Source organism: Delphinus delphis, chromosome 17 (genome assembly GCF_949987515.2).
Source record: "Delphinus delphis chromosome 17, mDelDel1.2, whole genome shotgun sequence".
Taxonomy (NCBI): domain Eukaryota; kingdom Metazoa; phylum Chordata; class Mammalia; order Artiodactyla; family Delphinidae; genus Delphinus; species Delphinus delphis.
The window spans coordinates 46615655-46687743 of NC_082699.1; the positions used below are offsets into that span (position 1 = coordinate 46615655).

Sequence of the window (72089 nt, forward strand, 5' to 3'; positions counted from 1 at the left end):
AGTATTCTGTGATAACCTATATGAGAAAAGAATCTGAAAAAGAATGAATATATGTATATGTATAACTGAACCACTTTGCTGTACACCTGAAACTAACACAACACTGTAAATCAACTATACACCAATAAAATTTTAAAAAGAGAGAGAGAATGTTATTTTTCAAGTTGTCTTAAAAGCATTGATTACATTTCAATCAGGAAAAGGAAAGGTTATTTTTTTAATAAGCAGCAAAAAAAAAAGATACAGGGCTTCCCTGGTGGCAGTGGTTGGGAGTCCACCTGCCAATGCAGGGGACACGGGTTCGAGCCCTGGTCCGGGAAGATCCCACATGCCATGGAGCAACTGGGCCCATGTGCCACAGCTGCTGAGCCTGCACTCTAGAGCCCGCGAGCCACAACTACTGAGCCCACGTGCCACAACTACTGAAGCCCACAGGCCTAAAGCCCGTGCTCCGCAACAAGAGAAGCCACCGCAATGAGAAGCCCGCGCACCACAACAAAGAGTGGCCCCAGCTCACCGCAACTAGAGAAAGCCCGCACACAGCAACGAAGACCCAACGCAGCCGAAAATAAATTAATTAAATAAATAATAATACAATATAATGAAATGGTGTTAAGTCTAGCTGCAGCATAGGAGAACTGACTCTAGTATTTGAAGGAGGGATTGATGTCTCTTTCTACCTAGAGCTGTAAATTAGATGCTAATTGCCATTATGTAACACTAAAGAAGTGTTACATAACTATTTTTTTGAAGTATTTTTTCCATTTGTATGAAAGTTAAATAGTTTGAGTTCAAATAAAGAAACTAGAAAGAATATTCTGCTTTTTAGAACATGGATGCCAACTACTAGATTTAAGTTCATAGCCATAGCAAATGCCAAAGTAAAATGAGCTGTTTCCCTAGTAATCTGCTCCCAGGAAAGTCTTCCATCTTAAGCTTCAAAATAGGAATTTAAAAAATTTATAGCATCATAAAATACACTTTAAACAATGTAAATGCTAAAATAAATTCAGGTTTGACAGATTAAAAATGAAAGTAAGTAATAAAATAGGCCCCTAAATGTCTCTATTTTCAGGTTCTAAATGTATTTGTGTTAACGGAAGTTATACTAGATTATGGTGACTACACTTTTATTTCACAGACATAGAAATGCGTTTTTATTATTAAAATGGCCCAACTGGGCTTCCCTGGTGGCGCAGTGGTTGAGAGTCCGCCTGCCGATGCAGGGGACACGTGTTCATGCCCCGGTCCGGGAAGATCCCACATGCCGTGGACCGGCTAGGCCCGTGAGCCACGGCCGCTAAGCCTGCACGTCCGGAGCCTGTGCTCTGCAACAGGAGGGCCACAACAGTGAGAGGCCCCCGTACCACCAAAAAAAAAAAAAAAAAAAGAAGAGATACCTTTAAAATGGCCCAACTATCAAATCTTTGCTTATCATGAAATGAACAATAAAAATAATTTTCAAAAAGAAACACTATACCTCAAAAAGGCATTCGCTGTAACACGTATTTTCCAATTTGTTCTTGCATTCTTTTTCTTTTTTTTCTTTTTTTTTAATGCTGTCAACCAGTGCTTGACAATAGGTTGGGTTTTTGTTTGTTTTTAATATTTATTTATTTATTTATTATTGGCTGTATCAGTTCTTAGTTGCGGCATGCGAGATCATCGTTTCGGCGCCTGGGCTCAATAGTTGACGTGTGCAGGCTTAGTTACCCTGCGGCATGTGGGATCTTAGTTCCTCCACCAGGGATCAAACCCACATCCCCTGCATTGCAAGGTGGATTCTTAACCACTGGACCACCAGGGAAGTCCTTTTTTTTTTTTTTTTTTAATCACTAGCGAAAACTGCTTAAAAACAGGATTAACGATGGGCAAGCAAGATTGCTATGGAAGTGATCTGGAGGCTACAGAACAATTGTGAGCTCACATGCTCACATGGGGACTAAACCGCTGAGACTCTCTTCAAAACAAAGACTCACGTTTCAGGAGAGAGCTCCCCAATGAGAACAAGGGGTAGGACCAAAATAAGGAGGAGCCCTCCATGTGAATCTCTCACAGATTTCCAGGAAATAAAATGATCGCCAGCATTTATTGACTAATTACTACGTACTGTGGACTGAATGGGGACAATTCGCAAACATTATTTCATCTAACCAACCCCCAATTCCTCCACCCCCTGCATAGCCCGATGAAGTAACTGCTGTTATGATCCCCATTTTACAGATAGGGAAATTGATGTCCAGAGAATCTCTCCAAAGTCTCTCCCAAGTCACATGGCTAGGGAGTGGCTGGGAGTCAGTCTGGTTCTGTGTTTTGACACAGCCCCAGCTTTTAACTTCCCACCCCTCTGCCCCATTAGGCAAGTTCTAACAGTGCAAGAAAAGAGAGTAGGAATACAAGTAGCAAGGAGGATGGAGTCTCCCCAAATTGGATTTCTAAATTAAAATGCAAGAAAATTGCAATGCTTTAGCAAAAGAATAATCTAGGTTTTCTGAGGACTCTCCACAGATATGTGGTTTAAGGGGATAAGAACCATAAATACAGCAGTGGTGGGACTCTTGAGTAAGCAAACTCAGACCCTCTCTCCCTTCCATTTGGCTCCCCTTGGAGACGAGGGCTTCTCTGACTGATCCCTAGTCGTGCAATCACTTTGTTCCTGGTTCCAGCCTTGCCTCAGAATCCAGACAGGCCTACCTGCCCCTGCCTGTCCCTGGAGCCATGAACTCACCTGCAGCATCCACTCTGGGGGGAGATGTGGGAAGAAGCCCATTTCCACCCCAAGTGTCCTCTGAGTTCTTTTGTATAACTTCACCAGTAATGAAACTGATGCTTTAATTTGCCAGTTGTGGTTCCTCCTGTCTATGTACCAAAGCCCAGAAATGGGAGAGGAAGGGGAGGGGGCAGTCGGGGAATAGGACCACCATCCCAATAAACCCTCCCCAGCACCCTATTAAATCCCTGGATTCTCAAGGCCTGAAGGAGCTGAGCTGAATGTGGGCTCTTAGATTTCTCTGGGCTCTAAAATTCTATGAAATTGATTCAAAGAAAAAACTAGACTCGAAAAAGGAATAAGAACAGGTCACTCACAAAAGGAAAAACAAAAAAAGATGCTTTGGGCTATTTAAAACTTAACCCCAAATATTTATATTTAGAACCTAGAGTCTTAAAATCCAACATTCTTTGAAAATATCATTCTTAGAACAAAATTCAGCCCAACTGAGTTGATAAAGGTCTCCAGGGATTGTCACAGATAAATCTTCAATAGCCTGGCTTTATAACTGTCTTTACCTTCCAACTCTGCTTTGTAACCCTAAACATACCCACTCTTGAAGCTGAATCCGGCCTCTGTACCCAGACACTGGATTAAATCTTGGAGATAGAGTTTTGGATGAAGTAGAGAAGAATAGCTTTATTGCTTTGCCAGGCAAAGGGGGCCACAGCAGGCTAATGTCCTCAAAACCGTGTGTCCCAACTTGGAAAGGGTAGTGAGAACTTTTATAGTAATGGTTCAAAGAGGGCATGATCAGCTCGGGGACATTTCTCTGATGGGTTGGTGGTGAGGTAAGTGGGAGTCGGCATCATCAACTTTCTGGTTTCAACCAGTCTGGGGTCTGCGTGCTTGTGGGCAGCACACCTTCAGTAACTGTTAACTTCTCCCACCTGGTAGGGGTTTCAGTCTCTGCAAAACAGCTCAGATATATTGTTGTGTGCATCCTTTGAAGGGGAACCAGGACCCTGTCCCAAGGCTGCACTATTGTTTCTCTCGACTGTTTGTTTCTCCCTTGTTGTCTCACACCCCACTTCCCCACTTCCCTAACGAACAGCTGCTTGAATCGGCCTATTGGAACTCAGGGAAGGTCATGAAGGCTGAATGAAACCTATTTCCTGTAATCAAAGAAATGGGGGGACACAGAAAGGCTTTTGTGCCCAGGAGCCCCACAGGGTGCTGCTCTGTATCACTCTTGGATCCTCTTCATCATGGAACTGCAACATCATTAATGTAAGCAGATAGGTTAGGGGGTCCCTGGAGAAAGAGAACCAAGAATGGCTTTCTTGACATGAGAGAACCCATTTTGGCCTAAGCCATTTTGTGATCTAAGCCTGGCTGCAATGCTTGCCCTTGAACAGGTCTCAGAAATTAATGATCTCAAAGGAACAAAAGAATGCAGGCACAGAAAAAAGGCAGTCAAACAGCGGTGCAGTGATAAAGCAGGGCCCTAGTTCCCCCTCAAGGGATACACATAACAATATATCTCTGAGTTCTGCAGGAACTAAGGCCTCTACCCAGGAGGGGGATGGAATGATGATGTTGACCCTCCTGACTTCAGTCAACTAAAGCTTGGACTCTGTGGACCTTTGCCCCAATTCTATGCTTAATTCTCCTCTGCTCAAGCCCCTTCATGACTGTGTCCCCTTAGCTTAAAACTTCCCCAAGTTTGCTGTTGAGGAGACTCTGCTTTGGGAAACATCCCCAGTGTGCTCCTTACTTGCCGCAAGTAATAAATCCTTCCTTCTCCTGATCTCTGGCTTGGTTGTCTATTGGCTCAACACCCACCAAGAGGTGAACCCAGTTTCGGGTAACATTAAGGCCTCCACCCCCTTTCTGATCATAATAACCTACCCTCTTCCCTAATCTATCCTTCCACTTCATCCATCCATGTGTCCTGCCATTCCTGTTTTTCCAGCCCTTTACAGAACACGGGCCTCTCGCCTGCCTTGGGTCCACTTCCCCTTTGTCCCACACCTGCCATTCCTCCCACACATAGTCACTATGGTCTAAGGGAGTGGCCACAGGGGACCTGCGACTCAGGCCTGGTCAATATACCTGTTCAACAAATATTTATATGGTGCATACCCTGAGCTAGGCCCTGTTCTAAGCACTTTATAAATGTTAATTCATGTAAGCCTCCTAACAATTCTATCAGATAAGTACTATTATTTTTCCCATTTTATAAATGAGAAAACTAGGACACAGAGGTTAAGTGACTTGGAGGAGGCACACAGCTAAAGAGCTTTGCTTTCCTCTGACCTATACATCGGTTCAGGGATGGACACGTGACCAAATAAGAGCCAACACAATGCAATTGCTGGAGTTTCTCAGAAAGAGACTTGTTCTTCTCCCCTGTGCTTGAAGTGGGGTGTTTGTGAGGAGCAATGCAGCCACCTTGTGACCAGAGGGAGAAGATTCTTTGAGAATGTCATAGAACTGAGGGCAAGAAAGAGAGAAACTGAGTCCCAGTGACAAAATGGGAGCCCCTGATCAAACAGTGCCTGAAGCCAGACTTCCTCCTGGCCTTTTCAGCTTGGTGAGCTAGCGAATTACCTTTCTGCTTACAAAAACTTTGCGTTTGGCTATTCTTCACTTGCTAGCCTCCTTCCTGGTCTTTCTGCATCCAGCTCTTCCCTTCCAACCCAGCCTGACCCACAGCCATCCCAGAAACGTTTTAAAAGTACAACTCAGGTCACATTACTCCCTGTTCAAAACCCTTTGACTCTGTTTGCCTTTGGCTTAAATTCCTTGACAGGAAGTGACAATTTACCCTTCCAGCATTTTCTCCAGGACTCTCTCAAACACTGGGTACAGGAACGTCTCACCATCCCCCAAAGTACCCTGATTCCTCTTATTTCTGGCTCAGGCTGTTTCTTCTGCAGTTCTTCTTCCCAATCCACCTGGCAAATCCAACCCATCCTCCAAGATCCAGCTGTCAATGCCACCTCCTTGTGTCTCCTAGCCACAAGTCCCAGCACGCACTCCACCCTCATTCCATACACCCACACTTCTCTGCTTTTGCAGCCCTTTGCTTATAAACTCCCTTTCGGTCCCTGACCCAGTCTGCCTGGATGTGCCCAGATGCCATCTCGAGGGAGGACCTCTGATCTGGCCCTGGTGCACCCCCTGCCCTACACTGCAGGTCTGGGGATGTCTGCTCCTTCGTGTTACAGCAATCTAATCCTCTGATGCTGTTCTTATTAAAGTGCGACACTTCCTGAGGGGGAAGGGGACCCCGTGGAGGGGGCTGGTCATTTCTGAGGTTCGAGCTGGTGGTGACTGCACTCTAGCCAGAATCACTGGCGGCTCTCCGTGTGTCAGCCTGACCTGTGCAGCAGCTGCTCCACCCTTTCCCACCAGTCCCCCCGCACAGCTGTCTGCCCTCCAGGGTTGTTCAGACTGGGGGATAAATGCTGTCTGTAACCCGATCCAGGGTTACAAATAACCCAAAGGTCTGACCCACTAAGAGCCCTCAGGGGATCTTCCAGGTGGGTAACGTTTCTCTGGCAGCTCACCCCACTTCCACCTAAGCTGCCTCGGGCCTTTTCTCTCTCAGTGGAGCCTCTCCTGACCCAGGCTTGGGGCTGGCAAGTGCACTGGCTCCCACCCCTCCTGGGGCTTCCCAGCCTTGGGTGCAACTGCTGAGGTCACAGCAGACACGCTCCTGCTAACAGACACTGTACGGATAGCAGTTCCTGCGCGCCCACTTGGCTAAGCGCCCCTCTCACTCCAGCCCCAGGCAGCCCGCCAGGGCTTCTCAGAGCCTGTCATCAAAGAGGGACATGATCATCTCTATTCCCCCAGCCTTCTTTCCTGCCAATGTCAGGACCAGGTGGAAAGTTTCCGCTAAAGTTTTTCTTTGGGAGGCTGCCATGGCAGGAGAGCAGCACTGTGGACACAGGGGCTTTCTCCTCCTGCCCAGGTCAAGAAACTGATCTTGGCTAAAGTGAAACTTCAAGCCTCTGCCATTTGGAACATGCTTCCGGGCAGCAGATGATACCTGCAGCTCTAAGAGGAGCGCAGCCAAGTGTCCCAGGCCATGGGGACTCTATGTGGGAGGTGGGGGAGTGGAAGAATGCACAAGTAGAAAAGAGAAACCTATTTAAAAGCTGATCACTAAAGCCCAAGACTCCTTTGGGTGCCTAGATTCCAGACTTGTCCCCTCCAGTGGAATCCTAAAGAACTTTATGCTTTCTTTAACACCATCCCACCTCCCCCATCCATCCCCCGACCCTCCCACACACACAGCAGCAGCCAGGAAGAAGAGGCTGAATGAGGGTGGGGTCAGAACGAATCTCAGCGCAGAACCTAGAACAAGTGGAGCTTGTATTCTGGGCTCTTGTTCCTTTAGGTTCTCCTTGACTGATGTCCCCTTGGGGTCCCATCTGGACTCTTTTCTCAATCACTCAACAAATAATTGATCAGCATCTATTCGGTATTAGGTTCTGGTGTCACAAATGTTGTGGGAAAAAATCTCAGTCCTTAAAGTTACAAGAACTGTAACTTTATTTTTCTGAAGCATAAAACTATTGAATTACCTTAAACTCTATTTTGAGTCACCATTTTCCTAGCTGAGTTTGCAATGACTCGTGGGAAAGCAGCTCACCTTTTTACATCTCAGGGCTTTGTGCGCTTTCTTGGGCTGTAGTGAAAGAAGAGTGGCTGCAAAACTGAAGAAGAGGTCTCCAATCTCCAAGATGCACAAAGTAAACCAGGGATGCAGGCCCAGAGGAGACTCCAGCTTTCTGTTACCGAAGAGACAGCTGGCTCCTAGATCCAGGAATGGACAGGCCCGCAACTGAGGATTTTAAAAGTCTCCTGGATTTGTCTTTTCTTCTCCCTCCCAGAGCTCCTTAGTTTGGGTGCTCCTCACGTTTTGCCTGCACTATAACAATAGATTATAGTTATAGTAATGAACAACTATTTTTCTGACTCCAGAGCTGCTCCTCTTCTTCTGGGAAATTCTCCTTACCCGTCTCTGACCATGTATCTTTTTTTTTTTTTTCTGAGGGGGTCACGCCATGTGGGATCTTAGTTCCCCAACCAGGGATCAAACCCATGCTCTCTGCAGTGGAAGCTGGAGTCTTAACCACTGGACCGCCAGGGAAGTCCCTGACCATGTATCATGAAGGGAAACTGCCATTGCCTTGAGATATTGTTATCTTGGCTTCTTTTGATTGGACCAGGGATGAACACCTGACCCAAGCTTGGCCAGCAAGAGCCATTCCTTCCCTGGGTTACTTGATCTTGGGACAGAAGCAGTCATTCTCTGGTACTAGTGAGAGTGTGAGATCTGAGGCCCAGGACCTGAGAGCTGCCATGTGTCATGTAGAGTGAGTCAGCCTGAGAGACTGAAGGCAATACACAGAGAAGATCAGAGTTGGCCCCAAAGCTGGGGAGCCCTGGCAGTGATCTAGACCCAGGTTCTAGGTGTTCCTTAAGCCCAACAATACCTCTGCCTTTCCTGTGGTCGGTGAGATAATCCATTCCACTTTAGCCAAGTGAACTGGGTTTTTGCTAATTGCAACAAAAGGACCTGGTAAATATATCTCCTAATTGGTCTTCCTGTCTCTAGGCTTGCCAAACTCCAATCCATCCTCCAAATAGCTTCCAGATGGATCTTCCTGAATTGCTGATCCAGACACACCATTTTCTTGCCCAGAACTTTGCAATGACTTCCAACCATTGAAGAAGAAGATCCAAATTCTTTAGAAGGGCATTCCTATAGGCTCTGGCATCTGAGCCAACATTCCCAAACTCATCTCCCGCCTTTTCCATTTCTTCAACTTACATAAGCCTACTTCCTGGTGCCAGAACTGTGCCATCCAATCTCACAGCTCTAGGGTTTGCTCAGACTTTCCCTTCTGCACTGAAATGCCACTTCCTACTAAATGGACTCTCACTTGTCCTTCAGGATCCATCTCTGGTGTTGATGATGATGATGCCTTTCCCAATACTCAAACCCAAATCAGCTGTTTCCTTAGTTTCAATTTCAAAGTGCCTTATTTGTTCACCATTCAGCAAATATTTGTTGAGCAGCTCCTATGTGCCAGGCACTGTGCCAAGAGCTGATGAACTTGAACAACACAGTTTTTGCTCTCATGGAATTTAGAATTGAGGTGGGGGTGGGTGGGAGGCAGGTGGGAAGTATAGAGCTATTTGATAGGGTGCTTTTGGCCCCAAGTAACAGAATAATTCACTCAAAGTGGTTTAAGCAATAAGTGCTATAGCATAAGAAGTCAAGAGGTCGGCAGAATTAAGAGTTGATAAATTCAATAGCTCAGTTATGTCTAGGTTTGGGGATATAAGGTAGGATAAGGGAGCAACACTTTAGGACTCTCCACACCATGCTATCTCATTTAGCCACTAGAGAGAGTAAGCTAGAGCTATATACCCTAATTTGGAAAGGTCTCTAAGACATACTGCTATATGAAAAAATTGTCATAGAATAGCATTATAGTGTGATTCAATTTATCAATTGTAAAATGATATGTCTATGTGAATTAGTTTATAAATGCACTAAAAGCAACTCAAAGTCGCCTGGAAACCCAACTAACTGTTGAGGAGGGTTACTTCAGGGGAGATGTGAGAGGTGAAAGGGGTCTTGTACTTTTCACTTTGCATGCTGAAGTATTATTGAAACTTTTATAATGAGAATGTAGCCAGGAGATACAAATTAAAGTAAAAATGAGATATCACTTTATATATCAAGATTGGTGAAACTGGAAAAAAGTGTAAAATCTATTGCTGGTGGGGATATGGGGAAAGGGTGTTCTCATTCAGGGCTGGCAGAAATGGGAAGAGCTATATGGCCTTTTTTGGAAAGTAGTCTGGTGGCATCTATTACAATAAAAACACATATACATTTTGACCCAGTAATCTCATTCTTTTCCTATAACTCTACTGAGATATAATTCACATGCCATGGTTTTTAGTATATCCAGAGTTGTGCGAGCATCACCACAACCAATTTTAGAACATTTTCATCACTCTAAAAAGAACCCCCGCCCGCCCTGCATTCACTAGCAATCACTCCAATTCCCTACAACCACTCTTCCCACCCGGCCCTAGCCAACCACCAACAATCTATTTTCTGTCTCAGTGGATTTGCCTATTTCGGACATTTCATGTAAATGGAATCGTACAACATGTGGTCCTTCGTGACTGGCTTCTTTCACTTAGCATGATGTTTTCAAGGTTCAACCATGTTGCAGTAATTTCATTCTTGGGAATCCATTCCATGGCAATAAAAGCATTTGTGCCTCAGGGCAGATGTACAAGAATGTTTATTGTAGAAATTTTCATAACCATTAAAAAAAGAAAAAAGAAGAGAAAGAAAAAAGAAAAACTCGAAATGCTGAGGACGCTCATGAACAGGAATGGAATACACACACCATGGAATATTATGCAATAGCAGAAGGATGCACGGGCGCCATGCCAGTTGCATCGGAGGGAATTGCTTAAGCGAGAAAAGGGAAGATACAGAAGAACGCATATTATATTCTAACCCAATTTTCAATATATAAGCTAATTTTAAAAATACTCTTGATTTAGGCCTTATGCCTGAATCTGAGAAGACCTGAACTGGGTTCAAAAATGGCAGAATGAAACCCTCGAATACTGTTAGTCCTACTCACAAGCTCCACTGAGCCTAAAAAGTATATGAGAACAGCCCAGACAAAGGGAACATCTGAAAGAGGGCGGTTCTCTGTGGTCACCTTCTTTTCTTCCTGCAGAGGGCTCCAGCCAGGTGAGGAGGATGCCTTCCTGGGCTTCTGCTTTCTACCCCCATACAGGCCTGCCAGTGTCTGCTTATACCACACACACATCAGTCAGCGATCCTGCTCTTCCACAAGCCCTGTCTGCCAGGCTCACTGCCCAGGGCCTGGGAGCTGAAACCTGCTGGTCCACACTGAGGGAGATCCCCTTTCTGGTGCCTGAATCTCAGGTTTTGTGACTTCCTGCATCTGCAGGATCTCGGCCTTCACCATTTATATCCACTTAGGAGCTTTCAGTGGGCAGGCCTGGCTATGGCTTCACCCAGTATGTGTGTAGACGGAGAAAGATAATGACACACACCAGGTTGTAATCATGGGCTCTGGGAGCAAGTAGGTCGGGGGTAGAAACCTGGTGGTAAAGGGAAGACAAGAGAGGGAAGGGGGTGCTAATAATAAAAGGAAAAGAAAAACAAAGAGGAACCACATACGATCGCATTTATGCATCTGGAGAAAATTCTACATATTTTAAGACATATATAAAGAAATTAAAAAGACAAAGAGAATATATGTGCTACTTGGCTAATTTTAAAAGGATTAATACAGAAAATGCCAGCTACCTGACTGCAAGAAGGACTCACTTCTTCCTTCCCGTTTTCTGTATCTCACCCCTGGGAGGGGTTTTGTGTGGAGGACTGTGAGCCCACAGGCTGCCATTTGGCTCCCTGTGTGTTCCCTTAATGCAGCTTCCCAGAGCATATTAGCCGCTTTCCTATAAAATTCTACCATGAATAATTGAAATTAAGCATTTCCAGTCAAAATAAGGCAACACAATGATACAGTGCCCTCATTTTTCCTGTTTCTTATATCCTCTCTAGTCCACAAAAAGTGATCATTAACATTAAATTGACTTTCCCTGTCTTATTGCTGGATTTGCCAGGTTCCACTAAATTGATTGTTAAGTAAAAGCAGCAAATGAACTGCAGGGAAATCTCGAGTATATGTGTCTGAGGAAGAATTGTTAGCTCCTTTTTTTTTTTTTCCTCTCACTGCTGTGGCCTCTCCCGTTGCGGAGCACAGGCTCCAGACGCGCAGGCCCAGGGGCCATGGCTCACGGGCCCAGCCGCTCCGCAACATGTGGGATCTTCCCGGACCGGGGCACGAACCCATGTCCCCTGCATCGGCAGGCGGACTCTCAACCACTGCGCCACCAGGGAAGCCCCGAATTGTTAGCTCTTATTCCAAAACTTCTTGATTAATTGAGGTGAGAAATTCCAGGCTTGTATGAGTGGCTCAAAAACCATCAGAGTGGATGATAGCATCACGAACCCCAATCTTTCTAACTTTCTTCTCTGGCATTCTCACATGTTGACTTTCTATTCTAGATGGCTTACCTCATTGTGATAGGTGAAATGGTGCTCTCCCAAAACGTGTGTCCACTCAGAACCTATGAAGGTGACTTTATTTGGATAAAGGGTCTTTGCAGATACAATTAAGGATCTCTAGATAAGGTCATCCTGGATTAGGATAGGCCCTAAATCCAATGACAAGTGTCCTTAGAAGGGGAGGAGAAACACAGACAAGGGTGCTGTGACGATAGAGGCAGATATTAGAGTGAAGTGCCTACAAGCCAAAGAACTCCAAGCATTGCCAACAACCAGCAGAAGCTAAGAGAGAGGCATGCAATGGATTCTACCTTAGAGCCTCTAGAAGGAACCAACCCTGTGGACTTGATTTAAGACTTCTGGCCTCTGAACAGTGAGAAAATTAATTTCTGTTGTTTTAAGTCACTGTGTTTGTGGTAAGTTGTTACAGCAGCCCTAGAAAGCGAATACACTCAGGGTCTAAATATGGCTGCTGCATTGCAAACATCACATCCCACACCATTATATTCAATGCAGAAACAGAACAGGACAAGGCGGAATTTTATTTTTTATTAGTTGAACTTTACTCCCCTTACTTCTTATTAGCCAGGTCATGTGGTCACCACTGACTGCAAGAGAATTTGGGAAAGTGAATATTTGGCAAAAAGGAGTGACAGGACTTTGAAAATGTAGGGGAGTGTCGGGGAGGGGAGGGCATTTTTTGTTATCAACAATGGCTATTGTCATTTAATGACTGGGGACCAGAGATCCTAGAAGTCTTCTAACACGTGGTCTGTTGCGACATACTGGAGATCGATTATGACAATTACGAGTTATGCCTGCGGGCTCAAACCTGACTGTCCTGTTAACAAAGAACGGGAGGGAGTGGGGCAGGAGGGGCGGTGGATGGGTGGGCAACTGACAGTGACTGCTACAATGTGGGAATGGTGTACTGCGGTTCAGTAGCAGAATGTTCTACAAGATCATGGCATAGAAACTGATTGGGATGGGAGCAGGTACTCTTGGTTTTTGTGGTGTGTGGCCAGGTTCATTCATTCATTCATCTGTTCATTGGTTCAGTGAGCACAACTTGAATTGATTTACATAAAAAAAAGGTTCAGTTATTACTACACATGACCAGAAGTCCACAGCAAAATTTTCAGGGTCTCTAGTGACTCCAGTGCTGACATCAGGACTTGGTCTCTCTACATCTCTGTCCTTTGGCTCCGCTTCCTCTGTGTAATTTCATTTGAACAGGCTCCTCCCACTCGGAGGTGAAATGGCCATCAGCCGTTTCAGGCTCACATTCCAGTATCCCTGGGGAAGGCGGGCTTCTCTTCACAACCCTACACTGAGTCTATTGGGCCATCTGTGGCAAGTACTCATGCCTGCGTCATCTCTGTGACTAGGGCATACATTATACAGCCTGTCAAGGTTTGGATTACATGGTGGCCCATGGAGCAGAGAGGAGGAGGTGTTGGTAGCAGGGAGGTGGATTCAGCCACGCAAACCACATGCACTCAGAGTGGGGAACAAGTGATTCCCCAAGGAAAACCAGGTGCTTTTTTAAAAAACTGAATGAACACAGAGCAAGCAAACATGACAAATGCCCACTACACTCCCAATCTGTAAACTGAATGCCATTGTGTACAAGCCTGAAATAGGTGTGTATGGTTCAGTGCAAATTCATCATTACTCTTAGAGAGGGGAGGGCAATTTAGAGTGTAGGAAGGACCTTCTCATAGGGGTAAGGGGTCAATAATATCATCTAGGTATACAGGAATAATTAAGTCCCATGAAGGAGAAGCTGAGGATGCTCTAGGAAGTCATCCTGAATATTTACATTCAATTAGAACCTGTAATACTTAACAATCTGTCAATTTAAGGTGTAGTGTTGGACATTAATCACACTGTCTGGTTTGATGTTTGGAGGGCATTCCAAACATCAGAAATATCAAAATGAGGTCCGAGGTCCCTTTCTATTTAATGCCTATCATTGGTCATACAAATTACACAGCTCATTTGTGAAGAATAGTATGAGGTATGAGTGTTTGGGACGATTTTTGAGGTGATACTTTTGGCTTCCGCTTAAATAAGGCTTCCACTTAAATATACATTAACCTTACCAGCTGAAGAGGAGGAAGAAAAAAGAAGTCCTTTAAAGTTGGTAGTAGTCACATGGACCTGTGGGCATGTCACCAAGCAACAGCTTTAACTAGTGCCGTCGTTCATGGTTTGAGAGGAAAAGACAATTGCTAAAATGATTTGATCCCATAGATGGAAATAGTCTTCTCCATATAGTTCTATATAGTATGTGAGCATCTCACACCAACACCCTAAACTTTGCCTTTTGTATATCTTCAATTTTTCACCAGAGTATAACGAACACCCCTGCATTCTGTTATGCCAGTTCCACGCACTGGCAAAGAAGAGCTCCAGTTCACAATGATATATGACTTGGATTCATTCTGGGCTTAGTTCCCCAGCAAACTTCTATCTTGCCCTTGAAGATGACCCTTCTATTACTCAGCCATAAAAAAGAATGGGGGGCTTCCCCGGTGGCGCAGTGGTTGGGAGTCCGCCTGCCAATGCGGGGGGCGCGGGTTCGTGCCCCGGTCCGGGAGGATCCCGCGTGCCGCGGAGCGGCTGGGCCCGTGAGCCATGGCCACTGGGCCTGCTCGTCCGGAGCCTGTGCTTCGCGGCGGGAGGGGCCGCGGTGGTGAGAGGCCCGCGTACCGCAAAAAAAAAAAAAAAAAAAAAAAAAGAAATAATGCCATTTGTAGCAACATGGATGGACCTAAACATTATCATACTAAGTGAAGTCAGTCGGACAGAGAGAGACAAATATCATATGATATCACTTATATGTGGAATCTTAAAAAATGATACAAATGAACTTTTCACAAAACAGACACGGCAGTGAGAGGCCCAAGTACCGCCAAAAAAAAAAAAAAAGAATGAACTAAGCTGTACAATTGAATTATAACCACAAGTATAAAATAACTATTCAGGTGTCCACACTAGTAAAATAAATAATTACAAACACTTTTTATGAGTTGGGTTAAATAGGAATGTCCTATGCAGAACAATTCCAAATAATTGATGTAGACACATAGGCATCCATCGAGGAAGTAACCCTAACCCTCTTCTGAAGTGTGGGTTCCACACAGTGACTTCTTCCTAAATAAGATGTACAGTATGGACATGAGAAAAATAACTTCACAGCAGGGAAAACTGACAAACACGACCTCAGTCACATGACCAAAGTTAACATAAACAGTGATAAGTTGCCTTGAGAGCCTGTTCCCTTGACATAAAATGATGAGAATGCACTTGACCTCTGCGACCTGCCTCCTCAAAACCCATAAACCCAGTCTAATCACAAGAAAAACGATAAGAAACGGTGGGATTTTTGAATTCCAATTTTCCCCATCAGTCCACCAAAAAACTATTAGAAATAATAAATGAATTCAGTAAAGTTACAAAATCAGTACACAGAAATCAATTGCTTTTCAAACACCAATCAGAAAATGAAAAAAAAAACCCAACCCTATTTACAAGTGCATCAAAAAGAACAAAATACCTAGGAATAAATTTAACCAAGGGTGTGAAAGGCTTGCACACTGAAAACTTAAAGACGTTGACGAATAAATTGAAAGACACAAATAAATGGAACGATATCTCGTTCTCGTGGAATGGAAGAATATTGTTAAAATGTCCATTCTACTCAAAGCAATGTACACAGTGAATGCAATCCCTACCAAAATTCCAATGGTATTTTTCACAGAAATAGAGCAAATCATCCTAATATTTGTGTGGAACCACAAAGGATCCCAAAGAGCCAAAGCAACCCTGAGAAAGGAGAATAGGCTGGAGGCATCTTCCTCCCGACTTCACACTACATTATGAAGCTACAGTCACCAGAAAAGTGTGGAATTGGCACAAAAACAGGCTCACGGATCAGAGGAACAGAACAGAGAGCTCAGTATTCAACCCATATGGCTGGGGTCGGTTAATTTATGACGAAGGGGCCAAGAACACACCAAGGGGAAGGACAGTGCCCACAATAAACAGCGCTAGGAAAACTGGACGCCACACGCCACATAACGACACTGGACACCATCTACACTGCACAAAAAACTGACTAAAAACCCAGTTTTCCACATCAAGCCCTTCCTGGGTCGCATGAAGACGGACTTCCCTCAACAGTCAGTCGCACACGGGAAGCTTCTCCCCACTTTTCCTCACTTCTCCTCACCTTTTCCTCTCGGCTTCACCTGGGTCGTCAGGAAACTCAGCTCCTGTCAGTATGGACGCAGCCCCAAGTTGTCCTGAAGCCGAAACCCTGGTGAGTCCTAAGAAGACTGAGCTCCTGTCAGCAGAGATGCTGACCCGGGGCATCCGAAGGCGAAGCCCAGTCGGTGCCTGAGGAGACACAACTCCTCTCGGCTGCGCGGAGCCGTCCTCAGTGGAATGCGCATGCTCTGTGGGTCAGAGAGGCGGTCTCGGCCCCCCTGTGGTCAGTGCAGGAAGTGCAGGCCGTACCTACCTCACAGGTCACTGGAGACAACGCCCCCTACTGGCAGAACTGCTGAATCTGTTAAACTGTGGAAATTCAAACCTAAATGGAGACAGCATCCTATAATTTCTCCCAAAATACTTAAGGAACAACTAATTGGAAACCGTATGGAATGAAATGAATGTTTATAACTTACACCAAATTCACCCATAATTATTCATAGACAAATCTTAAATGCAAAACTATTCAAAATTACAGAAGACATAGAGGAAAATTGACAGGAGGTTGGGTTTGGTTATGTACATCATGAGCTCTGAGTTCTAACACACAACACAAAAAGGCAATCCTCAAAGAAAAACAAGGAATACCACGGACTTTGTAAAATTAAAGATTTCTACTCTGTGAAAGGCCTTACTCAGAAAATCAAAAGTCACAAACTGAGAGAAAAATATTTGCAAACACATGTCTAACAAAGGATTTGTTTCAAAACATATAAAGAACTCTAACACAAACAACCCCATTAAAAATAGGAAAAGCTCTGAACAAACACCTGGTCAAAGAAGATAGTACACAGATAGTACACAAAATTATGCCCAGGATTGAGGGGCAAAGAAACATTGGTCCAGCTCAAGTCTCTGAGTCATGTGTGACCCTGGACTAGTCCTGTCCTTCCTGGAGGCCTCAGAAAGATGGAGAGGGACAAGGGGAGTGAGGGAAGGTTATGCTTTAACCTAACTCTAACTCTAACCTATAACCCTAACACCCTAACCTATAGCCCTAAACCTAACAACCCTAGACCCTTGATCCTGACACCTCAGCTCTAATCCCTGACCCTGACCATTACCCTCTACCCTGACTATCCAACTCTGACCATAATCTTAAACCCTGACACCTAAGCCCTGACACTGACTCTGGCAGCAGACCTTAATCCTAGCAAAGTGGATACCAAGGAATGACTCTATAATCTCTCAAATAAACCAAGGGAATAAATCTTCATGATCTTGCATTTAGCAATGGTTTCTTACATCTGACATCAAAGCACAAGCAATGAAAGAAAAAATAGATATATTGGATTTCCTCAAAGTTAAAAAATTTATTGCATCAAAACTGCTATCCAGAAAGTAAAAAGACAGCCCACAGAACAGAAGAAAATATTTGCACATCATATATCTAATGAGTCTGTTATCCAGAACATATCAAGAAACTCAACAACAAAAACACAAAGAACTCAGTTTTTAAAATGCACAAAGGACTTGACCAGACTCTTCAGAAAAGACATACAAATGGTCAACATACAATGGAAAAGATGTCAAACATCAGTAGTCATGATGGATATGCAAATTCATACCATAATTCAATACACCTTCAAACACACTAGAATTGTTATAGTCAAGAAAAATAAAAAATAACTAATACTGGCAACAATGTAGAGCAAATGGAACTGTAAACATTGCTTGTGGAAATGTAAAATGATGCAACCTATGTGCACAATACTTTGACATTTCCTCAAAAAGATAAATGTAAAGTATGATAGGATTCAACAACTCCACTCCTAGTGAGAATTAAAAACAGGTGTTCAAACAAAAAGTTGTACATGAATATTCATAGCAGCACTGTTCACAATAGCTAAGAGGTAGAAACAATTAAAATGTCAATCAACAAGTGAATAAATAAACAAAATGCAGCACATCCATGAACTGCCATATTATTCTAACATATAAATGAATAGAGTAAAATGGTGCAATCACTGTGAAAACAATATGGCAGCTCCTCAAAAAGTTAAACACAGAGTTAACATATGATCTGTCAATTCCACTTCAGGGTATTTACTCAAAATATTTGAAAGCAGGGACTGGAACAGATATTTGTACACTCATATTCATAGCAGCATCATTCACAATAACAAAAGGTGGAAGCAACCCAAGTGTCCATTGATGGATAAATGGGTAAATGGAATGTGGTATATTCATAAGGAAATATTATTCAAGGAAATATTATTTCCTTGAAAACTAAGGAAATTCTGACACATGCTACAACATGGATGAACCTTGAAGTTACTATGCTAATTGAAATAAGTTAGTTACAGAAGGACAAATTATTTGATTCCACTTATATAAGGTATCCAGAGGAGTCAAATTCAAAGACAGAAAGAATGTGGTTGCAGGAGCTGAGAAGAGATAGTGTTTAATGGATACAGTTTCACTTGGGGAAAATGAAAAAGTTTGGGAGATGAATGGTGAGGATATTTTTGTAACGATGTAGATGCAATGAATGTCACAGAACTGTATATGTAAAATGGTTTAAATGGTAAATGTTATGTTATGTGTTTTTAATCACAAAGGAAAAAATGAAGTACTGATACATGCTACAACATGGATGATCCTAAGTGAAAGAAGCCATACGGGAAAGGCCACAAGGTCACATACCCATCCTGTACTTTAAATCCATCAAGATTTTGAATATGAAGCAAAGTCTCAGTTAGGGTTCCAGAGGGGAAAAAAAAAGAAAGAAAACTGGATCACAATGAAAAAAAGACATTTTCATAGAGTTGGAGCAGATGGTGAAAGTTGAAGTGGACCTGTGGATTGGATTATTATAAGAAATTGTAATGATTCTCATTTGGTAATTAAGTGCTTGTTCCCTGAGAGTGTATCCGTGTTTTGGTAAAACACACTGGAGTGTTTTGTGTGAAGTGCCAAATGTGAGTACTTTGTGCTGCTATTGAAATTTTTCTATACATTTGAAATTACTGGAAAATGAATTATATTTCAAAACAATCATGTCAATAAAAGGACAGAAACGTAGAGAAGACATGAAACTTTGTATAGAGGCCAAGCTTTACCCAGATCCTGCTCACCCAAAGTGATGATGCAATTCGCCCTTATAAGATTTCACATGTTTTTAAGGGGCACTGTGGGAAGATTATAATAGTAGCCACTATGTCTTGGGTGTTGTGGATGACCCGGATGTGGTAGAAATAGTGGGATTTCTAATTCCAGTTTTGTACATCAAATCACCAAGAAACTATTAGAACTAATAAATGAATTCAGTAAAGCTGCAGGATACAAAATCAATACACTAAAATCAGTTGTGTTTCTATACACAAATAATGAACCATCAGAGAGAGAAATTAAGAAAACAATCTCATTTACAATAACGTCAAAAGAACCAAATAACTGGGAATGAATTTAACCCAAGAGTGTGAAAGAGTTGCACACTGAAAACCCTAAGACATCGATGAAGAAACTGAAGACACAAATAAATGGAAAGATATCTTGTGCTTTTGGACGGAAAGAATTAGTAGTGCTAAAATGTCCATCCTACCCAAAACAGTATGCACTTCAATGACATTCCTACCGAAATTCCAAAGGCATTTTTCACAGAAACTGAACAATCCTGACATGTGTATGGAACCACAAAAGACCCTGAACAGCCAAGGGGATCCCGAGAAAGGAGAACAGCAGCTGGAGGAAACTCACTCACTGACTTGAAACCATATTACAGAGCTACAGGAACCAAACAGTGTAGAAATGGCACTAAAAGAGGCACATGGGCCAGAGGAATAGACCAGAGAGCCCAGGAATAAGCCCATACATATGTGGTCAGTTAATTTATGACAAAGCTGCCAAGAACATACACCAGGGAAAGGTCAGTCCCCTCCATAAATTGTGTGTGTTATAAAAAGAAGGGAGAGAATTACTGTGTTGGTGACTTGGGGACATTTGGAGGAGTTTCTGACAGCGGGGATGCAATCTGTCTGTCTTTTCCCTCCTTGGTAGAAATCTCCATATGACCTGAGCCTCTCTAAGAATCCTCTCTGAATTGGGGCCTGAAGACATCAGAGCTGAGATTCAAGTTGTCTTCACAGACAGTATCTCAAGGTTGAGTATAAGTATCATTTCAACAAGGTAATGTAAAATGCTATTTTTGCCCTTTGTTCCAAACGGGTAACAGGGGAAGTGTTGGTAGGGGCCTAGTGTTTAGAGCTATCTGATTTGACTGGACCTGTTCATTCATCCCAACTGGCCTCACACGCATTTGTGTTACTGGCAATGACCAAGCCGAATCCAGAGACTCGCTAGCGGGAAGGACACTGATGGCAACTTTCCTATTACCTGTCCTGTTGGTTTCTCTGCACTTTCTGTTCACTAGGCTGTGTCACTTCCTATGGTACCTGGGTATCAGGTTTTTAATATGGTTTTCACCAATTATGAGACTAGAAAGAACAGAAATCAGGCCATTCCATGAAAACTCTCTGAAACTGGAGGACAGAGTCACTTTCTTTATTCTCCTGGTTTAACAGGTCAATTAGTTGCTGCTCATTACCACCTAGCCCTGTTTTACCATCACACCAGTCAGTCAACTGAGATTTACCCATATTTATATTTACACTGGTTTGACCTCAAAGAGCCTTCTTGATCAAACATGTGAACGACTTCACCTCAATCTGGAAATACTGGAAAGGTAGAATAAATCCAGTTTAATGTAATTTATGTAAATAATTTATTAAAGGGAATTCCCTTAGTGGTAAAGGTCAATATTTACCATCAAGTAAAAATAAATATAATACCGATACGTGTGTTCACATGTCCAATCACGTAAGTTAATTCATGTGTCTGGCGTACATTGTCACGTGCATGCAGCCTCTACAAGTGGCTGTGCTTTTGTGTATGTTACTGTACAGAATACAGTACAGTATCTTTATTTCAAGCCCAGGATGTCCAGAAGTGAGCATAAAAGCAGTGGTGACGTAGCTGGTACTAGTGTACTTTTCAAGGTACTCTACTGCAAGATTAAAAATGTTTTCTTTATTTTCTGTGCTTGTTAGGTATTATTTGTGTGAAAGTATTATAAACCTATTACAGGTTTATAATAGTAAACCTATAGTAAACCAGTACTATATAGCTGATTGTGTTAGTTGGGTACCTAGGCTAACTTTGCTGGACTTACAAACACACTCTTGGAACAGAACTCGTTCTTATGTAGGGGACTTACTCTATATGCACATACAAACACACACACAATGACGTGGGCACACACACACATGCACACGGGCAGACACACACCCTCTGCTAAAGTTACCAATAGCTTTTGATGTCAGTGAAACCCCACAATTTTACAAGTTTACTCTGTGGAATGATCTGGCTCTGGGTTTAAATCCTGCCTCTGGCTGTAGGACAGGGCACAGACCACTGCACCTCCTTGCACAGTTTTCCTCTTCTATTAAACAACACTCACTACAGAAGGGTTAATGTGAGGATCAGACAGAATAGTGCCTAATAAACCAGTGCTTCTCAAACTCCCAAGTGCATATGAACCATCTGGAAATCTTGTTACAATGCAGATGCTGATTCAGATTCTCAAGTGGGGCTTGACGTTCTAAGTTCCTAGGTGATGTTATGCTTCTGGTCCACGGACCAAACTTTGCGTAGAGAGGCACATACTCAAATTTTACAAAAGGGAAACCAAAATCACTACCCGGTGGTCCTGCCAGCCAAGTAAGAGAAGAAAGCTAAGAAAGGATTTTTTTTGGTGCCCAACGTGAGCTTGGCATGAACTCAGTTTCTCTAGGTGTGGAGAGGATAACACATTTGGGGCCAGGCTTTATTCTGTCCCCTCATGAGCCTCAGCATAACTTCATTTCCATTCTTCTGCCCTGGGCTAGCCAGGGGCCACAGGAACCCACAGAGATGGGGAGTCTCATACCTGTCAGAGTCTTGGCAAATCTCCACCACAGCCGCCAAGGCCTTCAAGTGCACGTTGGGTTGGCAGGAGTGGATGTAGTCAGGGAACAGCTGTTCCTGGAGTCCCCGTTCGAGGCCGTGGAATCTATAGCTACCTGGAAGAGAAGATAGGCGAATGAGTAAATTTAAAGTGAACACATTTCAGGACTTCCCTGGTGGTCCAGTGGTAATGGATCCACCTTCCAATGCAAGGGATGCGAGTTCAATCCCTCGTCAGGGAACGAAGATCCCACATGCCACAGGGCAACTAAGTCCGCACGCCACAACTACTGAGCTCGCGTCTCAAGGAGAGCCTGTGTGCCACAAACTATAGAGTCCACGCGCCCTGGAGCCCGTGTGCCACAACTAGAGAGAAGCCCAAACGCCGCAATGAAGAGACCTCGCGCTGCAACGAAAGATCCCGCATGCCTCAACTAAGACCCGATGCGGCCAAGAAAATAAATAAAATAAATAAATATTTTTTAAAAAATAAAGTGAACACATCTCGTAAGAATCGTGATCAGCCCTGAGAGAGACAAGGCCTGAGGGGGAGGAAAGCACTACGTTACACACCCTGCTGATAAGCAGAGTTAGAGAAAAAAATTCATTAGCTTTAAAAACTAGTTATTAACTTGGTCGAGGCCATTTCTGTAGTCTTCAGTCTCCCTCTCCCCCATGCCCTCTCTTCTCTGTGTCCAAAATGGAATTTGAGATTGATGTACAGGTCAGAAAGCCCAGCCGCTCTAATCCACAACGTCACCAGGCAGCAAGGTCAAGGGTGATTATCATAATTCACTAAGAAAAGTCTTCTGTGCTCTCCGGGCAGGAGGATTCCATGTCTGAGGCCTAGGTAAACTCCCTTAAAACTAAAGATGTCAAAGATGCGGTCTGTATATCAAAGCCATTGTTGTTGTTTTTTTTTTTAACATCCAACTATTACTTTGTTTATGTTACTATGCTTAATTTACATGGAAAAGACAACCAAGCAGTTCTGCCCCATATCAGGAAAAGTTTCCAATCAACACCAATTATGTGGTGACAAATAACTAGGAATGGTGGCACCTTTGGATCAAGACTGACAAGGAAGAATGGGCTCTGATACTACAGTTCATCTCCAACAAGAATATGGCACAATGGCCAGCACAAACCATACTGACACTGAACCTTTAGCACTGGTCACAAATTTGGATCTCTTTTCTGAAGCTAGCAAATCAACTGAAATACCTGGGTTAAAAAAAAGTTTTAAAATGAAGCCCGAATTAATTTAAGAACCATGCTCTTGACACATTTTCCTTTCAGAATTTACATAAAACACTTTTTCACTCTAATAGCCGAGGGTTTTTTCCTCACATAGCCCACCATGTAGCTGCAGATAGACTGTTCTGCCTCAAGATGTAAACATAGGGGAGAAAAAAATTAACGGCATCTGCGTAATATTCTCTCTACACACTGCTGTTGGATGGGAAATAGATAATTAAAAAAAGAAAGAAAGGAAGGGAGGAAGGAAGGAAGGAAAAGAGAGAAAGAAAGAAAGGAAGGAAGGAAGGAAGAAAGAAAGAAAGAAAGAAAGAAAGGTTCCATTATAGATTCTCACAACCTCTTGTTCCACAGTTCATGAATCTTACACTGATGCTAAGGTGACAATGTATGTAAGTGGACTTTTGTTTTCAGTGAAGAAGACCTGGGAAAAAGATGGATTTATCTCTTTTTCTTCAAGAGTTATCAGATGGTGCATGCTCCCCAAAGCCCTCACTTTCTCGAACTAGAGCACTTTCTAGGAACACACGGCCTTCCTTATAACGCTGGGTGTCTTCAGTGGCAAACTCATAGATCCATCCCAGTTTGCTATTGTAGTTTTTGCAGCTCACATCTCGAACCATGTGGCAGCCAGTGAGCATGACCCGGTCTTGAACTTCACTGTACTGCAGGTTAACTACCTTGTTAAAAGGTAGTTAAAAAGAAATGCTCTGCCAGTGGCGCCTGTGAATTGAGTGGAGATGAGTTCTGAGTGGTTGGTCGGGATTGTATCGCAGTTTGCACAGGAAAACAGATGGGTACCACCGATATGATCAAGGAAAATCCTGCCCATTTTTATAGTTGAAGTTCTAAAAACCCCGAGCAGCTGAGATCCAAGGCCACCAGCGGCTCTTCGGTCTTCGGCTGAGATGAAGCCTCAAAGCCATTGTTACTTTCATGAGTGGCAAGTTGCAAAGAGATGTGTTGAATTGGTTATAATAAAATTTCAGCCAGAAGAAGCTCTGTGTAAGGCTCCATTCATGTAAAAACTCCTGCCCACGCCAGAGAAGATGCCTGAATGCTATGTCATTGTCAGCGGCAAGTGGAGAAGAGAAACCTCTGCAGACAGAGGTCACCAAGTTGTCATTATCTTTGAAATTCCTAAATTTTTTCTGACCGCCAACATCATCATCATCTAAATAAAAGTTGACTCACCCAACACTTCTTTTTTTTAACATATATATATATATATTCTTTTTCATATTCTTTTCCATTATGATTTGTCACGGAATATTGAATATAGTTCCCTGTGCTATAAGTAGGATCTTGTTGTTTATCCATTCTGCACACAATAGTTTGTCTCTGTTAATCCCAAACTCCCATTCTTTTCCTCCCCTCCCCCCTACCTTGGCAACCACAAGTCTGTTCTCTATGTCTGTGAGTCTGTTTTTTTCCATAGATACATTGATTTGCATTATTTTAGATTCCACATATACGTGCTATCATATGGTATTTGTCTTTCTCTCTCTGAATTACTTCACTTAGTATGAAAATCTCTAGGTCCATCCATGTTGCTGCAAATGGCATTATTTCATTCTTTTTTTATGGCTGAGTAGTATTCCATTGTACATATGTACCCCATCTTCTTTATCCATTCATCTGTCAATGGACATTTAGGTTGTTTCCATGTCTTGGCTATTGTGAATTGTGCTGCTGTGAACATAGAGGTACATGTATCTTTTCAAATTATAGTTTTGTCTGGGTAAATGCCTAAGAGTGGGATTGCTGGATCGTATGGCAACTCTATTTTTAGTTTTTTGAGGAACCTCCATATTGTTTTCCATAGTTCACCCAACACTTCTTAGCAACAACAACGACAAAATGATTAAGCCTGGGGAGTGGGGCTAAACCGGGAAGGCTCATTTCTTCTGATTTCTAACATCATCACCATTTCAGTGAAAGTTAGCCCAGCAAACACCTCTCCAAAGAAATGCATAAGCTTGGGGGTGGAGAGTGGGGAGAGAGGGATTAAAATGAAAGGAGTTGTAGAGAAAGAAAGGAGTGTTCGTGGTGCATCCAGCCCAGCGGAGTCCATTCACTGGCTGACAGATGACAGAACAGCTCTATTTTCTCTTAAGATCTTTTGAATGCGAAACATTATTTTGTATAATTTTTGGCAAAATTCCATTATAACAAATAACTGGCATATCCCATTGGACTTAAGGTGGGATGTTAGCTCTGGAAGGACAGTGGAAAGGGGCTACGTGCTCTGTGTCTGCTTCTGAGGGACCCGATGCTAAGAGCAACGTTGATGGAAAAAAAATGCCACCATGTCTTATACTGTAAGCCTGCAATCAAACCAAAGTAACTAAAAGAGAAAAAACAATAGGCTAACAGTAATTCACTTACAACCTCTCTTTTTTTCTTTCGTAAAGTTTTTTTTTTTTCTCATCACTGAGTTTTCCCCCTTTTCATCCTTACCGCTCCACAGGACTATGTTGAAAATAAATTTAGGCAGGATTCACATTCTATTTTCAGAATCTCCAGATGTTTTCAACAAGGTAGTACAAAGTGATAAAATGCTAGTACTAAGTGTTTCAAAAGGAAAGGTCGTGTGAAGAAAAATTGTACAGTATTTCCCCAACCCTTAGACGCTCTTACTTTGGACAACAAAGGGAAGAAGGGAGGGGTAACCTCTGTTAAAATCCTACTGTGTGTCAGACACCTGTGCTGACTGCTTTATAAGCACTGTGTTATCTCATTTTCATGAAAACTCTGCAAGGTAGAGATTGTTATTCCTTTTCATTAATGAAGAGCCTGATACCCAAAGGTGATGAAAATCACAAGGTCACAGGGGATGGAGCTGGGTTTAAACCCAAGTCTACATGGTTTCAAAGACTTTACTTCTCCATGGTATCATTATACACCCAAGAGAATGAGGAAGTCTGTGACCAGCATATCCAGACATCTCATGGGTATGTTTTATTTCTATAAAGAATGAGGGGATTTGGCCTGGAGGCAGGGAGACTAACCAGGAGACAACGACAGTAATTTAAGAGAGAAGAAATGTCTTGAATAAACAGCTCTTTATAACAAGTGAGACACAGTATCTTCTGAGACAGATTTTTATCCTGAAAGTGAAAGCCAATCCACTGGAAAAAAGAGAGGAAGACAACAGGCGAAGGGCCTTTTTGTCATGAACTGTGTGAAAAGCTAGTGGTGGCGGGAGCCTACATGCATTTTGTGAACAAGAAGAAGGCGTAAAGCACTCCAGGACCCACCCACGGGGCCCCAGCCAGATAGAGGTCTGGATACATGCAGACAATCCCTGGAAAACTCCAAGAAGAACACTCAAGAGGTACCTGAGAGACAGTGTTTGGAGAAATCAAACATCTCAGGGCCTCCTGGATTTACTAAGCTCCAACACAAACCCACCATTCTCTGCCTTTTTGTCCTGAGGAGGCACACTAAAGAGATCATGTCACCTCACGTATGTGTACATAGTGTTTAAAAGGTAAAAATAGTGCTGGGAAGGCTAGAAGTAAAGCCACCTCTTTCTCTCCTACTAAGGAAAGCAGCTTAAAACTCCAGAGAATTCTAGAGAATGCAAGGATGTTATTATGAAGATAACCTTGACTCTGCTCTGATTTATTAATATCACTGCAAGTATTGCAAATCATTGGCAGGTGTTGATACTTTATTATTAATAACAAGTACCTGTGACTCCTGTCACTTCTGTTTATGATGCCCCTCATTGTTAGGCATCTCACTCTATTTATGTTTCTTTCTTCCTTTCTTTCTTCCTTCCTTCCTTCCTTCCTTCCTTCCTCCCTCCCTCCCTCCCTCCCTCCCTCTCTCTCTCTCTCTCTTTCTTTCTTTCTTTGCCATGACATATGGCATGTTAGTTCTCAGACCAGGGATTGAACCTGTGCCCCCTGCAGTGGAAATGAATATACACAATATTAACTACTCACCTCCAACATGTTTACTTCCAAATGGAAAAATCCTTTCTTTATGTGAATAAAGGTGACCATGGAGGCCCAGAGTGTTCTCTTTCAGGGAACTTGTGAAGAGAAGACAGAGAAATGCATGGTGCAAACCATACATTCAGTTTGATTCCAAAAGATTCAGATGCAGATGAGAATAAATATTCCACCATTAACCTATTTTTTTCTCTGCAATTATTCCTTATAGTCAGTGTAATCTGAAGGTTTTCACTCATTATGGTGGACTCCAATCATCTGATGATGGGAAGAATCAAAGCCTCTATTTCCTGGAATACTACATAAAACTTCTCTGGAAACATAATATCTCTGCTTCCTACTAACTGGAATGTGGTATTTTAAAGTCAGAAGTCCACATGTGTATCAAGAAACCCTATGATACAAGACACTTTTTAATCCAAACCTGTAAAAGCAGGAACTCCTTAAGACAAACCAAGGGTTCAAGCAAAATACCATGTTGCTACCAGAGACCTGGAGAGAAACAGGAAGTCTTTTAAGTACAATGAAAAAACAACTCACAAACCTCAGAGCAATTATTTTAAAGAAATATTTAGAAGCTCTAGGAAAGCGCTTGTCTCCTGCTGGGAAGCTCACTGGACCCCATCAGCTCCTGCTTCCAATAAATAATGCTGGGATTGTGTCTGGAAGAATAAACATGAGACTGAGCACGCACAGGAACGGTATAGGTTTGATGTCTGAGTGTTTTCACACAGTAACACGTGAGTGAGCAGACATTTGGTTCCATTCTAGGCAAGCTCTTCTCATCAGACCATTGAAAACTGCCCAGGATTCAACAGCCACTCCTACCATGGACAGATGCTTCCTTTTATGGAATGCTCAGAGGAAATCACCTGGTTTTGATGTGGTTTGAGTTTGATCCTGTGAAACCATCAGAACTTCCCACCAGAGATAAATGAGGAGATTCTGGCCTTTATCAGTATGTGTGATGAACACAGGTGTCCTGGCTGTACTTGCCAACCCTCCTTCTATTTTTATCCATCTCCCTACATGTGACTACCTTTGACCTACTCTGAGCTCAGACCCCTGATCTGTTAGAGTGACTCTGTCAGTCTTTCTTTAAAAATGGACAGGCAACAAAATGAATTTAACCTAGAAGCAGCAGATCAGCAAGGGAAATGAAAACATCAGAAGTTATCTAATCACAGCCACAGCCATTCAGGGCTCTGTCTTATCTGCTGGGTAATAAAAATGGGATGTTCCTAAACTTGGAGGGCATCCAATCAAATAAGTAAAGTTGTTGCTTACCTCTGGCTCTTGGGGGGATTTCTGTGTAGTTTAACCCGTGTATACTAACTACAAAACATTGGCATGGGTTTGAAACACCTATGTTCTAGGAAAGGTTTTTTTGGCAGGGGGCAGGGGTGGGCAGGGGGAAGTTTGTCTTGACAGAAAGCAAAAAATAAAACACAAATGTCTTTGAGAACAAGGATTGTTAAGAAGGCAGTAGAAAAAAAGGAATGGGGAGAAAAGAATATCTCCTCTGAAGTCAAGGTAGCTTTTCCAGAAAAGTAGGGTTTAGTCTCAGCTTAAGAACACTTTTAAAAAGCTTGACAGCTCAGAAGTGCTGTTTAGGGAACTGAAAACCAAGTGAGCCAAGAACAACATTTCTTTAAAAAATCCTGGCAAAGGATAAAGAGGATAAAGAGCTGGTTCTGCATAGTTTTGGAGACACGATAACGAAGCAGAGGCATCTTCTCCCCAAAGGCACTGAAATCCTAAGGCATCAATGGGTCAGTTGCAGGGAGACAGGGTAGGGGCAGGGGTGAGGGGTATTTCTCTCTCAAAGTCTCCCAGGGCACTCACCTCTCTCTGCTCCACCCCACTACACCATTCACCCTTCCTCCCTCCTGGAACCCCAGGGGGCAGCACTTCTTAAGAGCCCCCAGGGACCATCTCTGCAGCCCAGATTCTTCCCAGAGCCTGGCAAGTTCTGGGAGCAGACGCTGGGCTTGCAAGGCCATGGCAGGTGCGGTGGGACCTGGAAGGATTAGTAAGTATATATATCTGGTTCTGCCGAAGGGAGAGTCATTCCTCCCCCTGGAAGCCTGAGCTTCCTGGTCCTGGACAAGGACCCTCCCCCATGTGGCAGAAACTGGTAGCTCTTCCCCAAACCAGTTTTCTAGTCATCCTGGGCACAACCAGATGACATTTTCCAGCGTAATTAGGCCATGTGACTACTTTCTGGAAAGTGGGCACGAGAAGGGCACCATACCCAGGTATGTCCCTGTAGTGGAATGCAGTGTCCCCCAGAATTCATGTCCACCCAGAACCTCAGAATGTAATTAAAAGAAAACTTTTTCTATGCCCACAGAATACTTTTGATACCAAATATGTGTGGGATGGTGGTTCCCAAACCAACAAATTCTCCAGTTCTCAGTGGACACCAACTGGGTGTCCTCTAAGTTAACTCAATTCTAATACTAACTACCTGGAATGAGCACAGACGCCACAGCTTAAGGGCTCAGTCCCCCAAGACTGTCCCCCACTTCAGATACCAATTGCAAGTCCCAGGTTGTCACCTGTACTTCTGACCAATCAGCTATAAATTGGGAGTTTCCATGACCCCCCTCCTCAGGTTTGAGAATTTGTTAGAACTGCTCACAGAACTTACTTATATCTACTGGTTTACTGTAAAGGATATAATAAAGGATACAGGTGAACAGCCAGATGAAGTGGTACATAGGTTGAGGTCTGGACGGTCCCAAGTGCAGGAGCTTTTGCCCCCATGGAGTTGGAGTGCAACACCCTCCCAGCACATGGATCTGCTCACCAACCCGGAAGATCTTTTATGGAGACTACATCATGTAGGCATGATCCATTATCACCTCATCTCCAGTCCCTCTCCCCTGCCCAGAGGAATGGGGATGGGACTGAAAACTCCAAGCTTCTAATCATGACTTGGACTTTCTGGTGACCAGCCCCCATTCGGAATCATCCAGTTGCCCAACAAGAGTCACCTCATTAGAACAAACGATGCTCCTGTCACCCAGGAAATTCCTAGAGATTTAGGAGCTCTGTGTCAGGAACTGGGGGCAGAGACCAAATATATAGTTCTTATGTCACAGTGACCTTATTTGGAAGAAACATCTTTACAGATGTAATTAAGGCAAGGATCTTGAGATGAGATCCTCCTGGATTAGAGCGAGTCCTAAATCTAATGACAAGTACCCTTGTAAGACAGCACAGGAGAAGACAGACAGACACACAGGGGAGAAGGGCGTGTAAACACAGGCAGAGATTGAAGTGATGCCTCTGTAAGTCAAGGAATGCTAAGGATTGGTAGACACCCCCCAAAACTACGAGAGGGGCATGGAAAAGATTTTTCTGCAGAGCTTCCGGAAGGAATCAACTCTGCTGACACCCTGATTTTGGATTTCAGGTCTCCAGAACTGTGAGAGAACACATTTTTCTTTTAAGCTGCCCAGGTTGTAGTAATTTGTTACAGCAGCTCTAGGATAAGCTCCTCCCACGTACAACTTTCCTGCTCTTTCCCTGTCAGGCTGGCTGGCGTGAAGACAATTGCTCGGGTCATCTTGCTGAGGCCAAAGGAGCCTCAAGATGGAATGAGCCTAGATTCCTGAATCACTGCTAAGAAGGGGCAGGAACACCTGTGGGGCAGAGGTCACGTTAACTGTGGTAAACCTCTGTTTTCTGGATTTAACTGTTACAGCGGCTGGCCAAAGCGATCTTCAATACCCTCCGTCCATTGCCACCATCACCACCACGCATAAAGCAATAAATTGACATGCTAGTTTGCACGGTGGTCCTGCAGAATTTATCATTCTAGTCACTCACTGAACACGCTGATGAGTTCTGTTGTCAGAACTGGGAAGCTGAGAATCAGACCCTTTCCCTCCAGATAAACAAAACAAAACAAAACTGGGGGCCAGGGGCCCAGCCTGCACTCTGCCAGCACCTTGCGGGTACCCCCATCAGCGCTGTCTCTCCTGGTTGCATCTGTAGAGGCCTGAAGCAGGAAGGATACGTAAACCCAGGGCGAGTTCCCCATTTCTGCCCCTCCTGGGTGGAAGCACACAACATGTGGCTGAGAGGCGTCCTCCACTCCAAGAGGAAACCCCTTGCCCGCTGTGGGGCTGGGCAGGGAAAGTGGCAGCAGCCTGGTCCGGAGGACAGGAGAGGAAGCATGAAGCCAGGGAGGATGGGCCCGGAGCTGGAGTATCCGAGAGGCAGGCTGGGCTCCACTGCCCAGGGCTCCAGCTGCCTCAGCTCTTGTCACCATGCACAGTATAAGTGGCCCTCTCCAGGGAGCCTGGCCAGGTAGACTTGATCTGTGGTGGTGTGACAAGGCCCCTGCCCATCCCAGCACTGAGCTCCTTGGAGGCAGGAATGCATTCTGTGGACACTCTGCCCCTGGCCTCTGTAGATCGTGGGAGCTGTGGTGATGGATGATTCTGGAACAGGAGGCTAAGGTCAGATTGTGAAATGCCCTGGATGCCGTGAGACGTTTGGGCCCCGCCCTGTGGACAGTGGGGTGACTCTCAGTAGTGGGTTTCAAGATCTGCGTTTTAGAATATTATCCCTGGGGACGGTGCCTGCACAGAGTAAGACCACAATAAACACTTGTGTGTAGCCAAAGGAAAGCAAAATTCAATATTAATGCTCATCACGTAACATGTTTCAGTCTCTCTCTCTTACACACACACGTGTCCCCGCCCCTGTCCGACCCTAAAAGCCAGGACGTTATATGGATGTCTGGTTTCCAATGGGCTCCCTAGACAGCGGGCTGGATGCAGCGTTCTGCTGCCATAGAATTCGCCAGTGAAGACAGAGCTCACAGGTAAGGATTGAAGTGCCCCCTCTGCTGTCAGAAAAAGGTTACTGCAACCACAAGGCCACGTCATCCTCAGTTTGTGCTCCATGAATGTAGGCACCCACCTGCGGGCAGGGGTGCCAGCCAGGGGCACTGCCTACCAGCTAATGTGGAGGAGGTTTCAGCCCAGTGACGTTTCCCTGGAATCCAGGTGTGGGGCTCCCCCCACCCCAAGCCCACTATCCATTTTACTTCCTTTCCTTCCTTCTTTTTTCTGGCTCTGAGAATGTTCTTGGGAGCCTGCGGTCCAGAGAAGTCTTGGAGGGTCATTTGTGCCAGCAATAAATCCCTCCATTCCTGCAGGGAAGTCGAGGGAGAGTCCTGGGTAGTTCACTGGGTTGAGTCCATTCCTGTTGGCCCAGCCCAAAGATCTGTCCAGGGAGTGAGACAAAAATAGCAGCAGATACTGTCCCTGCCCAGAGAGGTGACAGTTCCCAGAGAAGGTGACAATGGGTTATGGGTCAACGTGACAACAGGTCAGGACAGGATTTAGCTAGGGCCTGAGAAACTTAGGACAGTGGACCATGAGGAAATAGAGAGACTGGCCGGGAGGGCAGAGAAGCCTGAGAAAATGTAACGGAAAGGATGGGGCTCCAGGTAAGCATCTTAAGAACGGGTGGTGGGGCTTCCCTGGTGGGGCAGTGGTTGAGAATCTGCCTGCTAATGCAGGGGACACCGGTTCGAGCCCTGGGCTGGGAGGATCCCACATGCCGCGGAGCAACTAGGCCCGTGAGCCACAACTACTGAGCCTGCGCGTCTGGAGCCTGTGCTCCGCAACAAGAGAGGCTGCGATAGTGAGAGGCCCGCGCACCGCGATGAAGAGCGGCCCCCGCTTGCCACAACTAGAGAAAGCCCTCGCACAGAAACGAAGACCCAACACAGCAAAAATAAATATATAAAGTAATAAACTCCTACCCCCAACATCTTAAAAAAAAAAAAGAACGGGTGACATCCAAGCTGCCCATGGTCCAACTAGAGGAGGGGTCAGAATGAACCAAATGGGGACAAAAATCCACCCAACAGAAACCCAGAATTCCTCAAATTCCAACTCCTTCCCCTTGCTGAGACTCAGACTCTGGCCCCATCAACCCTTCCCGACCTTCTGCCGCCCTCTCTGCAGGTCTTACAGGCCTCATTCCTACCTCTGCTCTGCCTCGGTTGCTCCGCTGGCTCCCCTCCATCCTCTGACACCCTCTGGGAGGAACCCTCTCCCACCGCCTGGCTGGGCCTTCAGACAGTGTGTGCCAGCAGCGTCCACACCTCAACTTCTGCTCCTAAGGCAGTCCATCCCCAGGGGAGCAGGTCTTCAGGGCCTTTTCTCCATGCAGATCAAAAGCAGAAGGGGACTTTGATGAGCCCGGTTCCTGGAAATAAACAAGGAGGACAGGGGTTCAAACGGCCCCCAGGGACTACCCTGGGAGTGGACACGGGGCTGGAGTCAGGAGCATGGGACAGGAAACCCAGTAACAGATCTCACTGGTAACTGCCACAAACCACTCCAGGATACTAAGCATGCCAGGAGGTCTTTTTTTTTTTTTTTAAAGACTTTTTGATGTGCACCATTTTTAAAGTTTTTATTGAATTTGTTGCAATATTGCTTCTGTTTTATGTTCTGGTTTTTTGGCCACGAGGCATGTGGGATCTTAGCTCCCTGACCAGGGATCGAACTCACTCCCCCTGTACTGGAAGGCGAAGTCTTAACCACTGGACCACCAGGGAAGTCCCAGGAGGTCACGTTTTATCAATCAAATCCAATCTATCCAGCTTCTTACTGAGGTGGGGAAAAGCCTGAAGTCAATGCTTCTGGAGGCTCCCTTCACTCATTCTGTGCAAGAAACCTTGGCACGCACGTAGTTCAGACGAAAACAGATGAGCTGTCTATGTGATGCCTATGCTGAGTGCTGGTCAGCGAACTCGGCAGTTGCTCCTGGAGGGTCCCAGTTCCTCCAAGGGGACATCCCCCCAACACCCTAGAAACTTTGGCCCATTGGCCTCAAGCATCAAAACTCCAGTTTGGGGGCCTGTCTTTGCCAGCAATCCCACAACCTCGACCATCCCAAGACAAAATAGCACATCATCACTTAATGGGCTTAGAAGTTCCAAACTGGCAACCAGCCAACATAAAGGGTTTATGGTCCTGTGGATTAGATGCCAAAAGTTAAAAATCAGGACATTGGATACAGAAATCTAGATTTCCATGGAGAGTGATGATATTATATCACATTGTGAGTGTACTTAATGCCACTGAATTGTATACTTAAAATGGTTAAATGGTAAAATTTTATGTATATTTTACCACAATAAAAAAATGTATAAAAGGTCTAGATTTCCTGCTTCTTTGAAAAATTAGAATACTGGGCAAAGTACATGAGGAATCTCTTTGTATTATTTCCTATAATTGTATGTGAATCTATAATTATCTCAAGAAACATTTCAATTAAAAAATGTAAAAAAAAAAACCCCAAAAACTATTCCACAAAATTGTCTTCCCACACAGCAACATTAGCACCTTGGCCATCTCTGCTCATTTCCTATACATGAGACTTGTTTCCTTTATAGGATCTGCCCAACTCTTCGTGTAGACATTTGGGTTTGAGACCCTGGACTCACTCTTCCAAAAGAATCTTAAGGTTAAAGAAAGTATGGTTTCCAGGGTGGCCGGCACACCCTCCCTATATGTTACCTCCTCCCCGGGGAAGAGAGCCTGGATGTCAGGAATGCAGGGATCCAGCAGCCTTCCTTGGATCCCTGACCTCTCCATGGGCTCAGGTCTTTCCTTATGTGGGCATCCATCTGCTGCTCACTAGTCAATTGCATGGAAAGCCTGTCCTTTGAGTCTGTCTCAGGAGACAGCAAAGACCAGGAGTCCCAGGCAGTGGTCAGACCAAAACGAGCAGGGAGAGAGGGGTGCGGGACGTGCAGGAGAGGAAAGAAGGTGGGGTCCCCAGCGCCCAGAGGCTGGCACTGGGAATCCTGGGGAGGAAACCCAGGTTTAGTAATTGGACCCTGTTCTGGGTTGAATTGTAACCCTCTCCCACACAAACCCAGTTCACATGTCCTAACCCCTAGGACTTGTGAACGTGACCTTATTGGAAATAGGGTTGTCGGGGAGGTAATAGTTAAGATAGGTCATTCCGGTAGGCCCTATTCCACTATGACTGATGTACTTATAAAAGGGGGAAATTTGGACACAGAGACACACACACAGGGAGAATGCCATGTGATGATGAAGGCAGAAATGGGGAGATGCTTCTATAACCCAAGGAACGGCAAAGATGGCCAGCAAACCACCAGAAGCGAGGGGAGAGGCCTGGAACGGATTCTCCTTCACAGCCTTCGTTAGGAACCAATCCTGCCAACACCTTGACCTCAGACATCTGGTCTCCAGAACTGTGAGACAATACATTTCTGTTGTTTCAGCCACCCAGTCTATGGTACTTTGTTACAGCAGCCCTGGCAAACAAATACAGACTAATCCCAAGTAGTTCTGGGATGGGCCCTCCCCCTTGCCTGCCCTGAAATGACCTTTAAAAGTGAACAAGATGGTCTATGTTCAGTGGAGAGGAAAGAGATATTTCTAGACAAGAGAAGTAATGAGAGCAGAAACAGGCATTGACAGGAGGCTATTGCGATGGGGAGGGAGGTGGGAGTTAAGATAATAATGCTAACTAACTTTTCTCCAGCACCTCCTGTGTCAAACATCCTTAAAACAAGTTGGTTTGAGGTAAGTATTAGTATCATGCTCATTTTACACGTGAGAAAATTGTGGCTCAGAGAAGTTAAACAGTATGCCCAAGATCTGGTAAGGGGGGAAAGCCATGATTTGAACCTAGAATCAGAATAGCTTGTTTGTAACTTTTCCAAGCAGAGGCAAAAGGAATTGATACCTTAAGGCTCACCCTGATCTTCTAGTTGGCCTGGGATCCCTCTGGTAGTTTAGCCGGGGTCGGGGGTGGGGCGCTGGGCTGAGCCTCCTAGGACCAGTCTGACCTGAAGCAGTTCCTGCCTGTTAAACCTATCCCACACATGGCCACTGGGCAGATTCCGTGTTAAACCAGCCAAACCGGAAGAGAGGATCCAGGGCCAGGGCCAAGTTCTTACACCATGTCTCTCCTGCAGTGACTGGTGGTTGCTGCAGAGGCCACCCAGAGTGCCTACAACACTGGCCAAGAAACGCAGGGTGGTTTGAGCATGGCCACACTGACACCCGTTGAAAAGGATTTACTTCACAGTTGCCAAAGAAAGCCTGAAAACAAACAAACAATCCAAAACATTCATGTTCAGAAAAAATGGTCAAAGACCTCTTTACCCAACCCACAGGCCTAGGGAGAAGAAGTCGGCTAGGTTTAGCTCATCGTATGCGATAGTCAGGGACTCAGCTGTCTTGTCAAACCTTGAAGTCTTTATGATCAAACAGCACAGGTGTCACTCCAAAAACTGCCTATGACATCCTTCATTAGAACCCCCTTTTTGGTCCCTTAAGGCAGAATTCCCAAATAGGTTAATCTTATACCCAGACAGGATCCTTGTGGCTGGGGCATTTGAAATGCAGATATCATCACTCTCATAAACACTTAAATGTCATGTTCACGATGTGCCAGGCATTCCTAGTGCTTCATATATGCCAGTTCATTTCATCCCCATACTTAATCCTAACTTTCTTTAAACCACATAGCCAGTAAATGGTGGAATTAGGATCTGAAAACTAACAGTCCAGAGCTTATGCTTTTAACCACCATACCACACTGCCTTCTGAAAATATTTAGGGAAGGAGATCAACATTTTACTCTTTGAGCATTTGTGATATCCTCACCATCAAAACCAGGCATAAGGCAGCTGTTGCCAGCCCCATGCTCTTTCTTTCCTAGTCCTTAGAGCCGTTAAGGACAAAATGCTGGGAGATACCTGCCCACCCTTCTCTGATTCCTTCAGCATCTCGCAGAGGATTCTAGCCTCAGCCTTCCTTCCTACACACATGATGCTTCAGGTGAAAGGAGTAGTTTACCCCCATTAAACACTTGTGAATCTCAAGATTAAGGAATTACTTCCAGAAGGTCTAGTGAGTTATCTAAAACAGCATCATCACAGTGGCTCATCACCTTTGCCTGTTTTCCACCAGTGCAACCAGGATGATGGTGGTATGTGAAGGGAGAGGGCTGAGGGGCTTGCTACTCTGTCCAGGTAGACAACGTAGACACCACCAAGCACCGTGCAGCAATGCCTCCTTGTTCAGGATCCAGGACCTGGGACTTGGCTGCTCTTAGTTCTGCAAATATAAGACACTCATTGTTATGGGGGAAGAAGTGTCTCAGGTCTTTTGGTCCTTTAAGGTCATCCCCCTTAACATGATATATAGAAGTGGCCCCTGGAGGGAGGTGAATCAATTCACTTGGAGCAAAGCAGTCTCAGGAAACAAAAGTGATAGTATCAGCCAGTATACCTTTATAAGTCAAGGTTATGCCGCAGCAACAAACAATCCCCCAATTCACAATGTCTTAAAACTACAGAGGTTTAGTTCTTACTCATGCTCCTTGTCATACTCTTTCCAGAGCTAAGGTTGACTAGCTGAAATATTGCTGGTCCCCACAGTAGAGGGAAAGAGAGCTCTAGAGGGCTGAACACTGTCAGTTAAATACTCTGGACCAGAAGTGACACATGTCATTTCCATTCCAAGCCATTGAGCAGGCTGGACCCCACCCTGCCACAAGGGAGAAGTCCAATGCTACCGTGTGTCTGAAAAGCAGAGAGCCTGAACTATTGGATGAACTACAGGGATGGGGACCAGGTTCCCTTTCTGTTTGAAAACCATTGTGATTTGAACCACACTGACAACGAATAGAATGAAGGTGATGAATAGCATAGGAGGCCTCATGGCTAGGTTATATCCACAACCAGCAAGGCTGACTACAGCCTTGACTAAATTTTCCTGGTTGAACTAAATTTAAATTGGAGATGAGAATATATAATCCCTTAGAAAAAATCAAATCGAACAAATCTAAACATGGATAACAAAAGACCATCATGATGACTATTCTGTTCACATTATTGTTGGGATCAGAGAGAGGATTCTGAATCTGATCTATGTCCATTGTCACAAATAATGCTTACAGGTATGTAATGAAGGAAAACTTTCTTTAGGATAAAGGGTATTCCATGACTAAGAAATACCTGAGTGCACAATTGAAAAATATGTCTCCTGAATGGCTAGGAATCACACACTGCACTGGGCATGATGTCACTGCACTGTGTGACATGCGGTAGGCCTTAAAAGTATTTAGCTCTCATAGGAAATTTACCAGATACTGGAAATAGAAACTTAAGACTAGTTTAGAAAATACTGCTATAAGTGTATTAAGATGGACCAATATAGACTGACATATGTTGACCAATATTATGGGCAAATACTATTTGTATATATATATAATACATAGGCAATATTATTGTGTCGCTTCAAAATTCATACATTGAAGTCCTAATTCCCAGTACCTCCTCAGAATGTGACTGTACTTGAAAACAGAAACTTTAAAGAGTTAATTAAGGTTAAATGAGGTCATTGGAGTGGGCCCTAATCTGACTGGTGTCTTTAAAAGGAGAGGAGATTAGGACACAGACAGACATAGAGGGAAGACCATGTGAAGACACAAGAAGGGGGCCATCTACCAGCCAAGGAGCGGGACCTCAGAAGAAATCAACCCTGCCAACACGTTGATCTCGGACCTCTAGCCTCCAGAACTGTAAACAATTTTGTGAACGTTTGCAATTTGACCTTCGTCCCTAACAGGAAACACATTATGACCATTTCTAACTGACATCAGATTGCTAGCCCCACCTCTAGGGGCCTTTTCTGTTAATGACTGATCTGAGCGTGATAGTGCAATCCCCATCACTGGTATTGCAGTGGTCCACCTAGCATTTGTTTGCTTGTTTTTCTCAGTTTTCAGATCTAATTCTACCTTGGGAAGCAAGTCAGATAAGCATTATAATCCCCAATTTATAGATAATAAAACTGAACCATGAAATAGTCAAATTGTTTAGCTCATAATTAGTCAGTTCAGTGCACAAGCTCCTTGACCCCAGAAGTTTCCTTTCCCAAGGCCACACTGTTTTACTTTGTCCCTGGGTAATAAACACTCAATACTTTATTTTGTGTGTGTGTGGCCGCACTGCCAGGCATGCGGGATCTTAGTTGCTCGACCAGGGGTTGAACCCGGGCCCCCTGCAGTGGAAGCTCAGAATCCTAACCACTGAATCACCAGGGAATTCCCCAGTAAACAATACTGGGACTTTCCTGGTGGTCCAGTGGGTAAGACTCCACTCTCCCAATGCAGGGGGCCCGGGTTTGATCCCTGGTCGGGGAACTAGATCCCGCATGCACGCCACACCTAGGAGTCCACATGCAGCAACTAAGACCTGGCGCAGCATGCATGCATGCATAAATAAATAAATAAAATGTGTGTGTATATATATATATATATATATATATATATATATATATACTTAAAACAGAACAAAACAAAAAACACTCAATACTTATCTGTTCAAACTAAAAGGATGCCTTTTGGAAACTGATATTCAAGGTCCAGATAATCTAATCATAGAAATAGAAAACTGCTTCTACCCCAGCCTACCCTACACTTCATGTTATTTCTTAGCTTTTCATTTTCTTCCTTGAATCTCATTCAGATTTTTCCCAACCCAAGCAGTGCCTCCACTGACTAGTGGCTAAACTTAGAATTAAAAATTAAATTATTTCAAGGAAATCAAAGAAAGATAAGGTGTCACTTTCTTATATTTGGGGGTACTCCCCCCCTTTAGCATCCCACTGCCAAGCTGGTCAATCAAGTTCAAACTGGGATAGTTGGCATCCATTGAGTAGAGCATCATGAATTTCTAAATCTCTGTCAAGATTAGGATGCCAACTGGCAGGGGAAGCTTAAAACAACCTCATTTATCTGGCCCTATTTAGTTTTATTCCTTCCACTGGGGGGGAAAAAGTCAGTTGGACATCTCCAGAAGATACAGCAGCGAGCAAGATCCACAGGGTGCTTATCCTTGGGGAGTTTTACAGACATTAAGCAATTTCAGTAAAGGGTAATGATTATTATGATAGCAGAAATGTCAAGGTAAAAGGGCAGGGAAACATTTCCAGCAGACAAAACAGCATATGTGACAGCTCAGAGCTTGGACAGGATGTAGAGAATAAGGTGGGGGTGGGTTGGGAGATTGGGAGCAGCTGAATGGTGCAGGGTCTTCTAGGTCTGCTTGGGACACTTCAGCAGCCACTGGCCACACCTGAAATGTGGTGAGTCCCAATTGAGAGGTGCTATAAGCATAGGATATATACTGGATTTCAAAGATTAGTACAAAAAAAAGATGTGATATATCTCATTAACAGTTTTATATTGATTATATGCTGAAATGATAATATTATGGGTTAAATAAAAACATTTAAATTGCTTTTTTCTGTTTTTATTTTCTGACGTAGCTCCTAGAAAATTTCAAATTCCCCATGTGGCTCACATTCTATTTCTCTCCGACAGCCTTGAGAGCATTGGGAAGGGTCTGAAGCATTTTAAACAGGGAAGTGACATTGTCAGATGTGCATTTTCAAAAGACTCTGTGGTAAGGAGAGAGGATGGTGGGGAGACAAGACCCGAGGCAGAGAGACTAGTTTAGGGGCTGCTGCAGTTGTCCAAGCAGGAGAGGGTGGATTAGACAGGGTAGTAGCAATGCAGGTAGAGACAACGTTTTAAAAGTCTGCTTACTAATACCAAACAGCTCTCATTCCAGGGAGAAATGATAGGTTGAACTGTATGAAATTTCCATCTTTGTCAGTCAAAAATGGTTGAATATTGAAGGAGTTAATAAGGGCTAAAGTTGGAATAGTTGAGTCACGAAATAAGAATAGTATTGTATTATAACCCAAATAATGACATAAATGTCCATGAGTCCATACTGACATAAAAAACGGAACAAATAAATAAATGGGAGAGAAGTAACAACTCTTTCTTATAGAAAATTCCAATGAATAAATAATGGAGGAAATAGAAAATCACCATTAGTATATCACAGTAGTAACTGTCTCAGGCAAGATCCACTTAAGGATACTAAAATGAGTGGGAAAAAGTTGACATAGGTTATTTGTGTAGTCTTAAAGTACCTCCAACCAAATATTTAATAAAGCAAGAAAGAGTCAATTTACGGTGGAAAATTCCAGCAGATATCACCACCTTAGCCATGTGATGCAAGCTAACATCTCCCATAATACAGAATGACATCCCATATTCCTTGATATCATGCACTGAGGACATTACCACTCTGTGGTATCTTCCCAATTAATGCATAACCTCAAACTAATCATGAAAAAACATCAGACAAACCCAAACTGAGGGGCAGAAATAACTGACACGTACTCTTCCAAAGAGATGAGAGAAGACTGCCGCATAACCACAGATTGGAGGAGACTGCGGAGATTGACAACTAAATGCAATTTGAGACCCTGGATTAGGTCCCGTAATAGCAAGAAGACATGAGTAGAAAAACCAGTGAAACCCAAATAAGGTCTGTACTTTAGCTAGTAATATTGTACTGAAGTTAATTTCTTCATTTTCTTAAATGTTCTGTGGCTATGGAAGATGTTATCTAAAGGGGAAGCTAGATGAAGGGTACATGGTAACTATTTTTGCAACTTTCTCTAAGTCTACAATTATCTAAGAAGAATTAACTGTTAAGAGAGCTGAATATCAGCAATTTCATATAGTTCAACTTAATATATAAATCAGACAAGAAACAACCAAAACTGACATGCTAAAGCTACACTAAAACCACATTATCATAACATGCTACAAATGTACTTGTTTGGGGGACAACTTTTGCATCAAGATCAGAGTCTGCATCAACATTCAACTCTTATATAATACTCTATTCAAATGATTTACAATATTTCTAAGGAAAAGCGTCAGGCGTCAACTAGGACTGGGAAGAACACAGCAATGGGTGGCACAGTTCCACTGGCTTTGTCATTACAAGGGACTGGGCTTTGGAACAGGCAGAGATTACTTCAGCCACCTTCCTTCATTCCCACTTCTGAAGACCTGCCACCATGAGGAACTCTAGCGGTTAGGATGGTCCAGGTCCCAACACAGAAACTACAGAACGGCAAGGTCCCCTCCAGCAGCTGTGCGGTGCTTAGGTGGTGTAAGTTTCCAAGAAAAGGATCAGCAGGTACATGGATGGCTCAGGATGCCTGTCCTACAGCTGGTGCCAAGCGAGCACACTGTCCCTTACCATGGCACTCAACAGCTGGGCACCGTTGAAGATGTTCTCTCATGACAAGGTAATCTCAGAGCAAATTAAAATACTAATCTCCAAAATTATATGCCATACACTAAGTAGCATTTACAGCTCCTAGTTCCACTGGCAAGTGACTGGCAAGTATTTCTCTTCAGAGGTGGATTAGCTTTCAGGCAGCTGAAGTACTAGCATGTTTATTGCATTTAACGTATCACTGAATGGTCTGAGTTAATCTAACTTCTAGAAGTAATTTACTCTTTAATAGGTCAGGCTTCTTTTCATTTCACAGCAGTCATTACTGTAATTACTCATGTGGTGTTCCCTTTAACTCAGTGCTACTTAAGGTTTTGCTGAGAGACAGAATATATTTCAACCCCACATCATCAAAACATACAAAAATGTTTTAAAATGGTAGATATCTGGCCTTGCTTTGTGTGTGTATTTTAATTAGATTTTATTTTGTTATTATTTTTTTTGGCTGTGCCACATGGCTTGCAGGATATTAGTTCCTGGACCAGGGATCGAACCTGGGCCCCTGGCAATGAGAGTGCCAAGTCCTAACCACTGGACCATCAAGGAATTCCCTGGCCTTGCTTTGCATACTGTCTAAATTGATTACTCATGTTAAATATATACTCCTACAATTCTAAATTTGAATGAGGCCCTTAGAGAAATTCAGACCATAAGTCTTTGCAGAGCACCACAGTGATCAATGTCAAGGTCAGAGTGAGAATGGTTTTCAACAAATACAATCAACCAATTATATATATACCAAAGGAAATTCTTTATTGTAAACAAGATATAAAGTACAACAAAAGAAATATTGTGCAAATTGTAAATCACAAGGATTTTTTTTATTAAAAGAAAATTCGTTTTTTGTTTTCCAAGAGTCCAAAGTTTTGATGGCAGAAATCTACACCCAATATAGAGAAAAATGTTAAATGGAAAGACATAATGACATTTTTCACTATATATTTTAAACAATTGACTTTTGTTTTACCACTGTATATATCCACTATACAAAACAGAATATAACAGAAATACTGTTAACAAAAGTGAATGTCCTAATTATTTTTCTACCTATCTACTTCCACATTCCCCCCCCCAAAAAAAACTTCTATAAATTAACAGGACATTTGTCCACTTGTGAATAATGTTCACTCACTTTCTAATTCAATAAAGCACATGTTATATCCTCATAACATAAGGGTACTTTACTGATGTCCTAAGCCATCTTTTTGAAGGAGTTATCTAAAATTCTTAATATCCCTTCTTTACAATATGTGTTTTCATCTTCAATTTCTTTTCGAAACAAAGTGCAGTGTATTTTAGAGTCTACGGAAAACACATTGGTATACAATTTTCAAATCTACACAGGGAACTGCAGCCAACTAAGGTTCAAAGCATAATAAAATGCCTAGTTATAGTCATTTGTTAAACTTTTAAAACAAAAACGCAAAAAAAAACCCTGAAGCAACACTTCAAAGCAATTAAATTAATGAGGATTCCAATTCTTTGGGACCTCTTCAGCAATATACAGTTGCTCAATTCCAAACGTCAGCAACTAGTGTAAAAATGCTAGTTCTAGATATATTTAACAACTATGTCCACGAAGTTGAATGGAAAGACTAAGAATAGTAAACAAGATAACTCTAGGAAAGGATAATACTATTCGCGATAATACAAATCAATTTTACATCCCCATTTCTGTACCGTAATGTTTACTTCCAGTCTCTACACTCTTGAAACCAGTGCTTTTGAAGAATCACATTGAAAAGTTGGTCTCAAGTATAAATGGTGAAAGTAAAGTAACAAATTGTGCACACAAATTCAAAATCTGTGCTACCTGTGGTTGGGCTGACCTCACCTGAAACCTTCAAAAAATATTGAAAGGAATAAACTTTCTCATCTCTCTTACGTGGTAAGAAATGAGTCCTGCCACTCTTTGAACTGCCTGTGGCCGTAGCACTTCTTACCATCTAACCCAGGCTGGGCCTTCTCCCCAGGCCGTGGGGCTTCTGCTTGCAGCCCGCACTGGAGGGCCACAGACTTGCAGTGGAAGCATTTTTATATCACCACTGGCTTCTGGCTGTGACCAAAGTTAGTCTGATTCTTTACCATCCGTCTGTCACTGTGTGGGAGCAGGGGTTGGAGGTAGGGTAATGTCATTTAACTTGCTCACTTCCATCTGCCAGTTTGGTAGCTTCTTGGCTGACAGATGGCGCCGGGCATGTTTGGTCAAATGGTCGCTCCTCATGAACCGCCGGTCACACATGGGACAGGCGAATTTCTTCTCACCTGTGTGGGTTCGTCGGTGTCTGGACAGTTCATCTGAACGAGCAAACCTCCTTTCACAACCTTTCCAGCTACAGCTAAAAGGTTTTTCTCCTGAAACAAAATAAGTCATATTATTATTATTATGCATTTATTAAGCCGCTGTAAGTTACATATTAAATCATATTTAAGATACTTTATTAGACATTTAAAGAATCATCATTTGAGAAATTAAAACAAAAATACCTTGATGAAATCTTTTAGAAGACCTTGCACTGGTAAATACCATCCACTAGAGTGGCTAATAAGGCAAGTTCTTCCTTAACATGCCTGGTTTACATTTGCGATCATTGCCAAAAAACCTTCATCCAAATTTCTAAGACTTAAATATGAAATAAGAAATGGTTGGTACCTGTATGCGTTCTCATGTGGGCCTTCAGATGAGAACTTTTAAAGTACGTCTTGCCACATCCTGGATGGCTACAGATGTGACTTCTTATCCTTGATGAGTCAATCTGAGGAGTGACTTTTGCTGCTGAAGGAGAAAACCCTGGAGCAGGGGCAATGGGAGAGAGTCTGGTGCCATTTGGGCTCACCACTGGAGGCTTGGGGTTCTGAACAACGGGCTGGGGTACAACAAACATGACGGCGCCTTTGGGCACCTGAGTGCCCATAAATACAACAGGTGGACAGACGGCTGGCGGCTGACTGGGTGGAGTGCTGGGGACGACTGTTGTCACAACTGGGTTGTTTGCAGGGAGGGGAACCATCTGGCAGATGACGGGCATAGGTGGCACTCCCCCTGTTGATACTGCAGGTGGAGAGACTAAGACCGACTTTTGTTGTGGGCACATGGGGACCGGCTGAGATCTACAGATTACTGTCTCTGAGGAAGGCACAGAAAAGTCATAAAGTGCAGCACTTGCTTTCTCTTCAACACCTGCCACTGTGTCTCTCTCACGTTTGGATCTGTTTGGTGACACAGCTGCACAAGGTATGTTTTTTCTTGCAGTCTCAGCATTTAGGTGGGTTCTTCTTCGAAAAGAATTGTCCTGATAGTTAAGGATGCTGGCTGCTTTCACTGGGCAAGATCGGTGGTTACACAGCTGGGCATCAGCTGTATGACGAATCACACTTGTTGCCTGAGCCTTGGGGAGTTTGGGGGCAGGTACTGGGCTCTTCTCCTCTTTGAAAGGTGCAGCAGCAATGTGAGGCTTGGCAGTATCTGACAATGATTTGAAGTGTCCAGTAGATGGCGCTGGTGCCATCAGATTTGACACTTGAGAGGGTTCAAAGTCAGAGGGACTGTAAGGTGGAGTCAAACACTAGAGCAGAGAAATACAGGCAACAGCGTGAAGAACAGTAGAGTTCATTATATAAATTATAAGAAATTCTCATTTACACTCATCTTTAAAGCAACAATACTTACAAATGCTGGGACTGTATGAAAATCAGGTGTACCAGGAAGCAGATTCTCTTCCTCTGACATATCAGACACTGGAGTAACGGGTCTGCTTTCAATGTATTTCTTAAAATCAGACTTCCAACTGCAGCTCATTGACATAAGTGCTTCTACGGCTTCAAAGTCACTTTTCTCTGCAGTTTTGTTCCAGGAATACACACTCTCTTTTGATCTTTCAGAAATCATTTCCATTCTTTCCTCCTATAAATACAAAAAATTAAATGCTATAAGCATATTGTCATCCACATAACACGCACAGCAATGTGCAATTTTTTTTTACTATCTGCACAACTTTTCAAAATAAAACTTGAAATAATTTTTCTCATCCCCACTCTGATAGTAATACTGATAAAAGTCTTCCTCATTCTTCCTCTCACACTTAGGCCTGAACACTGATACCCTTGCAAGGTAAAGAGGAACTTATTACCATTATGAGGACCAAGGCCAAAGGTACCAATGCACTTGTAATCCAAAAAAGAACTGCTTGGCTTAGGAAAAAAAAAACATTTTATATTCTTTCCAGAGTAGTCAACTGCAACAGGAGTCAGACAAAATAACTGAGGGAAGGCTCTACAAAAAAGTCATCTTTTTTCAATACTACAGGTATGGGGACCTGGTGGTCCAGTGGCTAAGACAACAGGCTCCCAGTGCAGGGGGCCCGGTTTGATCTCTGGTCAGGGAACTAGATCCCACATGCATGCCTCAACTAAAGATCCTGCGTGCGGCAACTAAGACCGGGGCAGCCAAATAAATATTTTTTTAAAATCATTAAAAGAAACACTACAGGTATGGTATGAGATCTTTTCAGGTATGACTTCCAACTAGAAAAAAATAAACGGCCAAAATTTTCTTTTAAAAAGGCAAAGTATAGTGGACAGAGCTGTGGTCTGTTGATTTGGGTGTGACCTTTGGAAAGAATAATTTCAACTTCTTCATGTTTGTGTTCTCATTCACTGGATCTTACACTTAACACAATGGTTTGCTATGTGTAACTATGACCAGCTAATGCAATAGCACAAAAGAGAGAGAATCGGAAAATTTAATATGCGACTTAAATTTGCAAGAACTCTGATTGTAAGAAATCTTCAATAGTCAAAATAGAATCTTACTTTAATTTTTTTAAAGAACTGCTCCTTGACAAAAATAACAGCACATGCCTTATATTTGAACAACTCCTTCTATTAGGTATTTAATGCTTCATATTAAAGTTCCTTAAACTGCACTAAAAGTTACTACCCTCCATCTCTCCAATTTTCCACCAATGTGATCCCATTCATTGGTCAAAGCAGAGATTGTGTAAAAACACAGAACAATTGTCTTTACGTGGCAAGGTATTAATCTCAACACTTGCTGAAAAAAACGCATAAACCCTTAGTACTGAAGCCTTAAGAAGCCATCGCTCTTGAAACATCGCTAACAATGCAATTGCATAATCGCGGGCCCTTTATGTAAGCTGCAACGGACAACGCATGTTGTGTAAAAGCCTCAAGACGCCAGTGCAAAGGAAAAAAGAGAAAAGGCAGGCAGCAGGGAAGAACAGTGTGAGCTGGGAAGGGCAGGGAGAAGTCGGGAGGGGAGGAAAGGGAGTGGGCCGCGAGAGAGGCAGGAAAGGGAAGCGCGGGCGGAGGCGCGGGAGGGGAAGGCAGACGAGGGGCGGGGGCGGACGGCGGGGGAGATCCTCGCTGGCTGGGACAGACGGATGGGGCCGCCCTAGCCTCAATGAGGCTCGCGGGTGAGTCACTGGGAACATTCCTCGCCGCTCGCACGTCCCCGCGTCCCTGCCCCCGCCATTGGCCAGCAGGCCGGGCGGCCCGGGCTGGGATTGGCTGGGCCGCGAAGGGCGGGGGCGCGGAGGAGGAGAAGGAGGGGGCGAGGCATGTGAACAAAGCGTGATCAGCGGCTGCACCGGGCGGCGCAGGAAACCTGAACTGGGAATTGCCGCGCCGTCACCTTTCACCTACTTCCTGAGCCCGCGGGCCCCCGCCCTCGCGACGGCCCGGGGGAGGGGCCGCGGGCGCCGCCGCCAACCGCCCGGCAGTGCGCGCCCGAGCCCGCGGGGAGGGGCGGAGCCGCGGGCGCCGGGCTCCAGGAGCGCCCGCCCCTTCCAGCTCCCCGCGAGCCGCCGTTCCCTTAGGAACCGACAGCGGGGCCGGGCCTCACTCCCGCCTCTGGCGGAGGCCGGGACTGGGTCACTCAGGGACGAGAAGCTCCCCGGGCGCATCCGCTCCTGGCCCACCCCCAGCCTCCGCCTCAGCTGCCGGAGGAGGAGCCGGGTCCCCGCGGAAACCCGGCCCCCGCCCTCCTCCGGCTGCAGCCCCCGGGGACCCGGCCGAGCCCTCGGCGCTTCCCGCCCACGCCTCCCGCGGGACCTCAGACCACCCTGACTGTCCCCGAAGATGCGCGTCCCCTCCCCGCGGTTTCCGGCAGCACCGGCCCCCGCCAGCCGCGTGTCTCCACGAGTTCCCAGACGTGCAGCCCCAACAGGCCCCGCTCCAGACGCTCGGCTCCACGGCCTGCGGCTCCCGCCCCGACACGCTGCCCCCGCGTCTCGCAGCCCGGTTCCCCCCGCCCACCTTCCCCGCCCCGCTGCTGGGTCCCGCTTCCCACCCTCCCATCTCCTGTCGCCGAGGCGGCTCCCTCCCCCCTCCAAGGCGTCCTCAGAAGGCGGCCACCTGCCCGCTCCCGAGATGGGGAGTCTCCTCCAGCCGTATTGGGGGGGCAACTCCCCGGTCCCCCTCGGCGGTCCCGGGCCCACGTGCCATCCCCCGCACCCACGCCGGGCGCCCCTCCCCCAGCCCCCGCTATCTGCTGAGCAGCCCCGTCCTGCAAGCCTCCTTTCAGAGCCCCGAGTTGGGGAGCCCCCTCTCCTCTCCAGCGGACACCCCGCCCCTCAAAAGCTTCTGGGCAGCCCCCTCCCACCCTGGGTCGCATTCCTTATCCAGACGGAGGCATCTCTCTCCGGCGCCAGGTGCAGGGTGGCCCCTTGTCCCCCTTCCCCTTCCACACCTCTTATTCTCACTGACAGGGCAGCAGCCCCCTCCTCACTCTTCCCGCCCCTCCAGTCATCCTCCCCCTCACCTGCTTCAAGGCTCCCAGCGGAGCAGCCCCTTCCCCTCATTACACCTTGAGCAAGACCCTCTCTCCTTTCGTCTCTAGCTACCCGCCTGCTTCTCCTGAGCCCCTCCGCGACGCACACGCCCTCACTAATGCCCAGTCTGCAGGCGGGAAGCCCCTTCCTCTCCCACGATTCCGCTGCAGCCTCAGTCCTCAGGCGAGGCTAATGTCAGGGGCTCGGGGTTCGCGCCCCCGGGGGCCCCTCAGACTCAGCGAGGCAGAGTAGGGCCGGGGCATCCCCAGGTCACTTACTGCAGGCTGCTGGAGAGAAGCGCCGAAGTTCAGCATGGTTGGCTGCCTGGCCGCCGGCGGCGAGCTGACTGGCTGCTTGGCTGCCTGGCCACAGACGGACGCCCGGAGACACTCGACGCCGCTCCCGCCACCGCCGCGCTCCGCGCCGTCTGCCCCCTCCCCATTCAGGTAGCCGCTCCGCCTGCCCCGCGCCGCGGGCGGGGGTGGGGGCGGAGCCTTCCGCCGGCCAATCAGTGACAAAGGTGTGTGAGGCGCTGGCCAATGGGCTCGCGGGGCCACGCGTGATCAGCGGCTGCCCGGCAGCGTGAAGCTTGTGTCAGTGGAGCGTGTACACAATCTCCGGCAGCGTGTTCCCTCGGCCCAGCCCGAGGGAACTCCCGCCGCCACCTGACTCAGTGACACCGCCCCTACCCCTCACCCACCCCCGCCTGCGGTCCCCTTCCCTGGCCTGGGGGGGCGGCGCGGAGGACCTAGACCGGAGGCGCGGCAGCGGCGGCGCGCCCAGGCACTGCGGAGGGCCGGCCCCACGTGGGAGGTGGGGTGGGATGCCCGCTCCGCCCAGTCCCCTCGGCGCGAGGTCCCATCTCGGGCCGCTGCGGGATAGGCGGGACGCGGGGTAGCCAAGCGGGGGAGGCGGCGGCTGCAAGCCAAGGGTCCGGAGCCAAGAGATTTGCATTTGGAAGCGCCGATCTCTTGCGCGTCTGGCGAGAAAGCGGAGCCCGGTGACCGACTGAGCTGCATTTCTGGAGCATATGCTGGGTTTTGCCTCGCTGAGCCGTGGGTAGCACGAGGGAGGGGCGGAGAGGGAAGGGTATCCTGTCATTGAGCGGACACCTGCTCCGGCGCCCCCCGCCCACGCCCGGGCCGCGGGAGCTGGCTCGCCCTCCTCAGCTGCACCGCCGGCAGCACTGCCCGCCCCCGTCCGCCCCGCCCATCCTTCCTCCCAGGCTGTGGAGAGAATGGTGTGGGGACTGCAGGAAGCCCTGAGAACTAGACCAATGGGATGATGGGGGGCCGTAGACCAGAGTTTTTATCTTTACCGGGAGCCGAAGCTCGGCTGCAGAATCGAGTTTTGAGCTCGGTGTGAAGTTTAAAGTGCACTCTACAAGCTGTCTCAAAGGCAGACCCTACCCCTCCCCACGCCCCCACCCCGGGCCAGGGCCTCCGGAAACGCCCTGCCAGGAAACTGCTGGTGGGGATGGGGCGGGGCGGGGTCTCCCGGGGTCACCAGGCGCCAGCCGGGGCCCGCCTGCGAGTGGGTAGCAGTGGGAATGCCCACCACGCCCGACACGGAACGCCCCGCCCCCGGGCCAGCGAAAGCACCAGCCCCCCCCCCCCCCCCCCGCCGCGCTGCAACCCCGACCTCCGACCCCGCTCAGAAGCGGTCTGCGGCCTCCGGATTGCGAGCCTATGGGTCTGTTATGGCTCCCTATTGGCCCCCTTTTGGCCATTTGGTGCCCGTTCGCAGCTGCTGTTGTTGGAGAGGAGGGTGGTGATAACGCGGCTTAAAGCAAACTGGAGATTTTATCTCCTGTGGACAGGCTGAACACGGGGCAGAAACCACTGCCCCTCCCTCGAGCTTTCTCACTGCTCTGTGTAACTGAAAGGCTAATGGAAGTGTCCTTTCTTTCCCAATAATCACAAAATTGAGTATAGACAAGGAATTAGCTAGGGAATTCCCTGAAGGTCCAGTGGTTAGTACTGGGCGCTTTCACTGCCATGGCCAGGGTTCAACCCCTCCTTGGGGAACTAAGACCCCAAAAGCTGTGCGGCACAGCCAAAAAAAAAAAAAAAAAAACAAGAAACAAAGGAAAGAAAGAAAGAGAAAGAAAGGGAAAAAAGGCAATTAACTATTTTAGAAATAGGCCCAGGCTGGCCAACAACAGTAGTAGTAATAATAATACAATCAACCAGGGCCAGAGATGCTCATCACAGAGGGAAAGAGGACTCAGTGGCCCCCTGTCACTGCCGCTCCTGAATCTGCTGGCGGGGCGCCAGCCAACAGCTCAGGCAGCTCTTCCTGTCTCCTCTCCATCCCCTGCCCCGGCTTCTGTCTGCATCGGTGTCCCTCCCTGCAGGCTTCCTTCCGCCTGGGCTGTCCCATCCTGTTGATGTGAGCCTGAGGGTACTGGAGCAGCTGGCCCTGGGCACCTGCTGCAGCAAAGCAAGCTCCTGTCTGTGCCCAGCCGGCAAGCCAGCCTTCCTTCCTGTCAGGGAGCTGCCATCCTCAGAGGCCACAGTCGGCCCTCCAGGTCTGAACTGAATGTGGGCCCTGCTGGCATGGTGCCCCAGCACGCCGAGAAGCAGGGAGCATTTATGGCTTGTGGGAGTGATTCAAAACAGGAAAGAAAAGAGAAAAGGGGTAGGAGGAACAGTGTGGTGGTGGCACAATTCCTAGAGATTCAGAGAAAGATGTTACCCAGGCATCTCAGACTCAAAGTAACCAAAACTAAAGTCCTTGTTTTTACTTCTTCCCGTATGGGCTTCTCGTCTCCCATCCAGCCTTCACCATCTCCCCCAAAGCCCTGGATCCAGTTGGTCCCCAGGTCTGAGCAGTTTTGCCTCAGAAATGTCTCTCTTCCCTCACTTTCCATTTGTACCCCTCAACTGTCACTCTAGGTCAGTCTGTCATCAATTCTTGCTTGGGTTAAACAATTTACACTCTCCCCACCCAACCCCCCACCCCAGCCCAGCTGGCACCCCAGTGGCAAACTCTCCACACTGAAACCAGAGTGGGTTTTTTGAAAGTCATGATCCAATCCCTACTTAAGAAATGATCCTTTGCTCCTGTTGCCTAGGAGATAAACCTCATCTCCCACCCAGATATACCCTTGCCTATGGCTACATCCTCATTCAATAAACATTGTGTTGCTCGTTTATCCACTCCATTCAACAAACATTTGTTGAGCACCTACTATGTGTTGTAGGCACTGGGACAACAGCAATGAATAAGACAGGCCAGGTCCCTGCTCTCAAAAGGCTTGGACGGCAAGACAAAGACAAGTAGACTATATGTATAAATAAAAGCTCCTTCAAGATGGTAGCCATGTCATAATCATCTTTGTGGTCCAGTGCAGACATTTTAGGCAGTCAAGACTCTTTAATGGAGGAAATAAAATTGTAGGTTGTCTGTGAAGATTCACTGAGGTTATAGACAGAATGTGGACAAGTGCCTAGGCAGAAGTATGGATCCTTCTAAGCCTTTCCCTTAGCTTACATCATTACAGGACCAGGCACGGAAAACTGTCCTCTTAAACATGAGTAAAAGAAAGTCCTAGGCAATAGTAAGCATTACTTCAATTAAGTGCTGACCCCTTCCTGCTAATGGTGCTGGTTTCTCCTTCAATCAGAACAGTGAAGGAAGGGGAAGGGGGGGGGGCGGGGGTGACATGTAAAGATTCCTCAGTTCAGTTATATGGATATTAAAACACATTGTACCCACCAGCCATCTTCTCTTTGCTCCTTACAGCCAGTGGGTATTATCACCATTCATTCATTCATTCATTGCCCCACCATATGCCAGGCACTAGCTGAACACTGAGGAACAACCGTAAAAAAAGACACAGCTCTTGTGTTTCAGGAGCTTCCAGTACAGTGGAAGAAGTAAATAAGTGAGCCAGCCATTACTGTGGTGTGGTAAATGCTAAGAAAAGAGTATGCACAGTGTCCTAGGTAGGCGAGGAAGGAAGGGGTATGGGAAGGTTCCTCTGGTTGACTTCTAAGCTGGAGGAGAGGAGAGGTGGAGGTGAAGAGTAGAGAGAGTGGTGGGGATTCAGGATGCTCTGAATTGTCTGGATCACAAATTTGAGAGTTAGGATGAGGCACTTAGGATATTAAGGGAAGCAGCCCCAAACATAAAGGGCCTTTGTGTGCCCTGCTAAGAAATATAGATGTGGGACTTTTATCTTGGGGACAGGGGGGACCTACTGACAGGTTTTAGCAATGATAGTATAGAAAATTCATTCTGGCCCAGTTTGATAATGGACCACAGAGGCTGGGGCCTAACACCAGTGAGAAGGTTTCGTAGCAATGTAAGCAACAAAGATGATGGTAGCTTAAACTATGGAAATGGTGGCAGGCATGGAAAAGCTGGAATAGAGACACCAAGAATCAGGAGGATTTGGTAATTGATTGGATGTGGGCGTGAGGAAGAGGGAGGTGTGGAGGAGGATTGCTGAGTTTTTGGCTTGATTCACTGGATGAAACAGGACAAAAACAGGACACTATTGCCCAAGAAAGGGACTGTAGGGAGGTAGTAAGTTAGGGTGGAGAGGAAGAAAATGCCAAATTTGATTTAGGACATATAAACGTGAGGTTACCTGTGGGACATCCAAATAGAGATGTCCAGGAGGCAGCTGGAATTTCAGGTCTGGAGCCCAGAAGAGAAGGATCTGGGCTGGAGATTAAAATTTGTTGTCATCAGGGTGTTGGTGGCATTGGAAACCAGGGGGTGAATGAAATCCTCTAGGAAGAGTAAGGAATGAGAGGTAAGAGAACTGAGGGTGGTCTTCTGGTGAACTACAAGCACAGGACGGAGACTAAGAGGAAACAGCCACATGGTGAAATACTGGCGAAGAGTGACACAGTGAGGACTTCTTTCATACATGCAGCACTTAGGATTTCTTGGCCTAATGTGACACAAAGTGGAGATGAAAGGCAAACGGGATGATTCAGAAATTGAAAGGGTCAAACAAATTAGAAAAAATAATTATCCCCTCTGATTGGTGAATATCATTCGTTATTTTCATTATACTAGTTACCATAGTTATTAAGCTCTTTAAAAATTTTTTTTAAATATTGATATGTTGAGTAGATTGTTTCTAAAGATGGTCACAAAACCCCTCCCATTCTGCATAATCTTTTCCAATGTGACTTTGCCATTCCTGCATCAAGAGGTGAAGTTTAATTCCCCCAACCCTTGATTCTGGGCTGGCTTTGACCAGTAGGGACCTGGGTGGTACTATGGGACTTCATGCCTAGGTTTTAAGAAGGGTTTGAATTTCCTATTTTTACCCTCTTGGAAATCAGCCACTAGGCAGAGGAGCTTATTAGGCTAGGCTAACTTACTGAATAAAGAGAGAACATTTGAAGGGAGAATGGCCACGTGGAGACCAAGGCATCCCAACCACCAGCCAGGAACAAGACTCCAGATGCCTGACAGGGCGACTGGATGTCCTCCAGCCCCAGTCAAGCAGGCCTAGCTGACACAGCCTAGAGAAGAGATAAGCTCTACTTGAATTTCTGACCCACAGAATCATGAACAATAAATGGAAGAGTAACCCAGGCAGCATTTCCTGCCTCCTCTCCACCCAGTAGCCCCTTACCCCCACTTCTGTCTGCAGGGATGTCCCTAGGTTTTGGGGTGGTTTGATATGCCGCAAGGGATAACTGAAATAGTGGCTGTGTGTTTGTTTCAGCTCTGGAGAGACAGCCACCGTTTTCAAAATACTCATTTTATAAGAATACTTTTTTGTTTTTCAAAGAATCTAAAATGGCTGGACGAAGGTTCCAGGAAGGAGAACTAAAAAAACTGATGAATTAGAAAAGGAAGAAAAATTGGAGCAAGAAATATTTTTTTTTTTAACTTGGAGAAGGGGGAAGTATGTAGATCTGGAAGAACCCTACCCCCAGCAGCCCCACTCCCGCTCCCCCCATCCCAGCACTCTACTGAGGCTCAGAAATGGAAATAAACGTGTAATAGGAAGGAAGGGAGTTCACCTTGATCCAGCGTCTGCTATGCACCAGTTGCTGCCTGGTTCACTAGGAATATGGGGGACCTAATTTGACCCATTATATAAAGTCCATGGTTTATTATAACACTTTAGGATTTTTTTGGTAAAGAATTCAATTTTTCCACTCTCCATTCCACTCTTTTTTATCTACCCAGGAAGTGTGAAGCTAGTTAACTGGTTAAGTGGTACTGCAAGGTTACAAAATGAAAACAGCCTTATTGCCTTGGGGTTTTTTTTTTTTAAACAAAATAATATATGCTGATCATAAAAAAATACAAAAAGGAATAAAAAGATGAAAATCTCCTGTAATCCTGCTACCCAGAATTAACCACTATTAACATTTTGATATACATTTTTCACTCTTTTTCTCTGCCCTGCCTTCTCACTACCCCCCACCCCACCCTATAATAAGGTATGCTACTTTGTAACCTGCTTTTTGTTTATTAACTTAATCTATCACTCTGCACATCAATAATTATAGAGTTCTTACAGCCTATTTAAAAGTATGAGTTTCCATTTTCTCTGGAGAGTCTTAGTTACTACCTTTTTCCTATTGAGACTTCAGAATCCTGGAAATCTTGTCTAGTATCATGGGTATGAAAGGAGGGATGTTCCTTCACAGAGTCATCGCAGCGTCTAAGCTGAGGCACTGGCACAGTCATTTAGCACTAGAAACTCTCGTCTGAAGTGCCCGGTGCAGAACCTCCACATGTGGTACCCTACGACCAAGTGAAACTAGACTAAGCACAAAGGAAGAAAAAAGTCTGGTTTCTGGTTTGGATGCGCTCAGATGACCGCGGTCTCCTGGCTCACTGACAACCCACAGGAGCCATGTGGCTGACAGGGTCTTGGTGCTCCAGCTGGGTGTCAGGCCAGTGCCTCTGAGGTGGGAGAGCTGAGTTCAGGACATTGGTCCACCAGAGACCTCCCGGCTCCACGTGATATCAAATAGCGAAAGCTCTCCCATAGATCTCCATCTCAACGCTAAGACCCAGCTCCACTTAACGACCAGCAAGCTACAGTGCTGGACACCCTATGCCAAACAACTAGCAAGACAGGAACACAATGCCACCCATTAGCAGCAAGACTGCCTAAAATCATAATAAGGTCACAGACACCCCAAACCACACTACCGGACATGGTACTGCCCACCAGAAAGACAAGATCCAGCCTCATCCTCCAGAATACAGGCACTAGTCCCCCTCCACCAGGAAGCCTACACAACCCACTGAACCAAACTTAGCCACTGGGGGCAGACACCAAAAACAACAGGAACTATAAACCTGTAGCCTACAAAAAGGAGACCCCAAACACAGTAAGTTAAGGAAAATGAGAAGAAATAGAAACACACAGCAGATGAAGGAGCAAGGTAAAAACCTACCAGACCAAACAAATGAAGAGGAAATAGGCAGTCTACCTGAAAAAGAATTCACAGTAATGATAGTAAATATATGCCAAAATCTTGGAAATAGAATGGAGAAAATACAAGAAGTGTTTAACAAGGACTTAGAAGAAATAAAGAGCAAACAGTGATGTACAACACAATAAATGAAATTAAAAATTCTCTAGAAGTAATCAATAGCAGAATAACTGAGGCAGAAGAATGGATATGTGACCTGGAAGATAAAATAGTGGAAATAACTACTGCAGAGCAGAATAAAGAAAAAAGAATGAAAAGAATTGAGGGCAGTCTCAGAGACCTCTGGGACAACATTAAACAAACCAACTCTCGAATTATAGGGGTCCCAGAAGAAGAAGAGAAAAATAAAGGGACTGAGAAAATATTTGAAGAGATTATAGTTGAAAACTTCCCTAATATGGGAAAGGAAATAGTCAAGTCCAGGAAGCACAGAGAGTCCCATACCGGATAAATCCAAGGAGAAACACTCCAAGACACATATTAATCAAACTATCAAAAATTAAATACAAAGAAAACATATTAAAAGCAGCAAGGGAAAAACAAAAAATAACATACAAGGGAATCCCCATATGGTTAACAGCTGATTTTTCAGCAGAAACTCTGCAAGCCAGAAGGGAGTGGCGGGACATATTTAAAGTGATGAAAGGGAAAAACCTACAACCAAGATTACTCTACCCAGCTAGGATCTCATTCAGATTCGATGGAGAAATTAAAACCTTTACGGACAAGCAAAAGCTAAGAGAATTCAGCACCACCAAACCAGCTTTACAACAAATGCTAAAGGAACTTCTCTAGGCAGGAAACACAGAGAAGGAAAAGACCTACAACAACGAACCCAAAACAATTAAGAAAATGGTAATAGGAACATACATACTGATAACCACCTTAAATGGAAATAGATTAAGTGCTTCAACCAAAAGACATAGACTGGCTGAATGGATACAAAAACAAGACTCATATATATGCTGTCCACAATAGACCCACTTCAGACCTAGGGACACATACAGACTGAAAGTGAGGGGATGGAAAAAGATATTCCATGCAAATGGAAATCTGAAGAAAGCTGGAGTAGCAATCTTCATATCAGACAAAATAGACTTTAAAACAAAGACTATTACAAGAAACAAAGAAGGATACTACATAATGCTCAAGGGATCAATCCAAGAAGAAGATATAACAATTGTAAATATTTATGCACCCAACATAGGAGCACCTCAATACATAAGGCAAATACTAACAGCCATAAGAGGGGAAATCGACAGTAACACAACCATAGTATAGGGGACTTTAACACCCTACTTTCACCAATGGACAGATCATCCAAAATGAAAATAAATAGGGAAACACAAGCTTTAAATGATACATTAAACAAGATGGACTTAATTGATATTTATAGGACATTCCATCCAAAAACAACAGAATACACTTTCTTCTCAAGTGCTCATGGAACATTCTCCAGGATAGATCATATCTTGGGTCACAAATCAAGCCTTGGTAAATTTAAGAAAATTGAAATCGTATCAAGTATCTTTTCTGACCACAATGCTATGAGACTAGATACCAATTACAGGAAAAAATCTGTAAAAAATACAAACACATGGAGGCTAAACAATATACTACTTAATAACCAAGAGATGACTGAAGAAATCAAAGAGGAAATCAAAAAATACCTAGAAATAAATGACAGTGAAAACAGGACAACACAAAACCTATGGGACACAGCAAAAGCAGTTCTAAGAGGGAAGTTTATAGCAATACAATCCTACCTCAAGAAACAAGAAACAACTCAAATAAACAACCTAACCTTACACCTAAGTCAATTAGAGAAAGAAGAACAAAAAAACCCCAAAGTTAGCAGCAGGGAAGAAATCATAAAGATCAGAACAGAAATAAATGAAAAAGAAATGAAGGAAACAATAGCAAAGATCAATAAAACTAAAAGCTGGTTCTTTGAGAAGATAAACAAAATTGATAAACCATTACCCAGACTCATCAAGAAAAAAAGGGGGAAGACTTGAATCAATAGAATTAGAAATGAAAAAGGAGAAGTAACAACAGACACTGCAGAAATACAAAGGATATTGAGAGATTACTACAAGCAACTATATGCCAATAAAATGGACAACCTGGAAGAAATGGACAATTTTTAGAAAAGCACAGCTTTCTGAGAGTGAACCAGGAAGAAACAGAAAATATAAACAGACCAATCACAAGCACTGAAATTGAAACTGTGATTAAAAATCTTCCAACAAACAAAAGCCCAGGACCAGATGGCTTCACAGGTGAATTCTATCAAACATTTAGAGAAGAGCTAACACCTATCCTTCTCAAACTCTTCCAAAATATAGCAGAGGGAGGAACACTCCCAAACTCATTCTACAAGGCCACCATCACCCTGATACCAAAACCAGACAAAGATGTCACAAAGACAGAAAACTACAGGCCAATATCACTGATGAACATAGATGCAAAAATCCTCAACAAAATACTAGCAAACAGAATCCAACAGCACATTAAAAGGATCATACACCATGATCAAGTGGGGTTTATCCCAGGAATGCAAGGATTCTTCAATATATGCCAATCAATCAATGTGATACACCATATTAACAGATTGAAGGATAAAAGCCATATGGTCATCTCAATAGATGCAGAAAAAGCTTTCGACAAAATTCAACACCCATTTATGATAACCGCCCCCCACAGAAAGTAGGCAAAGAGGTAACTTACTTCAACATAATAAAGGCCATATATGACAAACCGACAGCCAACATCGTTCTCAATGGTGAAAAACTGAAACCATTACCACTAAGATCAGGAACAATACAAGGTTGCCCACTCTCACCACTATTATTCAACATACTTTTGGAACTTTTAGCCACAGCAATTAGAGAAGAAAAAGAAAATAAAAGGAATCCAAATTGGAAAAGAAGAAGTAAAGCTGTCACTGTTTGCAGATGACATGATACTATACATAGAGAAACCTAAAGATTTTACCAGAAAACTACTAGAGCTAATCAATGAATTTGGTAAAGTAGCAGGATACAAAATTAATGCACAGAAATCTCTTGCATTCCTATACACTAATGATGAAAAATCTGAAAGAGAAATTAAGGAAACACTCCCATTTACCACTGCAACAAAAAGAATAAAATACCTAGGAATAAACCTACCTAAGGAGACAAAAGACCTGTATGCAGAAAACTATAAGACACTGATGAAAAAAATTAAAGATGATACAAATAGATGGAGAGATATATCATGTTCTTGGATTGGAAGAATCAACATTGTGAAAATGACTCTACTACCCAAAGCAATCTACAGATTCAGTGCAATGCCTATCAAACTACCACTGGCATTTTTCATAGAACTAGAACAAAAAATTTCACAATTTATATGCAAACATAAATGACCCCGAATAGCCAAAGCAATCTTGAGAAAGAAAAACGGAACTGGAGGAATCAGGCTCCCTGACTTCAGACTATACTACAAAGCTAGAGTAATCAAGACAGTATGGTACTGGCACAAAGACAGAAATATAGATCAATGGAACAGGATAGAAAGCCCAGAGATAAACCCACACACATATGGTCACCTTATCTTTGATAAAGGAGGCAAGAATATACAGTGGGGAAAAAAACAGCCTCTTCAAGAAGTGATGCTGGGAAAACTGGACAGGTACATGTAAAAGTATGAGATCAGAACACTCCCTAACACCATACACAAAAATAAGCTCAAAATGGATTAAAGACCTAAATGTAAGGCCAGAAACTATCAAACTCTTAGAGCTAAATATAGGCAGAACACTCTATGACATAAATCACAGCAAGATCCTTTTTGACCCACCTCTTAGAGAAATGGAAATAAAAGCAAAAATAAACAAATGGGACCTAATGAAACTTCAAAGCTTTTGCAAAGCAAAGGAAACCATAAACAAGACGAAAAGACAACCCTCAGAATGGGAGAAAATATTTGCAAATGAAGCAACTGACAAAGGATTAATCTCCAAACTTTACAAGCAGCTTATGCAGCTCAATATTAAACAAACAACCCAATCCAAAAATGGGCAGAAGACCTAAATAGACATTTCTCCAAAGAAGATATACAGATTGCCAAGAACACAGGAAAGAATGCTCAACATCATTAATCATTAGAGAAATGCAAATCAAAACTACAATGAGATATCATCTCACACCGGTCAGAATGGCCATCATCAAAAAATCTAGAAACAATAAATGCTGGAGAGGGTGTGGAGAAAAGGGAACAATTTGCACTGCTGGTGGGAATGTAAATTGATACAGCCACTATGGAGAACAGTATGGAGGTTCCTTAAAAAACTACAAATAGAACTACCATACAACCCAGCAATCCCACTACTGGGCATATACCCTAAGAAAACCATAATTCAAAAAGAGTCATGTACCAAAATGTTCATTGCAGCTCTATTTACAATAGCCAGGAGATGGAAGCAACCTAAGTGTCCATCATCGGATTAATGGATAAAGAAGATGTGGCACATATATACAATGAAATATTACTCAGCCATAAAAAGAAACGAAATTGAGTTATTTGTAGTGAGGTGGATGGACCTAGAGTCTGTCATACAGAGTGAAGTAAGTCAGAAAGAGAAAAACAAATACCATATGCTAACAGATATATATGGAATCTAAGAAAGAAACAAAAAAAAGGTCATGAAGAACCTCGGGGTAAGACCGGAATAAAGACACAGATCTACTAGAAAATGGACTTGAGGATGTGGGGAGGGGGAAGGGTAAGCTGTGACAAAGTGAGAGAGTGGCATGGACATATATACACTACCAAATGTAAAATAGATAGCTAGTGGGAAGCAGCCGCGTAGCACAGAGAAATCAGCTTGGTGCTTTGTGACCACCTAGAGGGGTGGGATAGGGAGGGTGGGAGGCAGGGAGACGCAAGAGGGAAGAGATATGGGAACATGTGTATATGTATAACTGATTCACTTTGTTATAAAGCAGAAACTAACACACCATTGTAAGCAATTATACTCCAATAAAGATGTTAAAAAAAAACCAAACAGTATGGTACTGGCACAAAAACAGAAATATAGATCAATGGAATAGGATAGAAAGCCCAGAGATAAACCCACGCACATATGGTCACCTTATTTTTGACAAAGGAGGCAAGAATATACAATGGAGAAAAGACAGCCTTTTCAATAAGTGGTGCTGGGAAAACTGAACAGCTACATGTAAAAGAATGAAATTAGAACACTCCCTAACACCATACACAAAAATAAACTCAAAATGGAATAGAGACCTAAATGTAAGACAGGACACTATAAAACTCTTAGAGGAAAACATAGCAGAACACTATGACATAAATCACAGCAAGATCCTTTGTGACCCACCTCCTAGAGAAATGGAAATAAAAACAAAAATAAACAAATGGGACCTAATGAATCTTAAAAGCTTTTGCAAAGCAAAGGAAACCATAAACAAGACGAAAAGACAACCCTCAGAATGGGAGAAAATATTTGCAAATGAAGCAACTGACAAAGGATTAATCTCCAAAATTTACAAGTAGCTCATGTAGCTCAATAGCAAAAAGCAAACAACCCAATCCAAAAACGGTCAGAAGACCTAAATAGACATTTCTCCAAAGAAGATATACAGATTCCCAACAAGCACATGAAAAAATGCTCAACATCATTAATCATTGGAGAAATGCAAATCAAAACTTCAGTGAGGTATCACCTCACACCAGTCAGAATGGCCATCATCAAAAAATCTACAAACAATAAATGCTGGAGGACTTCCCTGGTGGCGCACTGGTTAAGAATCCGCCTGCCAATGCAGGGCACACGGGTTCAAGCCCTAGTCCGGGAAGATCCCACATGCCGTGGAGCAACTAAGCCCGTGCACCACAACTATTGAGCCTGAGCTCTAGAGCCCATGAGCCACAACTACTGAGACCACGCTCCACAACCACTGAAGCCCACGTGCCCAGAACCTGTGCTCTGCAACGAGAAGCCACTGCAATGAGAAGCCCGCACACCGCAAAGAAGAGTAGCCCCTACTCCCCACAACTAGAGAAAGCCTGTGCACAGCAACGAAGGCTCAACACTGCCAAAAACAAACAAACAAATAAATATAAAAATTAAAAAGAATAATAAATAAATTCTGGAGAGGGTGTGGAGAAAAGGGAACCCTCTTGTACTGTTGGTGGGAATGTAAATTGATACTATGGAGAACAGTACGCAGGCTCCTTAAAAAACTAAAAATAGAACTACCGTATGACCCAACAATCCCACTACTGGGCATATAACCTGAGAAAACCATAATTCAAAAAGAGTCATATACCACAATGTTCACTGCAGCTCTATTTACAATAGCCAAGACATGGAAGCAACCTAAATGTCCATTGACAGATGAATGGATAAAGAAGATGTGGCACATATATACAATGGAATATTACTCAGCCATAAAAAGAAATGGAATAGAGTTATTTGTAGTGAGGTGGATGGACCTAGAGTCTGTCATACAGAGTGAAGTAATTCAGAAAGAGAAAAACAAGTACCGTATGCTAACACATATATATGGAATCTAAGAGAAAAAAAAAGGTCATGAAGAACATAGGGGTAAGATGGGAATAAAGACACAGACCTACTAGAGAATGGACTTGAGGATATGGGGAGGGGGAAGGTTAAGCCGTGACAAAGTGAGAGAGTGGCATGGACATATATACACTACCAAACGTAAAACAGATAGCTAGTAGGAAGCAGGGAGATCAGCTTGGTGCTTTGTGACCACCTAGAGGGGTGGGATAGGGAGGGTGGGAGGCAGGGAGACGCAAGAGGGAAGAGATATGGGAACATGTGTATATGTATAACTGATTCACTTTGTTATAAAGCAGAAACTAACACACCATTGTAAAGCAATTATACTCCAATAAAGATGTTTTAAAAAATTAAAAAATTTTAAAAATTAAAAAATAAATGGTTCTGAAGAACCTAGGGGCAGGACAGGAATAAAGACGCAGACATAGAGAATGGACTTGAGGACACGGGGAGGGGGAAGGGTAAACTGGGACGAAGTGAGAGAGTGGCATGGACATATACACACTACCAAATGTAAAATAGATAGCTAGTGGGAAGCAGCCACATAGCACAGGGAGATCAGCTCAGTGATTTGTGACCACCTAGAGGGGTGGGATAGGGAGGGTGTGAGGCAGACACAAGAGGGAGGGGATTTGGAGATATATGTATACGTATAGCTGATTCACTTTGTCATAAGCAGAAACTAACACACCATTGTAAAGCAATTATACTCCAATAAAGATGCAAAAAATAAAAAGAAGGGATGTTCCTTTTCAAAGGCCGAACATCTTCCAGCTTCTTTGTGGATTATAATCGAGATTATAACACACACCTGCAGCAGGGTAAATAATAGAAAAAGCTATGGTTAATGGTCTCTGTCCAGCATGTGGCACCAGCAATTTTTTCTTTCTCTCTTTTTTTTTTTTTTTTTTTGCGGTACGCGGGCCTCTCACCGCTGTGGCCTCTCCCGTTGCCGAGCACAGGCTCCGGACGCGCAGGCTCAGCGGCCATGGCTCACGGGCCCAGCCGCTCCGCGGCATGTGGGATCTTCCCGGACCGGGGCACGAACCCGCGTCCCCTGCATCGGCAGGCGGACCCTCAACCACTGCGCCACCAGGGAAGCCCCATGCACCAGCAATTTTAATTGAAATCTTCTGACTGTTGAGAAGATCTTCTAGAAGAAGGGCAAGGGTCATAAATGTTCTCCCTTGGGGTTCTTCAACCTCCAATCCCACCAAGCCTGACTGCAATGGTGTGCAGTCTTCTCAGAAAATCCTTCATTTCACCCCTGAAGACAAGCACATAAGCCCTTTTGGTTTTAAGTGCTATGTTGCTACCGGTAACAGATATAAAACAAATATAGGGATGACCTAACTGACCAAAAACAGACTGGAAGATGTGATAAAGCTTCCAGAATCTGACATGGTCTTTCTACAGTTTAATGAAGCCTATGAGCTCCTTCTCAGAATAATGTTTTGAAGCTCATAAAATGCAATTTGTCAGATTACAAAGGAAACCATTATACTGATATAGTTATCAAAATATTTAAAAAATTGTAATTTAGAAATATAGTGCACGTTCATGAACACATTCAAAAACAAGATCTAGTGTGGGTCTAATAACTGAAGTAATATTGAAGTTGTGATGAACATAAACATGATTTTGAAATGTGCAATAGTTGCAACTCGGTATAGAAATACTTGTGATTTCTATTAGTGACAAAGTCACAGGTCCTGCTGATGCTACTGTGGTTTGTTTTCTATATGTAGTTATGTTTAAGAAAATGCTAAGGTTGAAGACTCCTGAACTCTATTCACAAATGTCTTGGGGGCCTGAGGAACCCCAGATTAAGCACCCCTGCTTAACCTGCTTTTAAGAAGGAAAAATGGACCCTGGTACTCTTCAATCAAGGGAGGGACCCACTAGTATCTCCACCCACCTCACATTCAGTGAAGATCTGACTGCCCCTCTTAACTAAGTTGCACTGAAGCAGGAGGATTGAGTCTGAGTAGCAGTGAATGCAATTTGCATCCCAGAGGACCACCAGACTGGGCAGCCTCACCACCAATCCATTTTTGTTTGGCTCTGAAATGAGCTCTTCCTGGGTGTCTTTCTTTTGGAATGAAGAAACGTGGGGCATGGGGAGAAGGGGATGTAAGTAAAGCACGACCTTGAGAGGCAGTTGCAGAGTCTGAAAATCTGGCTGCACTGGCTCTTCTGGGTATTCTTGGAATAGTCACTTTAACCTGCCCAGCCTTGGTTTTCTCACCTGTAACATGGGAGTTAAATAACTGATACCCAAGGATATCAGGGTGTTGGGAAGAGTGGAAATATGACAGTCTATGTAAAAAATGTTTGGCAAAGACTGAAGCAGTGCTTGTCAAACTCTAATGTGCATAGAATCCCTTGGCGACCTTGCTAAAGGCAGATTCTGATTCTGCAGGTCTGGGGTGGGCACCAAGATTCTGCATTTCTAACAAGCAGCATCCCAGGTGTTACCTAAGCTGTTGGTCTGAGGACCACACTTTGAGTAGCAAGTACTCCACGAATGTTCCTTGTTATCACTTAGTGTCACTTTAATATTCCATCTAATTCTCTCACACAAGGAGGATGACAGCTGAAGATAGGGAGGGAGGCACAGCCCATCAAGTGAGGCCGGGCTTCTGCTCAGCAAGATACTCTGGTCTTGCAGCCCCATCTCCCCTCCCTGCCTTCCACTACCAGCCATAGTGAACAATGGCCATAACCAAGTCAAATCATGTTTCAGGCCAGATCAGCACAAACTAACCAATCATGGGAGTGGGAACAAACACCGAATGGGATATTTGTGCAAAGAAGTATATGTAGAAAACGTTTTGCACTTGTAATGCTAAACATCTCCCAAACTTCCCAGAGAATACATGTTGCATCTTTTGGTTTTGCAAGTCAGATCATTCATCCCTGCACAATGCTTCTAAAGCATCCCCTTTCTCGTGGTACTCACAGGTGAAGAGCTTTAGATAGCTCCCTATGACCTGTTGTATCTACTCTAAGCTTCTGTCTTAGAATGCCTAAGAATGACCAATATCAGAAGGGTGATAACGGTGCAGCTGAGAATGTGGAAGATGGAACACTAGGGCACTGTTGGAGGGAGTGTCAACTGGTACCATCATTCAGAAGAGCAATCTGGCAGCTGTTGAGATTAAGCATGCACATGCCCTATGACCTGTGGAAAAAATCTGGAATATATACTCCAAGGAAATTCCCCCACGGGTCCATAAGGATGTTCATCGTGGGATTTCTTGGGGTAGCTGGATGTTGGAGACAGCCTAGGTGCTTATCATTAGAGAAAGGGATTATTAGTAAATCTGGCAGATGTACACTTAAAAACTAAATAGCAGTTAAGAAATGTCAACCAGATGTACATAGCAACACTGATGGATCTTAGAAACCTAGTGTTGAGGGGAAAACATAGGAAACAGAACAGGATTTATAGCACATTATCATTTCTGTAAAGACACATTCACATAAAAGTAATATGCCTTTTGAAGAAGGTATGCATGCACATCTAAAGATATAGTAAACATGAAAGTAGGTACTATGGGGGCAAAGGGAATATAATTAGGGTTTGGAGGTAAAAAGTAAAAGTAAAGTAAGAGAACCTTACATGGATTAATGATGAAGTGCTTAAAAAACTGAGTTTTTAATTCAAATTTCTTCACCTGGGGTGAAAAAAAGATAAAAGCAAAACAAGCCCCCTAAAACTTTCCTCTATAACAGCCTTCACAATCCAGTCCCATGTGACCTATCCCACATGTAACTCCCCATTTCGGGTGCCATCTTCCTCGCTGTTGCCTCACCACAGATCATGGACTTTCTCTCTTTGACGTCTTTTTGGCTGCAGTCAGAGTTTTCTCATCTTGGTTTCTTGCTACACTCACTTTCAATAGGTCCCTAGCAGACAGAACCTGGGCTCTAAGGTAATGTGGACATCATTGTCCAAAGATGCATCAGAATATGTTAGATCAGGGGTTTGCTTCCCCAGCTTTGGTGACACTACTGATTTGATAGAGAATCTAAGGAAGTCACTTAATTGTGCATCTCTCTCCTGTAGGACATACAACCCAGGATGGTCATCTTTAATTCAAGTATTTCTGTTCTTCATTAGACTGTGAGGTCGTAGAGTGTGGGAACCTTATTTGCCTGTGTCCACTGCCCAGAATTAATCACATAAGAAGCCCTTCTCTAATAATGTTTTAGAAATGGATTCCCCAGCCCCCTAAGCCAAACGGTGGAGCAACCTGGCCTCTAACTATTTTATATCTAATTCAAAACTTTAACTGGTAGTAGTTTCAAAGTGCCTTGTGTTATGGTCCTAGAATATGCCACAAAATTAATACATGATAACAAGGAGAGAGGTGCTCCAGTTCTTGTGTCCAAAGGTATAAAGTACCATCTCTATTTTCCTTCCCTTCAAGAAACGGTGTAATGTATGTCCCAGAAATGACTGGATAAAACTAAAAAGAGAGTTTGGACATAGTTAAAGTGAACTCTTGGGTTCCCATGGTTTGAAAAGGAAAGCAGAATCGTATGAAACACTGGGGTGAAAGCCTTTACGAGAAAGGAGTGGGTATTCATCACTGCAGCCTCGTATCCTTCAGAAAGATGGAAGCTACCTTCTGTGCAGCCAGATCTGGCATGCACATGACCAGAAGGGTCAGGTATTTGCCGGGTTGGTTGTTTATGGGAAAGCCAGCACTTCCGTTTCCCACGTGGTGAGAACACGAAGCTCCCCTCTGAGGAAGTCTGCAGCATAACACAGCATCAGGGGAATCCTCCAGCCTAGCGGGGACTACAGCCGCCAGTCCTGATTGGTGCATTCTCCAGGAGGCGGGGGCAGAACTTCTTGCGAGATCTGAGGGCCTGAAGTTGGTGGCCCTGAAGGTGGGGCGGAGAACTTCTGTGTCATTTTGATCACTGTGGCCACAAGCCCAGCACAAGGGCACGGGCTTCTGGAACAGGTTTTTCTCCTTGTACTGATCACTTTTCTCAAAAGGAAAGAGTAATTTCTAAATTTAAATTTTCACCACTGCCCATCTAGGACAGCGTCCAACACTCATTGTTACACACCCAACTAAATGCAATGAAAAGACCCTCTCACAGCTGAGGGACAAGCAAGCAGGTGGTGAAATGGATTGGTCCAGGGCCTGGCTTCATGCTCCCATCACCAGAGCAGTTGGCAGTTTTCAGCTCCAAGAGACATTTGCTGTCTGCTAGGACTCGGGGTGGTTAGCTTCTGCTGCCTGCTGCTCCAGGAGAGAATTCAAAACCCGAACATATGGAGAATATTTAAACTTAAATTTGGGTGTATGGCATTGGTTCCCTCGTACATTCGGCTTTGAAATTCACCATCTGTTTAGTATAAGAAGGCCGGGCGGACTAGGTGCCCGCTGTTCTGTGGTTTCGTACACCTTCTGAATCACCCCCGCACTGTCCCCAGCCCTCCCACCCTCTTCCGCCCATTGGAGGTCACACAGCCTCACCTTTTCAGGCAGTGGGCTTTAATAATTGCTGGGATATGGCAACACTAGGATTAACTGTGAGGAAAAAGTGGAAGGATAGGAAGAAGGACTGTAGTGGAAAGTGATATAGGTTCCTTCATAAGAGCAAAAATTAGGAAAGATCAGTGAATCTCTTGCATGCTAGAATCACCTGGGGAGCTCTTCAAAATGCCCAGTTCAGCTGCACCCAGGACCAATTAAGTCAGCAACTCTGGAGGTGGGACCGAGACATCAGTAGGATCAGGGAGTATCAGTTTTTGTAGATCCTCAGGTGATTCCGGGAGACTTGGGTCATGGTTCCAATCAAGCCACTAATCTCCTGTTGTCTAAGGAAAATCACTTACCCACTTTCTCTTCAGTTTTCTTACCTATTAAATGAGAGGATTGCCTCCAAATGTATTTGACCAAAAGCAACACAAGTTTGACCCCCAGGGACCATTTTCTAGAATGGTTTTCTAGCTCTGAAATTCTAAGAATGCATTCAAATGGCAATCAAAAGTCATGGTGAGGGCTTCCCTGGTGGCACAGTGGTTGAGAGTCCGCCTGCCGATGCAGGGGACACGGGTTCGTGTCCCGGTCCGGGAAGATCCCACATGCCGCGAAGCGGCTGGGCCCGTGAGCCATGGCCGCTGAGCCTGCGCGTCCGGAGCCTGTGCTCCGCAACGGGAGAGGCCACAATAGTGAGAGGCCCGTGTACCGAAAAAAAAAAAAAGTCACGGTGAGGTTTGAACTCTGAAGTGTCTTGAAGTATCTGATCTGAATGTTGCTGTCTACTTAAAACTAATCGCACAAACTCTTCCAGCAAAATTCTGGTAAAAGAACCCGGGTAACTTTTTAGGGCCTCCTCTAGTAAAGGAAATGTCATTCTGCTTCTATTTCACAAGACTTTGAAGAAAGGACAGTGGATCTGTTTGTCTCGCATTGCTACTTAGCTAGAGAATTAGGCAACAGTTGAGAAAGGTCGCTGGTGCTTGCTCACACTCCCTCTCTTTCTCTTCCCACATCTGAGGATAATTGCTACCAGGCAAGAGCATTTAATATGAATTCACTTAGAGAATCACAGTTTTGTAATCAGTGGGGGAAAAAGTTTGATTGGAACTTCATATTGAAAAATGAAACTAAATGATATTAAAATATGTTTTCTTAGGTTTAATAAGTCTAGGTTATCACTGCAAATGTGCACTAATTCTCTTGTTTTACAAGCATCATTCTTTTTTTTAATTAATTAATTAATTCGGTTGCGCCGGGTCTTAGTTGCGGCAGGCAGGCTCCTTAGTTGTGGCATGCATGTGGGATCTAGTTCCCTGACCAGGGATCGAACCCGGGCCCCCTGCATTGGGAGTGCGGAGTCTTAACCACTGCGCCACCAGGGAAGTCCCAAACATGCACTAATTCTTAGAGAATGAATTATATGTTATTTTTCTCAGCATACATTTTCTGACAAAATTATAAATCATAACATTTTTCACTTTACTTGGACTTTTAAAGCCCTATCATAGAAGAAGTAGGGGGTAGTAGTATTACCTGAGAAGTGATGTTTTAGTAGGGACCAATTTTATAACTTTATAAGAATATTTTCACTGCTTAACTTCCTAACTTCAAGGAATTAGAGTAATTATAAATATGCATGTAAATACTTATGTCATATGTCCCCATCTATATGCAAAAGAGGTAAATGTACACTGTAAACTGTATGCTAGGTAACGCAAGTTACTGTATTCTGTATTTGAATATGGCATTACAGATAGTTACTATCTCCTGTGATTGGAGAAGTGGGTATATTAACCAAGTTTTAGTTTCTAAACCCCAAAACCTATCTCCTCCTACTCTACCATGGGCAATATACCACAGTCAATTTTTATAGATTCCTAGTTATTTCAGTAGCCATCTAATGACTATGTCCTCAGAAAGAAATTGACCAGCTAACTTTTACGCATTGTAAATAATCTATTAATAATCTCGAACACTTACTGAGCTAAGGCTCTGTTCCAAGCACATCCCCATATCGTCTCAGTATTTACAGCAGCCCTGTGACCAACGTGAATAACACCATCTCCATTCTGTAAATAAGTTCACATGCATGCTCTATTTTGTTAACTACCCATTGAAATAATGTTTTCTGTAACAAGTCTTCCCATGTGGAAATCCTTTCTCCTTAGTCCTGTCTGAAAAGCATTTCCCTGGCCCTGGACAGGGAGTAACTCTGTGTATATAACTTTCTAGCCCCAACATTCATCACAGAATCCTAGACCTGAGTTGGATCTCCTTTGACATCAGCTCAAACCCTTCCCAGCATCCTGACAGGTGACCCCTCCACCCCCTGATTCAATGGTTCCAGTGCTCAGCTGCTCACCACCTCCTGGGGCACTTCATTTTTATTTTAAAATAATTATAATTGTTCAAAAGTTTTTTCCTCGTACCAAGTGGATACTTCTTCCTATAGCTTCCATCCCACTAATCCCAGTTCTGCCATTGTGGAGTTCCACCCCAACGAAATCTAATTCCTTTTCTGTGTGGATGCCATTCATGTATTTGAAGCCCCTTATCACCTGAACAGTGAAGAGAATCTTCCTGCTGTGTGTTTACACATCTTAATCACTTTTTCGGCAGGCTGTAAACCTTGAACCAGAGCTTTTCCCGGAATTGAGCATCAATTAGTAAAGTAAATCAGGACCAACTAAATAAAGGTTAAACACAGGCCAGTAAATCACTTATAAAATGTTTGCATAATCCTCCAAAACAAAGGGTATTTTTTCCCCCAGACAACTGTGTAAAGGAGGCCTAAACCCACTAACAAGAATGTGATAAAGAAAGGTCACAAGGGGGAATTCCCTGGCGGTCCAGCAGGTTCGAGGGCGCAGGTTCAATCCTTGGTCGGGGAACTAAGATCCCGCAAACCACAAGGCCGAGGGGGGAGAAAAAAAAGGTCACAAGGTTGTTAATCCACTTCCTGGGCCTGACCCAAGCATCCTTCCTACCACTGCTTACAGCTTGAGATCCTCCAGGGGCTATGCTTCTGAATTGGTTCATTTTGACAACTGACCTCTTTTTAAAGCAGAGGTTCTCTATGAGATGGCCCTTGCGTTTCAGTAGCCACCTTCTGGCCAACTCCTGCCTTTTAGGAGTATAAGAAGCTGGATGCAGTTGAAGAAGCAGCCTCATTTCATCTCCTTGGGCAAAGATGAGGGAGGCAGGTGGACAGTGTTAGAAGGGAGGAGGTAATCTTTCAGTTACCTTGTTTTTTT

At 44.3% G+C, this 72089-nt stretch overlaps 1 protein-coding gene, 1 non-coding gene and 1 pseudogene across 2 annotated transcripts; all 3 read right to left on the reverse strand.

Annotated features, from left to right (window-relative positions):
* Positions 1-23803: 23803 nt before the first annotated feature.
* LOC132440265 (protein yippee-like 5 pseudogene) lies at positions 23804-24180 on the reverse strand (annotated as a pseudogene).
* Positions 24181-42982: 18802 nt separating this feature from the next.
* On the reverse strand, positions 42983-43055 carry TRNAE-CUC (transfer RNA glutamic acid (anticodon CUC)). Its single transcript has one exon. It is a non-coding gene; the product is annotated as a tRNA-Glu (tRNA).
* Positions 43056-43247: 192 nt separating this feature from the next.
* Positions 43248-49711, reverse strand: KLF10 (KLF transcription factor 10). Its single transcript, XM_059995014.1, has 4 exons — positions 49579-49711; positions 46180-46413; positions 45163-46075; positions 43248-44864 (listed from the first exon to the last, which is right to left on the reverse strand). The coding sequence occupies exons 1-4, from the start codon at positions 49612-49614 to the stop codon at positions 44605-44607; spliced, it is 1443 nt and encodes a 480-aa protein (XP_059850997.1). The 5' UTR covers positions 49615-49711; the 3' UTR covers positions 43248-44604.
* Between the last annotated feature and the right edge of the window lie 22378 nt (positions 49712-72089).

Bases quoted from the DNA above. Each gene is read 5' to 3' on its own strand.
- KLF10 (XM_059995014.1), bottom strand. From the start codon at position 49,614: ATGCTGAACTTCGGCGCTTCTCTCCAGCAGCCTGCA. The intron at 46,076-46,179 runs GTAAGTATTGTT...TCTCTGCTCTAG, and splicing joins TTCATACAGTCCCAGCATTT to TGTTTGACTCCACCTTACAG. The intron at 44,865-45,162 runs GTACCAACCATT...ATTTTGTTTCAG, and splicing joins CCACATGAGAACGCATACAG to GAGAAAAACCTTTTAGCTGT.